The sequence below is a fragment of the Danio rerio genome, chromosome 15 (genome assembly GCF_052040795.2).
Source record: "Danio rerio strain M-AB ecotype USA chromosome 15, GRCz13ab, whole genome shotgun sequence".
Lineage (NCBI taxonomy): Eukaryota > Metazoa > Chordata > Actinopteri > Cypriniformes > Danionidae > Danio > Danio rerio.
In genome coordinates this window covers 11,829,932-11,902,020 of record NC_141035.1, presented here as the reverse complement: position 1 = coordinate 11,902,020, position 72,089 = coordinate 11,829,932, and the positions used below count along the sequence as shown (strand labels likewise).

Sequence of the window (72,089 nt, the reverse complement as noted above, 5' to 3'; positions counted from 1 at the left end):
TTTTCCCAATCACATGATCATATTGTATGTTCTAAAAGAGGACTCTTGAGGTTTTTAAAACAAACAGTGGGCGCATCAAAGAGCTTCATTACCAATACATCCAGGTAAGGCTATGCAATACAGTCAATACTGTACTATACACAGTGTGTTTTGCAGTATACTACTTCATAAACCTGAAGTTCATTAGTACATAGTAGATAAATTTACATTTACATTTAGTCATTTAGCAGACGCTTTTATCCAAAGCGACTTACAAATGAGGACAGGGAAGCAATTTACACAACTATAAGAGCAACAATGAATAAGTGCGGTAGACAAGTTTCAGGTGTGTAAAGTCTAAGAAGGAAAGCGTTAGTAATGTAAGTTTTTTATTTTATTAATTAATTAATTTTTTTGAGTACAGTTAGTGGTATAGCCAGAGAGGCAATTGCAGATTAGGAAATGAAGTACAGGCTAAATAGTTGAGTTTTTAGTCGTTTCTTGAAGACAGCAATTGACTCTACCGTTCTGATGCAGTTAGGGAGTTCATTCCACCAACTGTGCAGATTGAATGCGAGAGTTCGGGAAAGTGATTTCTTCCCTCTTTGGGATGGAACCACGAGGTGACGTTCATTCACTGAACGCCAGTTTCTGGAGGGCACATAAATCTGCAGAAGTGAGAGCAGATAAGAAGGAGCAAAGCCAGAGGTGGCTTGGTAGGCAAACATCAGAGCCTTGAATTTGATGCGAGCAGCAACTGGCAGCCAGTGCAAACGGGTGAGTAGCGGAGTGACATGTGCTCTTTTAGGTTCATTAAAGACCACTCGTGCTGCTGCGTTCTGGAGCAGCTGAAGAGGTTTGATCGAGTTAGCTGGAAGCCCTGCTAGTAGAGAGTAGCAGTAATCCAGTCTGGAGAGAACAAGAGCTTGAACAAGAAAGTGAGCTACATATTCAGATTGGAAGGGTCGGACCTTTCTGATGTTATAGAGTGCGAATTTGCAAGATCGAGCTGTTCTAGAAATGTGGTCAGAGAAGTTTAGTTGGTCATCAATCGTTACTCCAAGGCTTTACAGCATTCTGGATGCAGTAGTGGTTGCTCCATCCATCTGGATTGAAAAGTTATGGTGTAGAGTCGGGTTGGCAGAAACTTCAAGCATTTCCGTTTTCGCAAGGTTAAGTTGAAGATGATGATCTTTCATCCAGTGTGAAATGTCCGACAGGCAGGCTGAGTTGTGAGCTGGAACCAAGGGATCATCAGGGTGAAAAGAGAGGTATAGCTGGATATCTTCAGCATAGCAGTGGTAGGAAAATATGTGTTTCTGGATGATTGGTCCTAGAGATGTCGTGTAGATGGAGAAGAGAAGTGGCTCAAGAACAGAGCCTTGAGGTACCCCAGTGTTTAGATGCTGTAGGTTGGACACCTCTCCCCTCCAAGACACCCTGAATGACCTGTCAGAGAGGTAAGATCTGAACCATTGAATAACAGTGCCTGCAACACCCAGTGACTCAAGAGTAGATAGCAGGATCTGGTGGTTTACAGTGTCAAAAGCATCTGACAAATCCAGCAAGATGAGGACTGATGATTAAGAGTCTGCTTTAGCCAGTCTGAGTTCCTCCACGACTGAGAGCAGGGCAGTATCAGTTGAGTGGCCTTTCTTAAAGCCAGATTGCTTGTTGTCCATGAGGTTGTTTTGAGTAAGAATGTCCAGGACCATATTGAACACTACTTTCTCCAAAATATTGCCCATGAATGGAAGCAGGGATAGCGGTCTGTAGTTTTCAAGTAGCGTTTGGTCCAGGTTGGGTTTCTTTAGCAGTGGGGTTACCCTAGCCTGCTTAAATGAAGTGGGGAATAAACCAGAGTCAAGATATGTGTTAATTATGTTAGTCAGTATTGGTATGACTGCAGGAGAGATGGCTTGCAAGAGATGAGAGGAAATTGGATCAAGTGGACAGGTGGTTGCATGGCTAGATAACATGAGTTTGGACAACTCAGACTCAGAGAGCTGAGAAAAAGAGGTGAGTGTGTGTGGTGTTGGTGTTGTATCTTGCGTGTTTGTTGTAGGTGCAGCAAATTGAGCACTGATTTTTGCAGTTTTGGTGCAAAAGAATGTAGCAAAATTCAGTAGTAAGTGTGCAGGATGCGGGTGGAGGAGGAGGATATAGGAGGGAGGAAAATGTTTCAAAAAGTAGGCGAGGATTGGTGGCATTGTTGATTTTCTGACGGAAGTATGTCTGCTTTGCAGAAGTAACCTCAGCCGAGAAAGAGGACAGAAGAGTTTGGTATGTTATGAGCTGTTCAGGATTTTTAGTTTTCCGCCAAATTCTCTCTGCAGCCCGAAGTTTTGAGCGATGCTCACAGAGAACATCCGAGAGCCAGGGTGCAGGAGGACTGGCACGGGCTGGCCTGGATGTAAGAGGACAGAGTCTGTCTAGACATGATGCTAGTGTGGAGCAGAGTGTATCAGTGGCACTGTTCGTATCAAGTGCAGAGTTTGCAAGATGGAGGAAGAGAGTGAAACAATGGTGGATAGTCTATTGGGTGAGAGAGAGCGTAGGTTTCTGCTAAAGGCAACCAGTGTTGGAGTGTGTGGCGGCTCAGGAGTAATGTGGATGTTGAGAGTTACTAGTGTTTGATCAGCGAAGCATTGTCGCGTGTAAATAAGGTCCAGCTGATTACCTGATTTGTGAGTAGCAGAAGTAGGTGCTTTTTTGAGGTCAAAAGAGGCAAGCAGAGTCTGGAAGTCAGCAGCTTGAGGTCTTTTAATGTAAACGTTGAAGTCACCTAGCACCAAAAAGGGAGTGTCATAATCAGAAAAAGATGAGAGAAGAACATCCAATTCATCTAAGAAGTGACCTAACGTACCCGATGGGCGGTAGATGACAACCACATTTATGTAGCAGGGGTGGATAATGGAGACTGCATGGAATTCAAAAGAGCTGATTGTTGCCAGGGACGGTTTCTGAGTGAATTTCCATTCTTTGGAAATCAGTAGTCCCGTCCCAATCCCCTCTCCCTGTCAGAAGAGGAATGTGGGGAAAAAGAGAAATTAGCAGAAAGAGTCAGGTCTCAACCAGATCTCAGTTAGAGCCATGAGATTATAGTCAGAATGTAAAGCTATGGAGGTAACCAAATCTGCCTTGTTAACAGCTGATTGACAATTCCAGAGGCCCACAGAGAGAGAGAGTTGTGAAATAGCAGATACATGTATTGAACGAAGGTTATGTGGAATACGCCTGCAGCGTAGTTTCCATGCTTTGAAAGTGTTAGTAACAACAGGAATTAGTAAACGCATAATAAAAGTGCAATGAAAACAATAATACGTGCAAAGATAAAGTAAAATAAATTAGTAAAGTACTTAGGTGCATTGTCGGTGTCTTTGCTCGGTGGAGTCGCGCAGGTAGAGTTATTGGCGCAGGTAGAGTCGATGGCGAAGGTAGAGTCGATGGTCTTTACACTCAGCGGTCTTCACACGAGGTGGCCTTCACACGAAGCTGCCGCGGTGAGACTAGCTGCTTATATACACCCCAGAGCACTAGCTGATTGAATTCAGCTGGACATGCCTCGAGAGTAAAAACACCCAAAACTGTGGCGGGAGACGTGAAACAGTTCGCGCTCGACACACAAGCTCTTATAGTGACCAAGTAAACAGTGGGTAAACTTTTCTGGTAGCTGAAAACAAGTTTAAATGTCCTACAACCTTACACAAACAGCTGAAAACAAGTCTAAGTGTCCTCAAACCATACACAACAACTGAAAATGAGTTTAAATGTACTTACAGGCTGTTGGTCTCGTTGCTAAAGTGCTTCTCCGAGATATATGCAGTATAGTACAGCATTTACTGTGTCTAATTACTTTCAGAGAGTCATGAAGTTGGAGGCAAATCAAGTACCACATGGAATTATCTATGTCGACTAGGCTGGGGATGTTGTCGTGGGAGAAACATAATAGGCCAAAGGGCCACGATTACCATGCCGGGCCATAGAAGATATCAAGTGTAATGTGGATGAGAACATGTGGACAAATGCAGAAGACCGGGCAGAATAGACGATTACTTTGTTTTTTTTTTTTTTTTTTTTTTTTTTATTGTAATTGCGGTTCTTTTTCTTTTTGTATATCTTGCAATGATATCATTTTGCAAATAAAGTTTGTACTGTAGCAATTATGTGTCTATATTTTTCTTTTACATAAACTGTACATTTTATAAAGCAATTCTTTTTCTACATTTTTTTGTATTGAATTTTTGCAGTTTTGCAGTAAAAGAAAGAAAATGCATGCATTTACCAAGCCCAACAAAACAAAAAGGTGGAGAGTCTTCAAATATAAGAGCAGTTATATAGAGCAATTATATATATATATATATATATATATATATATATATATATATATATATAATTGCTCTATATAACTGCTCTTATATTTGAAGATATATATATATATATATATATATATATAAAAAAAAAACTAAGTAATATTCTATTTTGCCCGATCTTCTGCATTTGCCCGACTTCTTCTCTTGCCTGGCACAGTAACTGTGGCCCTTTGGCCTATTATGTTTCTCCCACAGCAACATCTTTTTGCCAAGTTGAAGCCAGCCTCGTCAATGTAGATAATTTCGTGTGGGATTTGACTGGCCTCCAATTCCATGACTTTCTGAAAGTAATTAGACATGTAGTAGATATGTAGTACAGTACAGCATTTACACCATGTACGAAATAACTCCTGGTTTATAGGGTAGTTTACTGCAAAACACACTGTGTATAGTACAGTAATGACTGTATTGCGTAACCTTACCTGGACCTATTGGTGACAGAGTTCTTTGATGCGCTCACTGTTCCTTTCAAAAACCTCGAGTCCTTTTTTAGAACATATGATCATGTGATTGGAAAAACCTCAACCCATGAATGTGGTTTCTAGACAGGAATCAGCTGTGATAAATAAAAATATACACATACAACTGCAATAAGCTGTTTCTCATTGGCAATAGAATAAAACACAGGGAATATATTTGTGTTTCAATTCACAATTCACTTTGACTTTAGCCCATATAAGTTTTGTTTAGATCATGATGTTATTTGTTCTGACATACTGTGTGAAAGCATTTGCAATTTTGACTGTAAAATTACATTGTTTTGGCCTTGTTTGAGCTTGTGTGTAAAAGAAGTTCAAGTATTTTAAAATTGGTATTAACTGGATGCATTTTGTGTCAAAGCAACAAGAAATGTGTTAATTGTACAGCCAGCAAAGACGGATGTTATGCTAACTGCATTAAGAGTTTAGAAAACGTGTTAAATGTTTTGAAAAAGGTCATAGCCATTGTAAAAAAAAAAAAAAACTGTAAAACGTGTTTGTTTGTCATACGAATTCATAATAATGACAAAAAATACTTATTTGTGGATCTCCTTACTTCCGGGTTCAGCAATGCTGCTGCTGTGGCTGGTGTATTCTGATTAATTTTCTTACCCCTTGGTTTCTAGTGTGGTCCTGAAAAATCTTTGTTTGAAGGGCTATTCACCCCTTCCCCCTAGCCCTACTCCTTCAAGCTAAAGAGACTTGGGCACCCCTACCCCTAGGCATGCACGCGCAAAACGAGGGGTAGGGGTAAGGGGAAGGGCTAAGGGGTAGAATTGGGATTGGCCCTTAATGAACTGCCAGTGCCTCCTGACCCACTGTCGTTATATGAACTGACAGTGTCTCCTGAACCAAAGCCTCCTGATCCACTGGGATTATATGAACTACTAGTGCCAGCTGAACCGGAGCATCCAGATCTACTGCAGCTCCACGCTCTGGGCCCTCTACAGCTCTATGCTCCGGGCCCTCTGCAGCTTCATGCTCCAGGCCCTCCTCAGCTCCATACTCCAGTCCCTCCCCTTTATCCACCTCCCACAAAGTATTGGGCTATTACTCAATATGCATTCTTCAGCAGTCTTGCATCCTCGTGTTTTCGTGTAACGTCATCGTCAACTGCCAAAGTTCAGTTCCAATACTCAAGACCACAAGAACAGAGGACGCGTGAAACTTCCTGGATGTGTTCTTGATATCGAGGATGCACCGATGCAGACTTGAGCACCGAACTCGCTCTGGATGTAACAGCAGTCACTGTGACAAGAGGTGGGAAGCGCAGCATTTTATTTAGATTTATTATTAAAGTTCAGAGATATCCCATTTTTACCTCAGGAGTTTCCCTAAACTAAACAGTAAAAGTAAATATTACCATGATCATCCTAATAAAGGAATAAACACATTAAGGGTGTTTTGTTTGCTGAAATTCTTATTAAAATCTGTTTTATTTATGTTGTGCAACGTATATTTATAATGTTTTATATAGACTATATATTTTGAAAAGGGGAAAATAATACATTGTTGTATGAATGATGTAATGTTTAAATAATTTACTACTTAAAACTAGTAAAGCTTATGTGACCATCAGTAAGAACGCAGCACGTCATTTCTCACAGGACGCGTTCTCTGCCCTCGCGGTCTCCCGAGTTTGTTCTTCCGAGGACACCTGGCAAGACCGGTCTCCACAAGAATGCAAGTCAGTTTTCTGCATTCTTGGAATTGAGAAACAGCCTTGAACTTTGTTTTTTAGTAAGAATCTGGAAGCTGCTCCTTGGGGGCACCCGCCCTCCTTGTTAACCCATTATTTGTTAATTATGTTAATAAATAATAAAACAAAATAAAAAACAAAAACAGCAAAACAAACTACCCCGAGGGGGAAAACATTAACAAAACAAACAAACCAAACTAGACTGGACTGGACAGGCTGGCAGGGATCAGGACTGGATCAGACACACAACAAAGTGACATTGTATGTCATTGTATATCACCTTGTTGCCATACCGTCACCATACCGTGACAACAGCACAATTATTTAAACTGACACACAGAGAGCAAAACTTTTCTCATGTCTCCAAAAGTCTGAGCCACTGTGTTGCCCTTATATAAATCTGTAAGGATAATATGATATCCTTACAGTTTTTTTGTTAGTTTTTTATTATGTTTATACCTATTCACACTAAACTTTGTGTCAATGTCACCTCACACTGACTACACTACATTCATATGGTAACAGTGCTGCATAATGGTCTAAAGTTATAAACCAATACATTATTGATTGATATAATCATTGTTTTCATGATTTTCTGATATTTTAAGTTAAATACAATTTAAATGTATTCTAAACTCATTGTTTCACTTGATTTGAATTTCTCTGTAGAGTTTGCTGCTCATGCGTTCTTGACCGCTTTGTTCACTCTGCCTCTGGACTACTTTTTTATAATTTTTTAAAAATATTTTAAGTAAAATACACTTCAAATGTATTCTGAACTCATTGTTTCACTTGATCTGAATGTCTCTGCTGCATATGGCATATGGAGTCTGGAGTTTTATCATTATGTACTTGTATGAAAATCTAGTTGACATGCTGGAGAATTGTTTTGCTGAGCTGATTCTCACTCTTACATCTCTAATTGGCAGATTGCCACCTAAGGCTTTTCAGGCCAAAAATAAAAAGTGAAATAAAAAAAAACGAAAATGAAAATAAATTCATCATTCTTTATTTTTTAAACAACTATATATGAGTTTAAAACATGTTATAACAAGTTACAAGTTAAAACCAAGGGATCAGAGGGAGATTGAGCACTTGTTATTTTCAGCTCCCAGCATTCTGTTTTTTGGGCTGGAAATAGATCGTTTTTAGGCAAAAAAAAAAAAATAAAACTAAAAGTGATAAAAACTGAATAACCAATAAAAATCATCCTTCGTTTTGTTTTAAACAACATTATATGCGGTATTAAACATGTTTTAAAAGAGCTTAGTTACCACAGAGCACACGCACATATAATACTAAAATAATGTCAATCTTCATACCAATTACTGTTTATTCTTGAAAAACCTTTTAAGTATTTTATTCACTTTCTTTTTGACTTAGTCCCTTTATTAATCCGGGGTAGCCACAGCGGAACAACCCATCTCTGGGAAACATTCACACACACTCATTTATACTCATACACTACGGACAATTTAACCTACCCAATTCACCTGTACCACATGTCTTTGGACTGTGGGGGAAACCGGAGAACCCGGAGGAAACCCTAACCCAGTGAGGCGACAGCACTACCTACTGCGCCACTGCGTCACCACTATTTTAAGTTAATTTCACAATTAATAAGTTGATTTGCAAATAGACTTAAATTAGGCCTAGGCCTAAGACTAGTATTTATTTATTTATTGTTATACTTCTGCCTATTGTAATCTGTGTCTTTGTAAGCACTCCATGTACAGTACACAGTAAACGACACAATCTAGCATGTGGTATTTTACCAGTCAATTTTTATGATAGCTTTTCTTTTGGCTCAGCTTCTACTTTACTGTTCCCGACCTCCATGCGATGTTGTAAAGATGTGTCAGCCAAGACAGCCCCACAATATCTACAAACCTAAAATACACTGGGTTAATCTCACTGCGATGTTGTGAACCCAGAGTGGGCCCACCCCAAAAAAAAAAAAAAAAAACAATGGCAAAAATCCAAAGCACAATGGCCTGACCCGGAAGTGTGAAAAAAAGGTGGTATTTATTTACAAAATGTGGAGGATGAAGTCCAGTGCAAGAAATATATACAGTGTCCATAAAAGTCCAAAAACGTACAAAAATAGATATATAAAAAAATACAAAGTATCAAATCAACAAATCAAATATAAAGACGAATATATATAACACAAAACCAAAAAAAAAAAAAAAGTCAAACGTAACCACTGTATACTAGTATCCACTTACTCAAAAGAATTGCTCACGGCTCTGCCACTGTCATGTTTACCAGTGAACAACCACCAGATGTCGCTGGTAAACACACACACACACACTTAGAACTACACTTTTCCTGGACTACAACTTCATACATGCTCTTCGCCCACACACCTGCTTTCTCATTTAGCTTGATTTACATTCACACCTGAGGACTTTCAGAGACTGATTACACACAGTATTTAAGCAGCACACACACTCATTCACATTGCCGAGTCTTGTTTACTGTTTAGTGACATTTCAACGCGTTTCTCCCTGTCTTGTTTCTCCGTGTCTGAACCTAGCTTTGTATCCTAGTTATCCGTTTTAGCCGCCTGCCTTTCGACCCATTGCCTGTTTACTGACTTCTACTCTGGATTTGCCCGCACATACCTGTTCATACCTGTATTGACCATTGCTTGCCTGACAAAGATTAAACCTGCATATTGGATCCTACCTTCTGTTGTTGGTGTCACTCCCCGGCGTTACAGCCACAGCACGCTCACTCGCTAGGTTAACTGACCCTGAGCTGGAATCTGGCGTCCAGGGTTGCCAGATTGGAAAATATCGTACCAGAACATCAAAATTATCGGATTTGGAAGAAAATTATCGTACACGAGTCAAACGAAGAGTATGCAGTTATTATCTAGACAAATAGCGTTTTGACACAACGTGCAAATTACCATACTGCGTAAAAAACTAGGCGTACCTTGGTGGGAAGCTTCAAACTCCACCTCCGAGTCGCTGTCATCGGATGCCTGCATGTTGCCAGATGTTGAAGGATTCACTTTCGGGTACAAATTGGACGCCAACATGGACTTCAACATTGTGCTAGTTGGTTTAAAAGCAGTGCACCCTCCTGAATTTTTAATACACTCTGAGGTGTGCACGAGCCCATTCAGGGTATCAGTAATGAGCCGATTTTGTGGCTTCGTCTTGATAAGAATTACTTTGGAAAACACACGCTCACATGAGGCATTTGAGTGGGGGGAAACGAGAAATTCTTTAATGTATAAATATGGTGCCAGAATTCATCAACATCCATTGCCTTTGTATCTTTGCTTAAAGGTGCAGTAGGTGATTGTCTTCAGAAACATTTTTTGTTGTGCTGGTTGAAAGTCTCTTCACAGTCCAATAGTAATGATTACGGTAAATGATCTGAATGTGTTTATTTGTATTTTTATATTCTGGGTAAAGCATAAAACTAAAAAATGTTCATCCAATTAAATAGAGTCGGAACGTCATCTTCCATAATTTTGATACGCAGGTCAGACTTCAGTTTGTCTGTCAACATATGTAGATTCGGACTTCTGCGCATCTGTTCACGCAGATCCGCCATTAGCTTGTGCCCGTCTGCATCACAAACACATGCGCGCGAGCAAGCTGCGGGACGCTCGCCGATGCAGAGTTGGAGCTGGAGGCGCCGAAGGACAGCCGAGCTTGGGCCGATTACTGTAAAGCCAGGCGCGAGTATAATTCGCCCTTAAATCGGCCGCGCGGTCACGAGACGAACCGGGAGAAATGAAATGCTGAATTGAAACTTAAAACCTGGATCAATATTGGAGTTTCTTTAGCACGCTGGAGGAAAGACGACGCCATGGCTGAAGTATTACTGTTAGACAGGTAATGTTCTGTTTTTAAACAATTTTAGTCAGGCTAAGCTTATGTTATGCTTGTGCTAGCTAACGTTAAGCGTATTCTGTTATGAACGACTTATATGCACAGACGTGATGTTCAGTCACTGAAATCTTCCGGTGAAAGATTGATGTGATTATTTTCAGTTTCATAAGGTCCTTTGACAGCATCTATAACGTAGATTTATATTTAGTTTAACAACAAAACATCAGTAAATAGCGCTATTCCGCCTAGCCTGCTTTATTGAGCTGAAGTTGCTTTTATATTCACATAGGGTCATTTTTAAACAATGACAGCCGCCCTATACTGTTTACCATGCTACTCTGAATGTTCGCTCTGAAAAAGCATGTTAGTGTGTGGCAAAGTAATAAATGTAATTTCTGCACGGCGCTGGCACTAACTGGCGAATGACCTATACTAGTGGGTTGTCTGTCTGCTGTTGTGATGCGGTGCGCGCTCATGTTTTCAGGGGGTGTGGCTTTGAATCGCAGTCCCTCCCCGCCGTCCAAAGGTAATATGCTAAGCGGTTAGCATTTTGGCAGATCACCTATTGCACCTCTAAGGCCACCAGTGGCAATCGCCTCCTCTGGTGATCAATGATTTGGAGACAGTCTGCGATTGTCTTGTCAATCAACCGTGGCACTTGTTGCGTGAGGGGAAGCAAAGACGGATATTCTGCGTGTGCCCTGGCATCAGTCGCGATAGCAGGGGAGAGGCATGCGATTTGGGTTATGAGATTATTGTCAAAGTCAAATCGTTTCCTGATTTCTTCGCAGGCAACTTGGAGAAAATTCTGACAGCGAACATAAAAATCTGTCAGGATGGATACTGGAATGTTAGCCTGCTTGGCATGCTGCATCACTTTTACACCCAAGTACATTGTGTTTAATCTGAGCTTTGGGCCGTCGTTTATGTTGATCTGATTCAAAGGAGTGTGCAGAACATAGTCTCTGTCCATGAAGGCGAGGAGGAGATCTTTGTAGGTTTCACAGACCTTGTTTTTCAATGAAGTAATCACCACCTTTCACTTCGAAAATACTGATTAAGGGCTGTGAATTTAGGCAAGGAAATAATAGTACAGATGAAGAGACTCGTCATTTAGGGAGTGAAAAATAAGCACCTCTTTAAGCACCATACTTAAGTGGAAGTACATTTTTAGTACTTAAGTATTACAAGTAGTTTATTTCAAAATTTACTACTCAAGTACTGAAAGTAAAAGTACGAGTATTGTGTAATGTAGTTATTAAAGAAGGTCAAAAGACATCATATTGTTTTGTTTATTTTAAATATTTTTTTTGGGGCACTTGATTAAGCAGAACGAAAAGAAACATGGCTTATGATACAGCTTTTCTTTGTAAACAGTTTGTATGGTACAAGAACTCACAACATCAGGCCCTTTTACCAGAAAATCCCTTCACTGATAAAATAATTCAGCATGTTCACTCACGTACTCTCTCTCTCTCTCTCTCTCTCTCTCTCTCTCTCACACACACACACACACACACACACACACACACATATACACTGCCCTGCACACACCTAAATGTACATTCTCACACATTCATACACTCTCACACACACAGAAGTTTGACTGGTTAATACCACAATAAACAGGAGTTTTGTCTTCTGGGAGCACTCGTGAAACTAAACTAAACAAGCAAACTAAATCCTGTTGCACTAATTTACTTGATTTTGATTTTATTGTAAAAAAAACAAAAAAAAAAAAACAGGAAAGCGTGTATATTACTGTGTTAAATGAAAATCTGAAATATTTTATGGCATATGGCTATGATTTAGTTTTCAATTTTTTTTTATTTTAGATTATGTTTTTAATTAAATTGGTCTTACACTTATTTTCTGTAGTATATTTATAAATTCTATTATGGTACTTTTTCCATTAACCAACATCTCTACCATTTGGTAGAGGCTGATATTTTAGAAATTATGGGATGTGTTAAGAAAAAAATGCATTGATTGTGTTAACTAGCGACATTAGGAATTAAGAAATGCAATTAAAAAAAAATGTATTGCTTTTGTCTTGGCGTGACAGTTAAAGGGTTTTTTGTAATACAATTTTGTTCTTAAATACAGCAGTCAGATAAACGAACTGTGCCCTTAATTTGACCTGCTCAAAGAAAACGCTCTTTCTGAATGTATCAAACAAAACTCATGCACAGAAGACAGCATGAGCATTTACAGCAAATAAACTCATGTCAATATTATCCCGCATGCTTTTTGAGCGCTGACAGGTGAGGTCTTATGATTGGTTATTGTTCACCTGCTCAACAGAAAGGGCTTTAGAAATGAAGCGCTGTTCAGCCATGGCGGGAAGAATACGCGGTTATCACAGGGAATAGACACAGTGGAGAAAACTTGCATATCAGGCACGCTCGTGTCTGGATGGATTTACAGCTTTAACAGCCAAGAAGAGAAGAAAAGTTACCTTACAAACAGGCCAGCGGGTCAAATGTCTCTTTTTATTTTTTATATTTTTACTTACTTTTTATTTTTTTATATACTGCTTTCTTTTATTTCTGTTTATGTAAAGCACCGTGAATTGCTAATTATATGAAATGTGCTATATAAATAAACTTGTCTTGCCTTGCCTTTACCCAAGTGTCCAAGACATATGGACGCATATCAGATGATGCAACCAGCTGTGCGTGGAGGTGAGCCCAACTATCTCTAGTCGGTACTGTTCCACCTCCCGCATAAGCTCAGGCTACTTCCCTCCCAATGAGGTAACATTCCTTGTCCCAAGAGCCAGTTTCTGTGCCCATTGATCGGGTTGTCATGGTCCTAACTTTAAATCACCACCCATTCCACAATGCACCTGCAGTGGGATGGTCCCACATTACTCTATTAGGCTAAGCCCGGCCGAGTTTTGTGGGTAAAAAACCTGGCCACCAGGCGCTCACATACGAGCCCCAACCCAAGTTTAAATAAATTAAAAAGTAAAAAAGATGAGTAATTAACAAGCTTTCAGTATTTGCTACTTGCTGTCAGTGAGTCAACACAGGCTTATGATGCAACAGTTTTACTAAATTAATGTTCTAAAAATTCATTTTACAGCATAAAGGCTAATATACAATGGCTATGCATTCAAGAGTATTTAGCAAATTACCACTGCGCTGCCAATATTAACGTTAAATAAAATTTGATTCACATTTGACACATCCATCTTCGCTGGTCCTCCAGTCTGTTGTCAATAAAAACCTACAAATGCAGTCTTAAAAATGCAGCTTCCGGTATTGCAAGCAGAAGCTACTTGCTTACCAAGATTTTTTTAAAATAATCGTATTTTGTGTTTTCCTGACAAAATAAACAAACAGGCACATTATGACAACATTTTCTTTTTTTGTACGAACTATTCCCTTAAAGTGTTTTTATCAACCCAATAATAAGGTTAGATGATTCTAAGGTATATGTGAGGTTGAAACACGTTGACCTTATGTCAGAGGTTAAGTAGTGTTTATAAAAGGTCTTTTTATTTTGTTTTATGATTTACAGTGTTCATAAAGCAGACCTTTAGAATGTGTTCATCAAATCTCTATGCAGCAGATGGTTTCATGATCAAACATTCTTTATAATACATTTGGTAAATGTATGTGTGCTATCTGGAATGTGACGCTAGATGCAGTTGCAGTTTCACCCTGACTCAATTTTCATTTACATATCCAGCATTCTGTAGTGAAAAGCAATAAATGCATTTGGTTCCATTAATTTGCCCATGCGCTGTGAGTTCAGGTGCATTGCTAGACTGTTGGCAACCGAACATAAATGTACCATTGACTTTACTGAATGTGCTGATCCAGTTTAGACCAGTTTAGATTGGTGCAATCATTTTTAGCTTTTTAATCACTTTTTAAGAGGTGAGTTAGTAATATGTGCCTAAATTAGGGGCTGCACAGACTAGTCATGCCATGATATTCGTTTGATGTAGACAAATTACGTGACTTTTACATGGAACCCTTTGCCTATTTACACAGGACATGAACATTTAAATGGGAAATGTTTTTCCATTCTAAAACTGTACGTTTGCATTGCTTTTCAATGTAAATTCACTTCATGAACATGCATGAGCAGCATTCTCCTGCCTAGAATATTTTGAAGCACCTTGCACATGAGTACCATGTTTTTTTTTGACACTATGGGCCCTACCATATACCTGGCGCAAGGCGCGACGCAATAGAGTTGACTACTAATAAGAGTTGTTTTGACGTTTTGCGCCAAACTGTTTGAATAGCAAATGCATGTGCGCTCATATGTGCACCCTTAAGCCTTCTGGTCTAAAAACAGAGGTGTGTTGAGGCTCATTGCTGGTTCGTTGCTATTTTGAGGAACTTAAATAGAAGGTTCAAATAGATCAGATCAAAGCTGGTCTATTGTCCAACGCAGATCGCATTAGTTATGCACCTGGCTTACACATTGTTGACAGGGCATATAGGTTACCCCTTTTTTCATATTTATAATAAGTCTTTTTTGTCCCCAGAATGTGCCTGTAAAGTTTCAGCTCAAAACACCCATCAGAGTATTTATTATAGCTGTTTGAAAAGTCTGTATTATAGCTGGGAAAAGGTTGTTGCTGTTTTTTTGCACTGGGCCTTTAAGGCGAGTCATCCCTGCCCACCGTTCCCACGTGCCTGTCAGCAACATGCCTCAATCGCCGCCCTCAGCTGCCTCAGGAAGCAGATCTCACGTAACGTTTGTGAGAAATACTACAGTAAGAACTTTACCAATCAATGTTTGACACATTTTTTTGTGGAGTTGCAACAATGAGTTCAAGCACACACAGCACAGACACACACACACACACTCACATAGCACAGACACGTAGCAAGACACACACGCACATACAGTTGAAGTCAGAATTATTAGCCCCCTTTTGATTTTTATTTTCTTTTTTAAATATTTCCTAAATGGTTTTTAACAGAGCAATGACATTTTCACAGTATGTCTGATAATATTTTTTCTTCTGGAGAAAGTCTTGTTTTATTTCGGCTATAATAAAAGCAGTTATTATTTTTTTTAAATCATTTTTGGGACACAATTATTAGCCCCTTTAAGCTATTTTTTTTTTCGATAATCTACAGAACAAACCATCAATATACAATAACTTGACTAATTACCCTAACCTGCCTAGTTCACCTTATTAACCTATTTAATGTCACTTTAAGCTGTATAGAAGTGTCTGGAAAAATATCTAGTAAAATATTATTTACTGTCATCATGGCAAAGATAAAATAAATCAGTTATTAGAAATAAGTTTTTAAAACTATTATGCTTAGAAATGTGCTGAAACAATCTTCCCAGAACAGAAATTGGGGAAAAATATAAACAAGGGCGCTAATAATTCAGGGGGCTAATAATTCTGACTTTAACTGTACATAGCATAGACAAGCAGGCAGACACACAAACACACATAGCACAGACAAGTAGCGCAGACACACACGCACATACAGAGCATAGACACGCAGGCAGACACACACACATAGCACAGACAAGTAGCGCAGACACACACACACACACATACATAGTGTAGAAACGCAGACACACACACACAGACAGTGAGACACGAGGCTGTGCTGATAAAGTGATTCTGAAGTGAATCGCTGTACTTCATTACACACGTGCACACGTTTTAAAACATGTTAAACTTGTAAAACTCACTCTTGATTACGTTTGATAATGATTAATGATCCTAGCAAACTGAACAGATCTTTTATTCCCGGTTGCTTTGCGCTCGTCGATATGATTTTATGCATTACAACGGAGACATGTTAATGCGCGCAGTTGTCAATCAATATTGGTGGGCGGGGAGACCGCACTCCTATATATAGTTGCAGTTGATCTGAAAACCACTCCAATTGGTCCATTGTTTTTATGTTCTTAAATTTGAAAAAAAAAAAAGTACTGGGTGTGTTTATTTCACCCCGATATGACAGTACATACACTATATTTACACACGTATGTCCAAACAGCTTGAAAAGTAGATTTTTCACCATAGGTGCGCTTTTATACAGACAGAATGTACAACAATATGCAAATATCTTTACAAATGAAACATAATTAAAATATTAAGGACATTTATAAATATAAAGGACTAAAATATAACAAAACATTATTTTCTAGCCTACATAAATATAATACCAATCTTTCATGCCTTCTTCACCTCGGGGGGGCTTTTTCAATTTATAACAATTTGCTTTTGTATAATGTTATTATTTGAGAGGGAGCCGTAGGTGAAGACATGGAGGCGGAATGAAAAAAGCTGGAGGTTTATTAAACAAACAGCTTGCATTAAACAAAGGCAGAATCATAATCATGAACCAGGCAAAGACAAGCAAACAAGGCAGAGTCCAAAAACAGTAGTCAAAAGGGCAGGCAAAAAAGGTCATAACACAATGGCAGAAACAGCAGTAGGAAAACACTTAGTAAGGCAGTGAAACTGGCAATACTTCGCAAAGAACAGAAATAAGCATGAAGTACCACCGAGGAAGTACCCAGTCAATATTCGGGAGAGAGCTCCCTCTGATGGGTGGATGAATGGTAAGCTGCCATATTCGTTACAGACTTCCCCCCTCTATGAACACCTCCTGGTGTTCTTCTACCCCTTCTACGTGGTGCAGGTTGATTCGGATGTTGTTGGTGAAATTCTTGTATCAGTGACGGGTCCAGTATATCCTTGGAGACCACCCAAGATCTTTCTTCCGGTCCATAGCCCTCCCAGTCCACCAGATATTGCAACTGGCCTCTTCTACGGCGGGAGTCCAGGATCTAATTCACTGAGTAAGCAGGTATGCCATCGATCTCCAAAGGTGGAGGAGGCTCAGGACTCCAGGAGCCAGGAGGTGCCAGGAGATGCAGGGTGGACCGGTTTCAGGAGGGAGACATGAAATTAAGAAGATATGCAATAGTTAGCCGGAAGCTCCAAATGGTATGTAACTTCATTAATTTGTTTAAGAATTTTAAAAGGTCCAACATACCTTGAAGTGAGCTTCCTGGTAGACATAAACAAAGATCTCAGGTGGCAAGCCAGACCCTCTGGCCAGGTTGATAGTTGGGATGTGGACGTTTCCGCCGATCTGTCTGAATCCGCTGGGCACGGATTGCTCTCTGAAGCCTCACATGAGCACTGTCCCACACCTGTTCGCTACGCTTAATCCAGTCATCCACCGATGGCACTATTGAAGGTTCTTCTGACCATGGGAACATGGGAGGTTGGTAGCCTAATACACACTGAAAAGGGGTGAGACCTGTGGATGAGTGGGTCAGGGAATTCTGAGCATATTCTGCCCAGGGTAGGAATTTAATCCATTTATTCTGTTCTCTGCTGCAGTAAGTCGTTAGGTAACGATCTATTTCTTGATTGACTCTTTCTATTTGACCGTTTGACTCTGGATGGTAGCCTGAAGTTAAACTGACATTAATGTCCAGGGGCCTCATGTACGAAGGCTTGCGTGAAAATCATACTAAAACATTGAGTAGAAAAAATTTATATGTATGAAACACTGCGTACGCCGAATCCCACGCATATTCTTTGTACATCCGAATGAATGTGAAACTGAGCGCAGATGAATGGTAAGCTGCCATATTCGTTATATTGCAGTATTATTTATTATATGCATATGTATATTTATTTTATCAAAACCAAGCTTAGATTTGCCCATCTGTCAGGTTTTAGACCATTTGGGGCATAGCTTGTGTATTTGAATATAACTCAGTTGTTAGAACACACTTTGTTATTATTGTTCATTTGTTCGTTTACTGGAAATTAGAACTGAATTTAGAAATAGTTTAAAAACAAATCTTTGCACTTAACAAACAAAATTCAGATTTTCCACTTAAAAAGTCCATCATGTATATAGCCAATGATCTATGGCGCGACACAACTGACTCTTAAAGGGAATGGGAGATGAGACTCTGATTGGTTAATTCTCAAAACACACCTATAACTCATTATGAGAATAAGCTCAACCCTTTTAGACCATGTGCCACGGTGCAAAGCAGATTTTTCCATCCCTAAATTAGCAAAGGTGGGTTCTGACACACCCTAATGGCTTTTGCGCCCTGCGCTTTGCACATGGATCGTCAAAATAGAGCTCTTTGTCAAGTTAAACAAACAGCAAATAACATTCAGAGCTGCTCATCATTGTCATTTCCAAAGCAGTGGATCAGAAGAACTTGGAGGTGGAGCAAGAATTATGAGCAAGCAAGTTTGCATACCTACTGTTCTATTTGACACAAATATGTTGCAGAAGGTGCTTAAAAAAAAAAAAAACTTCTAAGTAAATGGCTCCTTACGCTAAAAGGTTGGGAATTCAGCAGTGAAATGTCTCACTTCCAACCTCGATTCAGTCCAGTCACATAACATGAATTTTTACCATGTGAGATGTGAATATTATTTTTTTTGTATTATTGTGCCATGTTGCAAAACACATGCATGTTTATTCATTCATTCATTTATTTTCTTTTTGGCTTCGTCGTACGTAAGATCGCAAGAATGGAGGATGAGTGAAAGTTACTGGATTTGTTCTTGATATCAAGGACACATCCATGCAGATATATATATTAAAGAGAGGAAAACAATAAATCGTTGTATGAATGCTGTAATGTTTAAGTAATTTACCAATAAAAATTTGTGAAGGTCATGTGACCATCAGGAAGAACGCAGCATCTCATTTCTTACAGAACATGGTCTCTGTCCTCGCGGTCTCCTGAGAGTTCATTCTTCCGGGATAATTTGGCAAGACAGGTCTTCACAAGATTGCTCTGCTATCTTGGAATTTAGAAACAGCCACTGTCCAGTTCACAAGAGTGAGTTTCCAGTTAACAATTCACTAAATCACATTATCTGGTCAGAGTAATGAAATGGTCACACTAGAGTATAAGCATGCAAAATTCTGTCGTACAGCACTGAAAAAAGAGGGAAGAATAAACAAGATAAATAGACATTTAAAAAAGCTAACAATAGGTCCATATTTAAAATTTTTATCCTTCTGTTCAAAGAGGTCTTGTTTGGATCTTCGATTGGTTTCATGCTATCACATGATGTGATTTTGTAGGTCAGATTTCACCAAGCTTGAACTTCGCAATTCAAGAAACTGCGAAACTTGTTGCACAAGCTTGTGTTTCAGGCCTGTGCATTGGCATGCATATAAATAAAAGTGAAAAGGGGTGAAAAGTGCAGTGAAACCACAGCATGAGTCTCCAGTTAACAACTTACTAATTAGAATTAACAGTTGGCATCTCCCCGCATTTGCATGCTATTTTAATACATGTTTTAAAAATATTTGAAAATATTTTCAGAGACAAAATCTGGAAATTTAGTTTTATTATGTCGGGTGAATTCATATTCACCAACTCATCTCTGTGACATGTAAAAGATATTGTGGTTATCTATAATTTGATGTATTATTTTTTTAATGAATATGACATATGGAAAGGTCCAACATGTGGAAGATTAGTGAGCCAATGGTGGGTTAGATTGGGATTTCATTTGGGATTTGACTAGTGCTTTGTCACTAGTTGTTTTTATCTGAATTTTACCAAACAAATCAACAAGTGCATGTTTGAAATACAAGATTTTTGACAGCTTTTGTGTAAGTTCCTGAAACATTTTTTTGAGATGAAAAAAGGGACTCATTTTCAGCTGACACTGCTGACAGTTATAAATACTACCAAGTGACTTTAGCTTAGAATAAAATGTTTTTTAGGAAGGTACTTGCACAATGCATGTGCAAGAAAATGCAATATTTTAATATAGTTCTTATAGCAGTTATATTAGTTTAATTATTACATAACTTGATTATTCTCCCTCAAGATTGTACAAAGGACTATCCTTTATGATCTGAAAATATTTAAAGTTGAATGTTTTTCTGCTTTACCTAATTCATCATCAGCTGTTACAAGATGATTAAATGTTAATGTTAAATCAATCAAATATTTAATGTGCCTCTATTTTGGAAAATTATGTTTCATTTAAATTGATAAAAACATTTATCTTAGTTTTGAATCCAAATGTGCACTTTGTATAAAATTATTGTCCCTCAAAAAAGTAAAGTCAACTCTGAGTTATTAATATGAATTGTCTTTCAAGTGGAACTTTAGTCATTTTGTCATTATGTCTGAATGAAACATTGTCATTACACTTGTTGTACATACAGACCTTGGAGCACTTGAAATTTGCATTTAATTATGTGTATTCGGTTCACTCAATGCAGCGTGTAGGTCTCTAGTTAATCAGAGGATGCAGAGTTAAGCTGCCTGATCTCACGAGGTAAGTGACTAAAGTGGCTAATTCATAGTCCAGTCATACCAAAATGTACCATTATAAAAAAAGAGCCGTGGCACCCAACCCCAACTCTTACCCTAACCATCTCTGGGTGATGAACAAATCGTATTAAATTGTACAAATTAGATCGTACAAATTCATACGAATTAGCCACTAAATCAATAAGTTACGAACTGCCGTGAAATCGTGTTGGTAATACCGGTTAGGCCAATTGCCACCAGCTTACTTGTGCTAAAAGTGCCATTAACTAATCACCTCCATACATCTTACTAACTTCAGTGATCAACAGAAATCAAAATGTCTTCCAACTCATGAGCCTACTGCTACATGTAGTCATATAGTTATTAGTATTAGTAGCCTTTAGTTTGTATTGTCATATGTACAGAGCACAGTGGTGACACGATGGCTTAGGGGTTAGCACTGTTGTCTCACAGCAAGAAGGTCACTGGTTTGAGTGCCAGCTGGGCCAGTTGGTATTTCTGTGTGGAGTTTGCATGTTCTCCCTGTGTTTGCGTGGGTTTCCTCTGGGTGCTCCGGTTTCCCCCACAGTCCAAAGACATGTGCTGTAGATTATTTGAATAAACTAAATTGGGCCGTTAGACTGCCTGCTCCCGTCCAAAATTAAACCAGTTACCGACCGCTCCCGCGATTTATTCTGTTTACAGACACAGAAATGCAGACCTCTAGCTGGGATCTTCTGTGTAAAACATATGCTGAATAAGTTGGTGGTTCATTCCTCTTTGGCGATCCCTGATGAATAACGGGACTAAGCTGGAAAACATCCATACACACTCATTCACACATACACTACAGACAATTTAGTTTACCCAATTCACCTATACCACAGGTCTTTGGACTTGTGGGGGGAAAACGGAGCACCCAGAGGTAAACATGCCATCACGGGGAGAACATGCAAACTCGTTTATGCACGCGGGATATTTGTTGTCGCGGACAAAAGTGAAGAGGGTTGGGGAGTCATGGAAGAAAGTGAAAGTGAACAGCGGACGGGAAGGAGGACGGTTAAGGAGGGTAAAATGGCAGATCAGATGTCAGAGGTGCCGGCACATATTAAGCCCTGGCTTTATTTTTCTAGTAGTTACGAGGAAAATACAGTAAAGTTAAATAATTTTAGGACAACTTAGATTAAATATTTTGATCGACTTGTTAATCAAAATATTGACTACTGTAGAGCTGTGTGATGGTCATTTAATTTCTGATGCTGCATTCATACCAGATGCGGAAGAACCGTCAAGCACGAGTGATTTACATGTTAAGTCAATGCAGGGGCGTAAATCTGATTTAACAGTAGGGGGGGACAATAACTATAAAATTTCTTTCAAGCATTTTTTTTTAAGGGGACACAAATTATACAGCCGGATTGTTCTATTAAAGATATGTCCACACAGTTAAAACAGGTTTAATCAATATTATTATTATAGCATGGAGACTACGTCATTATGTTTTTTTTTAAAGTTTTTCTCAGGTTCAATGACAAAGCAAATTATTTTTCAAAACTATTTATTGCATTGTTTTTTGTGTTGTTTACAGTCAACTGACTGACTCCTGAAGCAGAATAAATGCAGAAAGACATTTTCCATACTCATAATAACTAACTTTAAAAACGTTAAAATTACAGATCATGTTGTAAATCAGTGAGCCAGTGAAATCTGCTAAACGGACACAACTCCAAAAAATTTTTAAAATTGTTCATCTTAACAACAATGACAATTGTCATTATCCCTTCAATAAAGCACAACATCCTTACCTGACACTGTACATCTGACTCACCCTGCTCTGCCTGTTCCTCAATCATTACTTTCTCCTTTGCCTGTGATTGATTTTGTGACATTAGTATTTTCATAAGCACTCATTCTGAAAACCAAATTGCTTAATATGTGAACTTTTTGTATTTGACGTTTAGCTGCACTGAAAAATTATCTTATTTCTATTTTTTCTGTCTTTTTATCCAATACATGACACTGCCAGGCACGTTTATTTATACTGTAGCACATTTTATACACAATGGCAATTCAAAGTGCTTTACATAAAGAATGCAAAACTATCATAAAAATAATCACAACAATAAAAACTAAGAATTAAAAAAGGTTTAACATTTTAATTTCAAATTAATTGAGTCACTTAAAACAGAATAGAAACGGATTATACAAAAATACAGTGGGGTTAGTGTGCTCAGTGTAGCACAGTGCTTATTTAGCAAATACACAACTAAATATTATGCTAATTGTGGTCGTTAATGTTAAGTTAACATTATGCCAAGTCGTCACAAATGAAACTGCATGGGAAACGGCTTTAGCGTTAGCAACAAGCTAACGTTAACTAGATAAGTAATTTTAATCACTAATACAGAAGATTCATGAATAATTACATGGGTAAAAAGCTATTTTTACCTCAAGTAATTTATGAACGAGTCTGTATTACCTACATCGAGGAGAATCGCTTTATTTAAGGTGAATAAAATCCGCAGCTGCAGCCACACACCTGATGTGTGTTTTAGTAGCCGAATGAAGGAAAGCATTCAGTGGACCGAACCACTCTGAGGTAGGAAAGGGGGACTCAACTGTTTCTAAATGCATTTTAAATGATAAATGTGGTTTTCTTTCTACTTAGACAAATATTTTAGCTATAAATACACATTTATTTTTCACAATTGAGAGTTTTTTTATGTTATTTTATTTTATACGGGATTTACGCCCATGAGTCAATGCAAAGACACAAATAGACATCCTACAGCGCAATACGCACAAATGAGGTTGCACTAATGATGCGATTAGTGCTAATGAAGCAATGTCAGTTAAGCAATTTGCATGAGTTGTGTAATGGGTTTATAAAATGCAAATTATATAAATAGTTTTGTTAGTTGGCCCACAACAGATATGTGTATTTGTTTCTCCCCCCCTTAAATTTTTTTTATTTTGACAGTAAGAATTCGCAATAAGCTGTAACAACTGATTCTTTTCTGTGGCATTACACAGCCACGCCAATAGATAGCGCATCAAACGCATGCGAAAGACACGAGAGATTCACTTCCTTCCTGATCACGGGCTCAATAATAAACTGACTGCTGCGGTGGAAAGACGTAACTTCTTTGTCTCCTTTTTTTTGCACCGTTTATACGCTGATCCACAGTGCACAATGCCTGTGTATCATTGGCTGCCGGCGCAGATATCCCCTAGATCTGAGGCCGGTAACAATTGGGGGCTCATCCGGGATCCAGCATACCTCACGGGGAAGAGTGTCATTGCAGTGGTGAGATTCTGTACCCAGTGTCCTTGGAAGGCTGCTGTCAAGTGTAATCCAGAGAACAACTGCTACAGGTGATTCGTGAAAATGACTACTTTAGGCCCATGGCGGGTGCTGGTCTTCAAGATCCAAAAGAAACTCTCAGATCTGAGTTTTAGTCAGTTACAGACTGGTGAGTTCGTTAAAAGACGGCTGCGAAACTTACCACGTTGCAGATTTAAGTGAACCTGAACTGTATGACATAATTGTTGACTATATTAGAAGTGAAAAGCTAAAAGCTTCCGAAGATGAGGGCATGAGCCAACTTCTTCTTCTCCTCGATCTGCTGAATGACATCCTATCAGTTCCAGGCTGCAAAGCCACTGAACCTGATAATGTTGCACCTTCTTTAATAGGGGATTCAACAGCACATCCACATGATCAGACACAACCATCACACAGAGACATTGACAATCACATTTCATCTGTTCAGACCAGAGACACCTATGCACTTACCCGGGAAGAGAACTCATTAATGGCTGATATGTCCAGCCATGCTGGGGCTGCTCGGTTGGGTAGGATGAACTAACATCGAACATTTCTGATCATGTTGTGAGGTTATCTGATGTTTCAGCATTGTTGCCAAGAAGAGAATTTAAGTTACATGGTGGTCAAATTTCTGATGCAGGTTCTGATATCTCTTACAACAGTTTGAGTAAACAAATGGATGTGGGTTTACAGGAAGGTTTTAGCGAGTCAGAAATAATCAGAACTGTCCTCAAAATAACTAAACCAGGTACTTTCAGGGAGATGCTAAGCCATAAAGAAGACCTTACTGTAGAAGGCTTAAAGAGATATCTTAGGTCACATATCAGGGACAAGAATGTAACTGAGCTTTTTCAAGAACTGAGTAATGCGAGACAGCAAGACAGGGAAACTCCGCAGCAATTCCTTTATAGAATTATGGGGTTGAAGCAACGAGTTCTCTTTGAGTCCCAGCAACCAGGTGTAGATTTCAGTTATGACAAAAAATTGGTTCAGGGCACTTTCCTACATACAGTCTACCAGGGTTTGAATGACAAAAACAGCTATGTGCGACATGATCTTAAACCCTTTTTATCAGACCTGCAGGTTAGTAATGACTTTTTACTTGAACAAGTCACTAAGTCTACCTCTGAGGAAGAGGGATGTTTAAAACGACTAAGCACAGTAGCTAAGGCAAGACCAGTGACTGTGAATTCAGTTAGACATGATTCAGTTGAGCTAACTGACCAAAACCGACAGACAAAAGTTGACTCTGAATTACAAGCTAACCGGGATGTTATCAAAGAACTGACCGCACAAGTGTCCTCATTAACTAAACATATCTCCCATCTGACAACATCTACTGAGACCATGAAATCAATAGATAACAACACACTCACAACCCGTCCCACACCAACAACTGGGGCAAAAGGGAAATGCCATGAATGTGTTAAGACAGGCAATATAAATTGTCCCCACTGCTTTATCTGTGGACAAGCTGGTCACAAAGCCATTGGCTGTCTTCAGCGCAAGGTGTCGGGAAACGGGATGAGGTCACTGGAAAGGGGCAACCCGTGACCTCAACCAGTTCCGAGCCCCAGACAAAAGACAAAATGCTAAGACATCCACAAATAAAATCACAATGTCAGGGGGACCCAAAAAGACGAGTAGCTCAACTCATTGGCAAGAGGTGTATGGTTTCAACCTCAATAAATGGTGTACCACTTCAAATGTTGCTGGATTCTGGTGCTCAAGTGACAATGGTAGGAAAGGCATGGATGGAGAGTGAATTACCTTTTGTCACTTGAATCTCTTTTCTCTTCTCAGTCCCTGGAAATAATGACAGTTAATGGCACTGAGGTACCTCTGGAAGGTTGGGCTGAAATTGACCTCCAGATCTGTAGCCGGAATCATGGAAATATGTCAATCAGAGTGCCCCTTTTAATAAGTCGAAACTGTAGTTGCTCTGTTTTAGGTAGCAATGTTATAGCCGAGGTAATAAAAGAAAACGCAAATCAGAAAGCAAAAATTGACGTTTCTGCTATTCTAGAAGAAGCTTTAAGTGTCAGGGCATCTGCTGTAGAAGCGTTAGTGTTGGCTGTCCAGCAAGAAACTTTGTCTGAGAAATTGCAACACAATGTCTGCAATGGAAAAAATGGTGTAATGATACCTGCTGGGCAGATTCAGGAAGTTAAGTGTAGGCTTTGGGGGGTGCTCAGGTGGGGGTACAATGCTGTTTCAGCCTATTGTGGACAATGACTGCATGGATGGTCTAGAGTTGTTTCCAGCTTTAGTGGATGTCCCCAGTGGACTGTCAAAATGTGTCAAAGTTCCAATCCAGAACTCCACTAAACATGCTATCTACCTGCCACAGAGGAGTGTTCTTGGCACGATCGAGGATATTGATGATCTTAAGCCCATCCAACACTACACTGATATTCCTGAGTCCAAATTTAAAGATAATCCTCAATCCTGCTCAACCCAAGTGAGGGCTGACAATTGGCAAAACCATGAAAAAAACCTGTCTGTGCAACTAAATGAAGGTAAATGGCACCCTCCAGCTGACCTCACACATCTGGCTTAGGATGAAAAGGAAATCGTTAGAGGAATTCTGTTTGAACATTCTGATGTATTTGCTAGGGATGACACAGATATTGGTTGCATCCCTGACCTACAACTTAAGATCTGTCTAAAAGATGACACACCAGTCCAAAAGTCCTACAATGCAGTCCCAAAGCCCTTGTATCAAGAAGTAAAGGAATATGTTCGAAAGCTGCTCGATCATGGGTGGATTCGAAAATCCATATCTCCTTACTCCTCACCCATCGTCTGTGTGAGAAAAAAAAGATAAGAGCTTATGTCTTTGTGTTGACTTTTGTGTATTAAACAGTAAAACAATACCTGACCGTCACCCCCTTCCACGTATTCAGGATCTATTAGATAATCTGGGAGGTTACTCATGGTTTTCCATATTAGATCAAGGCAGTGCATATCACCAGGGCTTTGTCGAGGAGAACTCTAGGTACATGACAGCTTTTAGCACGCCTTGGGGATTGTATGAATGGATTCCAGCAGCATTCCAAAGGTGTATGGAAGGTGTGTTGAATGGTCTACGGGATGAATGCTGTTTTCCATACTTAGACGATGTCCTCTGTTTCTCCAAAACCTTTCAGGAATACATTGAAGATCTAAAGCAGGGGTCTCAAACTCAATTTACTTGGGGGCCGCAGGAGGCAAAGTCTGGGTGAGGCTGGGCCGCATAAGGGATTTCACAAAAAAAGTTCTCAAATGTCATTATTAGCAGTTTTAATTATTTCTTCTGAACATGAAGTGTCCTGAACATTAATAGAACATTGAGTGAAGATTATGAACAGTTCTTCTGAACATGGCATCTTTTGCCTACTTCTTGCTGCCAGAGACTTGACAGCGCTTCTTCTCACAAATCTGAACCACATTTGGCTTTAGAGCGGAAGCAGTTGAGACCCTCAGTATGGCTTGAAGATGATCATCATTAAGTCTAGACCTGTACTTTGACTTATTGAAGTCCTAGGGAAAAAAGTAGGGGAACTCACTCAAAACTTCCATTCCCTCACCTAAAAAAAGGCGTATGTATGTATAAATAAAACACCCCCACCCCACTCCAGTCACATCAGTCTGTACCAGTCTGTATCTACCTATAATATCAACACAAGATGCAGGGCAGGCACGTGCACACATAGGGCTCAACCTGTGCAGAGCACATGCCCTTTTTAGTCTTGCATAGAAAGTGCCCTTTCAAAATGATCAAAAGTGCCCCCGCGACGCGATACTCCCTCGGTCCCGCCCTTCAGTAGGCGCGCGATAACACCGCTCTTGAGTACGCGCGCGACAACGCACATTGAGTGACAAGCGAGCTGTGTACGGATAGAATCAGCGGAGCGGTGAGCGCTCTCTCTCCCCGCTCCGCTGATTCTGTCAGAGTACAGCGGTCGGCGCGGGCCACAAAATATTGCACTGAGGGCCGCAAATGGCCCGCGGGCCGCGAGTTTGAGACCCCTGATCTAAAGAGAGTTTTTTGTCGGTTACGTGAGCATGGTGTAAAATTATGGCCAGCAAAATGTGAATTGTTTAAGCGGCAGGTGAGATATGTGGGGCGTTTAGTTTCAAGCGAGGGCATTCAAGTCGATCCCAAAGACTTAAAAGCCGTGCTGCAATGGAAAGAGCGGAAACCAAAGAATGTTGGAGAAGTTAGGGCTCTATTGGGCTTTTTGGGCTACTATCGATCATTCATTCAGGATTTTTCCAGAATAGCCTGCCCATTGTTCAAGCTTCAAGAAAATCCTAGTGAGACTGAAGAGGGAACAGTTCAGAGGAGGCTAGCCAAACAGGGTGTTAAGAAGGGCCAGTTACCCTCCAAGACACCAGTTCAATAGACCTCTGAACATAGCACTGTTGTTGCCAACCTTGTCGACATGTTGACCTCCTCTCCTATCTTAGCGTACCCAGACTTTGATTTACCTTTTGTCCTCCACACCGATGCATCTGATGAGGGTCTGGGGGCTGTACTCTATCAGGAGCAGGGAGGTAAACTGCGGGTAATTGCCTATGGTTCAAGGTCACTCTCACCTGCGCAGAAAAATTATCTTCACTCCAATAAGCTTGAGTTTCTTGCCTTAAAATGGGCCATCTGTGATAAATTTCGTGATTACCTCTACTATGCACCCACATTTCAAGTCTTCACCGATAATAACTCCCTGACCTATATCCTGGGCACTGCCAAGTTGAATGCTGTGGGACATTGTTGGGTGGGCGAACTGGCCGACTTTCACTTCACCATCAAATATGTGCCAGGGAAATCTAACACAGGTGCTGACACCCTATCACGGTTCCCAGTGAAACTTCAGGACCACATCATAGAATTTTCAGAGACTTTACCTCCAGATGTCATTTCTGCCATATGGCGGGGAGATCAAGCTAAGAGGGAAAATGAAGTACCGTGGGTTGCGGCCCTTTAGTTAAGGTCCTGTGATGATCTTCCTTCTGCCAGCACACCCATGTTTCTTCTAGAAGATGTTCAAGCTGCCCAAAAGGAAGATGCTTTAATATGTGAGGTAATTACACTAAAAGAGAAAGGATGGAAACCAAGTAAGAAAAACAAGATGAACTTAGGATTAAACACACAGCGATTGATGTATGAATGGAATAAACTTAGACTTGACAAAGGAATCTTATACAGACAGACAGCACAACACAAACAGCTGGTTCTCCCCAGCTCTCTGAAGCCTCTTGCACTTAAACATCTTCATGACGACTTGGGGCATGTTGGGGCTGACAAAGTCATTGATCTGGCAAGACAAAGGTTTTTCTGGCCTTTTATGCAACGTGACATAGAGAATTACGTTATTCGTCAGTGCCAATGTATCAAACAAAAGCGACCCACTGTCCCAGAAAAGGCACCCATGGGTTCAATCACCACTAGTGTCCCCTTTGAGTTACTGTCTGTTGACTACCTGCATCTTGAACCAAGTAAGGGAGGCTATGAATATATCTTGGTTCTCGTGGATCACTTTACCCGTTTTGCTCAGGCTTACCCAACGTGGAATAAATCTGGAAAAACAGCCGCAGAAAAGATTTTCTATGATTTTATTCCACGTTTTGGGTATCCCCAAAAACTTCACCATGATCAGGGCAGGGAGTTCGAGAATAATTTGTTTCAACGACTTCAACAGCTGGCTGGCATTGCTCATTCTCGGAATACCCCTTATCACCCACAAGGGAATCCCGTTGAGTGCTTGAATAGAACGCTCCTCCAAATGCTACGAACATTGTCAGCAGAAAAGAAATCTGAGTGGAAAGACCACCTACCGCAAATAGTTCATGCATACAATTGTTCGAGGCATGAAGGCATAACATGAGGTTATTCACCATTTTTTCTCCTTTTTGGCAGAGCCCCGCGGTTGCTGATTTATTTGCTCTTTAAACTGGACTCTGAACTGCATACTGAGACCCATCAGGAATACACAAAAAAGTGGGCTTCTCTGATGCAGGAAGCTTATAAGATCGCTTCTGAAAATAGTAAGAATAGCTCTGCAAAAGGAAAAAAATACTATGATCGTGGTGTCAGAGGATTTGTGCTTCAACCAGGTGATCGTGTGCTTGTCCGCAACCTATCTGAAAGAGGCGGACCTGGTAAACTCCGTCCTTACTGGAAGGACACAGTTCATTGTGTTGTTGAGAGAATGGGAGATGGTCCTGTATATCAAATACAAGCTGAAATAGGTTACCGCACCCTCCGTGTTCTACATCGAAATCTCCTTTTGCCTGTGAACGATCTGCCACTTGAACACGATAGTCAGGTCAATCAAACGTTAAAACAACAAAGGCAAAAACACCACCACATAAACAATAGTCACCAAATGTCTGATACCTTGGGAACCGACCCCAGTGATTCTGGGGACGAGGAGGTTTATGCATGTAATCCCAGACCAGTGACTGTATATGAGAGACACCAAAACCTCAAACAGCCCCATGGTGTGCCAAATAGTACTCTTCGTGTAGTGGCACAAGATTTTTACCCAGTACATCACAGAGCAGAGCCAGATAACATTGAGATATATGAATATCACCCTCAGTTTGTGACAACAGAACCAGTACAAGCTCCGATTAACCTGTTGCCATCTGTGGAACCTCAGGAGCAATTAGATGGCTGCATAGCTAGTGGACGTGATGAGGATACTAACCTTAGTGCACAGCAGGTTGAACAGCCAGGAAATACAGATGATGTCACCCTGCGTAGGTCTGCACGGACCATAAAGCTAAAGGAGGTATTCACGTACAATCAGATGGGCCAACCTACATATCAAACTTGGAAACCAGGAGCCAATGCAATGCATGCTTGTGTCTTTTACCCAGTCCAAACTTACCCCGTCCTACCTGACATACACCACTACCCAGTGCCAGGAGTTTGGGCATTCTAAAAAAGAAAATAAAGTAATTAAAATAGAAGACATGTGACAATAGGAGATGCTTGACATTCTAAAGCATACGCACCTTGACCAGTTAGCTTTTGTGACAACTAGTGACCTAATTAGTTATTGATGTCCGGAGACATCTCTAAAAGCAGGGGAGAGTATAATGGGTTTATAAAATGCAAATTATATAAATAGTTTTGTTAGTTGGCCCACAACAGATATGTGTATTTGTTTCTTTTCCCCCCCTTTAATTTTTTTATTTTGACAGTAAGAATTCGCAATAAGCTGTAACAACTGATTCTTTTCTGTGGCATTACACAGCCACGCCAATAGATAGCGCATCAAACGCATGCAAAAGACACAAGAGATTCACTTCCTTCCTGATCGCGGGCTCAGTAATAAACTGACTGCTGCGGTGGAAAGACGTAACTTCTTTGTTTCCTCGTGTTTTTGCACAGTTTATGCGCTGATCCACAGTGCACAACGCCTGTATATCATTGGCTGCCGGCGCAGATATCCCCTAGATCTGAGGCCGGTAACAGTCGCTCGAGTTCAAAAATCAGAACTTTAGCGGATATTTTTGCCACGTTAACCAATCAGAAGCTTTCTCTTGCAGGGGAGTGATTATGGCGTAGCGTCTGTTGGTGTCTCAGGGGAAAATCCTACTGCCGATCCCTGAAAACAGTTATTCCAACTGGACTCAGCTCAGTCATTACTGAGGTCTAGTTTCAGAAGACGTTTATGAGCTCAAAAAGCTGGGTGCACCTCAAAACGGATCTAGTGTACTCAGGCACGGCTCTAAATGAGTCAACCCTGTTTTTCAGCCTTCATAAAGCAAATAAACACAGCTATTCTCTCAATAATATCTCTGTTAGCCATTTAGCAATAAAGCTAGAGTCACCGGGCATAGAGAAGGCTGGGTGCACCTCAAAATGGATCTAGTGGACTCAGGCAAGTCTCTAAATGAGTCAACGCTGTTTTTCAGACTTCATAAAGCAAATAAACACAGCTATTCTCTCAATAATATCTCTGTTAGTCATTTAGCAATAAAGCTAGAGTCACCGGGCATAGAGAAGGCCCGCCCATGACACGAATCCACACCTGTTGTGAAGTGAATTTAATATATGTATATATATTAGTGCTGTCAAAATTAGTGCGTTAACGCATGCAATTAATGAGAAATATTTAACGCGTTAAAAAAATAATGCAATTAACATAGTTTTTTTATTATTTCTTTTTGTGGTTCAACATGCAAAGAAATATGGATAAGACCAAGGAAGCACTTTTGAAGGCAAGTTTCAGTATAAAACAATTAATGTCACATTACCAGCCAATCCAGCATTTCCTCGTGAGTTTCATGCAATTTTGTGTGTTTCATTTTTGACTTTTAATATTTGTTTTAATGGAATTTGATACAGAAAGAAAACCTCCAATTTAGTGACTCAGTGGTCCTTTAAGCTAATCAAAAATCGCTGCTTACAAAGTAGACTCTTAATAAGAGTATTATCTTAATTATGTTAAAATCGGAGTATTGGTGTCTATGTTAATTTACTCAAAAAGTGCCAGATTAAGTCGCGAGCTGTCAAAGACAGCGCATTCCTCTGTCTTTTAGCATGAGCCCCTTAAATGTTTTATTAAGTTTGATCTGTTTCCCCCTTAAACTCAACTTTTGTAAAGCGGCTGCTTTGCATTGTTGTGTCAGAATTCTTGTGAAAAACAGCCATAACTAAGAACGCTTAGTTTAAGCAAATTTGATAAACGCGATCATGAGTGTTGATTCTGAAGTGAGTTGCTCCAGCTGCACTGTCCTGTGCACGTTTTGTGTGTGTGTGTGTCTGTGCTCTCACGTTTCTTAGCAACAAACCTGCCTAAACTTTGTTGTCCATAGCCACTAAATCAGCCACTAAAGTTGCGTTGCACTCCCAACTCACATCATTCAAAATAAAAGGTCTATATTGTCCACCCATAATGTCAACAGACTGGACGGTATTAGCAACTGGCTGAATGTAAAGGAGGACTAAGCAAAATTGTTTCTACGTCATAATTAATGTTCTCAACTCACAGCAATAAACTTTACAATGAGTGCAATTGTTTGTATTCAGTTCTTTGTTATTATAATTTTCCATTTTCCATATTTGCAATGCCGGTATTTTGGCAGTTCTTTGCAACCCACTTAGAACCCAACTTGGAAATATGTTTTTTTTCTCTATTGGCATTGATTGTTTTGAAATTCAAATGGCACTAACATGCCTGTGTTTATATTTCTGTAATAAATATGACTGTCAAGCCAGGATCTTGATGGTTTATTGTGGGTATGTTGTTTATATGAATAAATCTGTGTTACAAGTTAAACAAAAATTCTAATAAACAATCATAGTTTGAATTTAAATTGTTTTTGTCTTGTGTTTACATACATTTTACATTTGAATAGCCAAAATTACAAGTTTCAGCTTTTAAAAGTGATTAATCATGATTAATAAAAAAAAGTGTAAATAGTTTTTTGTAATTGATTGACAGCACGTGTTTATATATATATATATATAAACAAATTATCTTAAAGTTTTCCTTTTTTTCTTATTTTGATAATTTTTGTTTGTTATTTAATACTGTGCAGTTTTGGCAGGAACGTGATGCACCTCATGTAAATAAAAAAAAAAAAAACTCTGTTACTGCCAGTAATGTTGAACACAAGATGTTCTTAAATAACTTTGTTTAGCCTATTTGCCCTGTGGCTGAGATGACACAAAAAAAAAATCTGCTAGCTAATGTTATGGCTGCCCCACAAAACTGACTTCTGCTGACATTACCGTTCATCTTTAATGCATCAAAGGGCATTGCACTGTTACAACAAGAGTCTGACATTAAGGTGTGTGTTGATGGAAGAAAGAGTGCAAGCTCAGTTAAAATCAATCACTTTTAACAGCCACTTGACTTGAGTTTCACATTGGATGTGGCAGAGCAGCACTGCATGACCTCTTGCCTCTCTGGATTACTGTATGTTATTAATTGTTAATGCTGTGGAATCAGAGGTAGACAATAAAACAGATGCCCTTGAGTGATATGCCTATGAAACTAACATGTAAGCAAGGGTGATTTTTATGTACAGTATGTAGTCATTTATTAATTTATTTTCTTTTCAGCTTAGTCCGTTTATTAATCAGAGGGTCGCCACAGCTGAATGAACTGCCAACGTGTCCAACATATGTTTTAGGCAGCTGATGCCCTTCCAGCCACAACCCAACACTGGGAAACACCCAAACATTCTTGCATTCACACACATACACAACAGCCAATTTAGTTTTTTCAATTCACCTATATCGCAAGTTTTTGGACTGTGGGGGAAACCAGAACACCTACGCGAACATGGGGAGAACACCAGTGACCTTCTTCCTGTGAGGCACTTGTCCTACACAATGCACCACCGTGATGGCCTGTATGTAGTCATTCATTCATTCATTCATATTCTTTTCGGCTTAGTCCCTTTAATAATGTGGGGTTAATAAAAAAAACAAATAATAAGAATTATATATATATATATATATATATATATATATATATATATATATATATATATATATATATACTCTTGTCGGCTAAGTCCCTTTATTAATCCGGGGTCTCCACTGCGGAATGAACAGCCAACTTATCCAGCACGTTTTTACACAGCGGATGCCCTTCCAGCCGCAACCCATCTCTGGGAAACATCCACACACATACACATTCCCTCATACACTAAGGACAATTTAGCCTACACAATTCACCTATACTGCATGTCTTTGGACTGTGGGGGAAACCAGAGCACCCAGAGGAAACCCACGCAAACGCTGGGAGAACATGCAAACTCCACATTGACCTTCTTGGTGTGGGGCGACAGGACTACTTACTGCGCCACTGCTTCGCCCTTATAATTACAAAACTACACAACAGGGGGTGATACTGCAATTAAGAGCTAGCGCTTCAGGGCAGGAGAGAGCTGAAATATGGCCTGCTGAAGCGGGGAGAAAATGCAGGTGAGCAGCAGGACTGAAACTAAATGGGAACAGGTCTAGTAGCAGATAAAAGCAAAATTAAAGACACTGACTAGGAGTTCAGACTCAACAGGTGAAAAAAAAAAACAGACTGGACAGGACTGGGAGATTGTTGAGCACACACGAAACGAAAGCAAAGAGAAAAATCAAGGAGAACAGGTGGGGATATATTAGCTTAATAGAGTAATAGAAATTTGGAGGATTGGTGGGAAAGTAGAAAGTAAACAGCAGTCATGTGGAGGGTGATCAAAACAAAACGCGCTAGGGAAAGACACATAGAAAATACAAACACCACAACAAATAACCAAGATGATCAAACCAAGAGCATAGCAGCAGACCCCCCCACGAGCGCTACAAGGCACTCCAGGATCAGGCTCACCTCGTCGTCGACGGAAGTCCTCGATCAGCCTCAGAATATGCTGGGCCAGAGTCCAACTCCTTTCCTCTAGGCCATAGCCCTCCCAGTCCACTAGGTATTGAAATCCACGACCACTGCGCTTGAGGTCCTTGGGGGAGAGCCATACCCTTTGACCACATACATAGTGAGGAGCCAGAGTCAGATGAAGATCAGCCACTGATTTGGTCCGTCTACTAGCCCAGACCAAGGCCTCCTTAGCTCTTCTCCAGGTGTGCCGACACCGTTGGACAAAAGCCAAGGCAATTGGGACTGCAGCATCGGGTTCCTGTGAGGGAAACAGGGGTGGTTGATGGCCAACAGAACACTGAAATGGTGACATATCGGGAGTAGATACTGGTAGAGTATTATGAGCATACTCTACCCAGGACAGTTGTTGACACCAGGAGCTAGGGTTACAGGTTGCCAGGCAGCAGACAGCACGTTCCAAATCTTGGTTTGCCCGCTCAGACTGCCCATTGGTAGTCAGGATGAAATCCAGATGACAGACTTGTAGAGGGCCCGATCTGTCGGCAGAATTTCCTCCAGAACCGGGAGACGAACTGGGGGGCCCTATCAGAAACCACATCAACCAGAAGACCATGAATCCAGAATATGTGGTCTACCACTACCTGAGCAGTCTCCTTGTCTGAGGGGAGCTTGGGGAGGGGAATGAAATGGGCTGCTTTGGAGAATCTGTCCACCACCATAAGAATCACAGTGTTAGCCCTTGATTCTGGCAAACCAGTGACAAGTCAAGGGCTAAATGTGACCAATTTTGGGAAGGAATGGGTAGAGGGCAATGCAGACCAGTGGGAGGCAAACTGAGCAGGCTACCACTAACTGCCTGACATCCCTGGGCGTGGATGTCCACCAAAATCGCTGACGAATAGCAGCCAGCAATCTCCAAGCTCCTGGGTGGCAGACCATTCTGGATAAGTGCCCCCACTGGATAACCTGAGAGTGCAGAGCAGTAGGTACTTGTAATCCCTCTAGGTACTTGGCACTCTCGCAAGGTCTCCTGTACCTGTCTTTCAATAAAAGGCTAATCTGCACCCTCTGATCAGTGGCACTACACCAATCTGACTGCCAACAACTCCCAATTACCAAGGCAGAAGGACCTGATAATCAATAAATGAGATACAAGACTTGTAGATAAGTCTCCAATTCACTCAGAAAGAGGTGGATGAGTTGAAAGTTAACTTTAGAGAATGTTCAACTGAATGTAAATCAAATGTAGATGATATACATAAATTAGCTGAAACTCTTTTGGTATTAGATGCTAAAGCCAATTAATTGGATGGTCAGTGTAAACAAAATAATATAGTGGTGGAAGGTATTCCAGAGTCTCCAAATGAGAAATGTGTGTGTATCTGAAGAGAAAGTAAAGGCGATAATTGAAGAAAAACTACAGCTTGATCCAAATAAACTTACCTATAAACAGGAATTCTAGTCGACCAAGGTAACAGGGACGCATCTTGATCAAGCATTTTCAGATGATGTAGTAAATATAAATGCTTATAATATTTACAGAAAAGAGAAATAAATATGGTGGAGGGGTTGCCATATACATTCAAAGTCATATTCCAGTAAAGATAAGGCAATATTTAAAGGGCACCTATGGTGAAAAATCTACTTTTTAATCTGTGTGGACAGACCTGTGTGTATATATAGTGTATTGATCTTCATATTGGGGTGATATAAGCACACCCAGTAATTTTTTTTTCAATGAAACAACATAAAAACGGTGGACCAATTAAAGCGGTTTTCAGACCGACCGCAACTTGACGTAGGAGTGCGGTCCCCCACCCACAGAATTGATTGACAGCTGTCCCGGTAGTCACGTGTATAATCATGTCAACAAGACCTGACGTGCGCAAAGCAACCGGGAATAAAAGGTCTGTTCAGTTTGCTAGGATCATCAATCGTCATCAAATGTGATCAAGAGTAAGTTTCACATGTTTAAAATGTTTTAAAAACAGTGCACGTGCGTAATGAAGTACAGCGATTTACTGCAGCTTTGCTTCATCCGCACAGCCACGTGTCAGAACAATTATAAAGGAAGACGCTTCAATCCCGGTTTGTGGACGTTAAATCAGGTTTATTTTGTACATAAACATAACAGATATCCATACAGCAGCGGAGATTAAGCTGCATCCTGTCACAAATGCATGCTAAAAGATTAGGAAGCTAACGTTAAAGGCGCTCTGTCTGTCAGTGTGTGTGTGTGTGTGTGTGTGTGTGTTGTGTGTGACTAATCAATGAATCAGAAAGACACGTAGAAAAGGTAGGTGGGGAGGACTCGCCTTAAAGGCGCAGTATGACAAAACAACCCCCTGGTGGAAAGATGTAAAATACAGGATCTAGTAAAGGGTATAATGAAAATCTGATGAATGCTTTGAGCTGAAACTTTACATACACATTCTGGAGACGTAAAACACTTATATTAAATCTAAAAAAGGGGTAACCTAGGTGCCCTTTAATGCCTATAGATGTAGAGGATTATGTGGCTACAACAGGGGTGGCCTACCCTGTTCCTGGAGAGCCACCTTCCTGCAGATTTCAGTTGCAACCCATATCAAATACACCTGCCTGTAATTATCACGTGGTGTTCGTGTCCTAATTAATTGGTTCAGGTGTGTTTGATATGAGTAGCAACTGAAATCTGCTGGAAGGTGGCTCTCCAGGAACAGGGTTGACCACATCTAGGCTACAAGTACAGTTACCATTTGTCAAATCATTACTTGTTGGTTGTTGTTACAGACCACGGAAGAAGAAACATAAGAAATGTTAACTGATATTACATCAAGTAAAAAGCAAATTGAAAAAATAGTAAGTGATAACCCAGCTCTATGTTTTGAATTGAAGAAAGTAAATGTACAACAAAAGAAACAAAAAATATCAATGATAAATATAGATAAACCATCAGGAAAGGAAATGTTTTGCAGAACCAGTCTGTCATATTTTCAATGAGAGTATTAAAGCCCCTGCCTTAATTTTTTTCTTTATCTTGGAAAGAAGCAAAGGTAGTTCCTTTACAGAAAAATGCGGCACTGAGTTTTAGTGGGGCTAATAGTCAACCAATAAGTTTATTTCCAGTTCTTAGTAAAGTTTTTTGAAACCATAGTGTTTGAACAAATTCAATTATTTTTTAAAGAAAACAATTTATTCTGACTTTCAGCATGCATATCTAGTAGAGCATAAAACAGGAACAGCATTAACACACATATTTGATGATTGCTTAGTGCAGATTGATGATAGTAATTTAGTAGGATCAGTATTGTATTTTAGCTCTGCTTTTGATGCACTGGATCATAAATTATTGCTTGAAAAATTAAAATGTTATAAATTTACTTCTCAAACTTCAGCATTGGTTTAAAAGTTGGGGTATTCTAAAGTCTGACTAGTAGGAGGCAATGTGTATTTTATAATGGAGGTTATTCGGAAGTGAAAGAGTTGCAATGTGTTGTGCCTCAAGGAAGTTGTTTAAGACCACTGTTATTTTCTATTTATACCAATGATCTTCCTTTGGTTTTAAAGCATAGAAAAGCAGTAATGGATGCAGATGATACAATATTATATTTACCAGTGGCATCGGTAGAAGGCAATGTTATTTTCTCTTTCTATTGCCGCAGTACAGTGTTTTCTTTTCACTTCAAGGACGCTCGCTGCGCATGACATAAACCAGGAAGTAAACTCATTCGGAGGCAGTCAGAGCAGCCTGCAAGCTCTTTCAGTTGTCTGTCTCTCCAGTGATCGCTTTTTTCTCTCTCTTGCAAAGCAACTTCTGTAAGTATTTCTTATTGTGCAACATTGGACTTGTATCTATTGCCATATTTTGTGAGGCGATTTACATGGACAAGTTATATTGATGCTAATTGTTGGCCATCGTTTAATAACTTGATCCTAGTTAACTTATGATGTTTCCTTAATCATCTGTATTTGGATTTAATATTGACCGATCTTATTTGTATCGGTTTGCAGTTTCACAATATTATCAGTAAACTTTATGCAAGGGATTCATCTGTGTCCTGGAGTTTGTTGGGAGTATTTAAGCTGAACGGAGTGCGGTCCATGTCAGTGAAAAGACGGCCATGCAGCTGAATTGAGAGTCACAAGGATCGCCATCTTTCGGAGCAATTAATATCAATGAAGTGACCATGTAACAGCGACTTGTCAGCTAAGTGATAATGTTTTCAATTCAATTCAATTCAGCTTTATTTGTATAGCGCTTTTACAATGTAGATTGTGTCAAAGCAACTTCACATAAATGGTCATAGTAACTGGAACAGTGTGGTTCAGTAACTGGAACAGTGTGGTTCAGGTTTTAGTGTTTAAGTTCAGTTCAGTTCAGTTTAGCTCAGTTCAGTGTGATTTAATCATTACTGAGAGTTCAAACACTGAAGAGCCAATTCATCGATGCGTAGCTCTACCAATCCTGAACCATGCGAGGCAGTGGCGACAGCGGAGAGGAAAAAAAAACTTCAGCTGATGGGAGTGAAGAAAAAAAACCTTGAGAGAACCAGGCTCAGTTGGGCACGACCATTTTAATTTCTCCGCTGGCCAAAAGTCTTGTGCAGAGCTTCATTCGCCGTGGTTTAGGCTGGAAGATGGCCTCAGCGAAGACTCGTCTGTCCCTGGAGCGTCACTGGAATCAGACTCATGTTTTCCACTCCCCACGACCATCAGCGCAGCAGCAGCTCAGGATATGGCCTGCTCCTGGATATGGAATCCTTGGGATCATCACTTCGCTGGTCTTGGATCCAATCAGTGACTTCGCATAATCTGAGGACCTTGGGATGAGTATCCCCAGGTGAAAATAGAGAATAAAGAGAATAATTAGCGTAGCTGCTGTTCATAGTGTATATAAGCAAGATGCCGAAGCCAGTGTGGAACCCGCTAGGTGATGCATTGAGTGTATGTTTTACTAAACAGATAGGTCTTTAATCTAGTTTTGAACTGGGAGAGTGTGTCTGAGCCTCGGACGTTATCAGGAAGGTTATTCCAGAGTGTAGGAGCCATGAAAGAGAAGGCTCGACCTCCTTTACTTGATTTTGCTATTCTAGGTACTACCAGAAGCCCTGAATTTTGAGATCTTAAAGAGCGAGTTGGTTTGTAGCGAGACAGAAGGTTGGTTAGATAAACAGGAGCTAGATTATTTAGAGCTTTATAGGTGAGAAGTAATATTTTAAATTCAATACGAAACTTAACAGGCAGCCAGTGTAAGGGGGATAAAATTGGGGTTATATGATCATATTTTCTAGACCTGGTCAGAACTCTGGCTGCTGCATTTTGTACTAATTGAAGTTTGTTAATAGAGGATGCTGGGCAGCCAGCAAATAGAGCATTACAGTAATCCAGTCTCGAAGTCATAAAAGCATGGACTAGCTTTTCTGCATCTGAGATGGATAGCATATTTCGTTATTTAGCGATATTTCTCAAATGAAAGAAGGCAGTTTTTGTGACATGGGATATATGGTATTTAAAAGTTAGATTGCTGTCTAATATGACACCCAGATCTTTTATAGTAGAGCTAAACTAACTTTGTATCCCTCTAATTGTAAATTGAGTTGCGAGATCTGCTGTGTGCAAGATTTAGGCCCAATAAGTAATAATTCTGTTTTGTCGGAGTTTAAGAGAAGAAAATTGTTGGTCATCCAGTCTTTGATGTCTTTGATACACTCAGTTAGTTTAGAAAGTTCAGACGTCTCGTCAGGTTTAGTTGAAATATATAATTGAGTATCATCTGCATAGCAGTGAAAGCTGATCCCATGTCTTCTAATAATGTCTCCCAGAGGTAGCATGTAAATTGTAAACAGTAAAGGGCCTAAAACTGATCCTTGAGGCACCCCATACTTTACTGGGCAGATTTGTGAAGGCTGTCCATTAATATTCACAAACTGGTAGCCGTCAGTTAAGTATGACTTAAACCATTGTAGAGCCTGTCCCTGGACACCTATAGACTTTAAGTGATTTATGAGGATATTGTGGTCCATGGTATCAAATGCCGCACTAAGATCGAGTAAAACTAATAGCGAGACGCACCCTCGGTCAGCAGCTAAGAGTAAATCATTGGTAATTTTCACTAAGGCGGTTTCTGTACTGTGGTGAGCCCTGAAACCTGACTGAAACACTTCAAAAATATTGTTCGTCTGCAGAAAAGAGCATAATTCAGTGGAAACAACTTTTTCTAGTATTTTAGACATAAATGGAAGATTTGAAATAGGCCTATAGTTAGCTAAGTTGTTGGTGTCTAGTTGCGGTTTCTTAATAATAGGCTTAATAACAGCTAGCTTGTAAGAGTTTGGAACATAGCCTATAGATAAAGAAGAGTTGATAATGTTAAAAAGAGGTTCTCTTCAAGCAGGTAGCAGCTCTTTCAGTAATTTTATTGGAATTGAGTCCAGCATACACGTAGCTGGTTTAGAGCTATTTATAATTTTTACTAACTCTTCATGTTCTATGATTTTGAAGCAGTGTAGGTTATTATTATGATTTAATGAAATATTTACAGGATTTGGAGTATAAGCCGGTGCAGAAAGTTTGGCATCTCCTATTTTCTGTCTAAAGCCTTCTATTTTATTACTGAAAAAATTCATGAAGTCTTCTTCTGAAAAATTCATGAAGTTTTCTTCTGCTACTGACATCATAGCAATTCACAATGTCACAACGCAGCAATAAAAAAAGTCGATGAAGACATCCAATCTGAAACTGTGCGTTTAAGAAGTAGTCATTTATCCAGTACTTTAACCAGTTCATAAATCAGTATGGCTGTTGCCATATCAAAGGCTAAACCTGAAGCAGCACAAGCTAGATCAGCACAGACACAAAAGGAAACTGAACCTAAAGTAGAAGAAGCTTATGTTCAAGCTAATCTTGATGCATTAACAGATGAGAAAGAAAAGGATGCTGCCATAGCAGAGGCTAATGCTCTTGTAGCCGAATTACAGATTATGGGCTTTGAAGTATCCAGTAAAGCTCACAGTCAGGTTAAAGACCAGCGAGTCGCGGCTTACGTGTCAGAACAAACTAGCCTATGCAGCAAAGATGTAATATTGCAAAAAATTAGTGATCATGCTTTACCAATGGAACATCCTTTGCATTGTCAATCTAATGATGTTGCCGCCGCAACGCCCCTATCATCCAGGGTTAATCAAAATCAAGATGCTGCTGTAGCAGACATTATGCCACATCAGGCTCCTCAGACCTGCGGAGTGCTGCCTCAACAAAGTCACAATAAAAAGCTTAACTCTTTGCCAGTTCACTACCATAGAGGAGCCATTTGTACGCAGCACAACTTTAATGCTGATCAGTCACTTCCCGTGATCATGCATGTTTAAAAAAACCTAATGGTGCTAGTGATGATCATGCTGCGGCCACTGGAGACCCTATCAGATACTTAGCTTGTAGTAGCATGGTTACTTCAGGCCTTACTGCATATGATGACCAACCAATCAACTATTGGGCCTGGGAAACATTTTATTTACATATACATCCAGGAGTATTAAGACTATTATTGAGAAACTTCCATACAACTTACGAGAAAAGTGGCTTTATTTAGGTACAAGAATATTTAAACATGAATATTCTGTTAACTTCCCACCTTTCACTATGTTGGTGGACTATATTGCCACAGATGCAAGGGCTCGCACTGACCCAGGATTTAACTTTTTCGCACAAGCTCCAGCAGAGAGGTGGAGTAAATGGGAGAAACCTACTATACAGAAGATGGTACGGAGGAAGATAAAGGTGAAATACAGGAGGTCAAGTCGACATGCACTGAAGTATTTGGTCAAGGATTTAGTGGCTGAACATGTGCTAAAATATGCCTTGTCAATGTGTTCCCTAATGGCTGCAGGAAAGAGTCCAAGACAATGTTCTCTGCTGGAAGGAACCAAATCCCTAATGTTCACGCCGAAATTCCTACTCCAGAATTAGCCTACCATCATGCCCATCCGAAACATATCGCTGATAAGATTCTGCCTTTGAATCCAGATGCCAAAATTCACCTCTTATTGGGCAGAGATATCTTACACAAGGTCTGAAACAGATAAATGGCCCTGGAGAATCACCCTTTGCGCAAAGGCTTGACCTAGGATGGGTCATCATTGGTGACGAGTCGCTTCACCCATGAAGGATCTTGAGTTCCTAAAAATAATGGATGCTGAGTGCTATCAGGATATTTCTAAAAGTTGGGTTGCACCTTTGCCCATTCGGTCACTGCGGCTGCCTAACAACAGGAAACAAGCTTTTGACCATCTTGTCTCGCTCTAGCATTTATTGGAAAAACGACCACAGATGAAAGTTGATTTCCTAGAGTTTATGGAAAAAATGTTAAAGAAGGGTCACGCTGAAGTTGCTCCACCAGTACAGCCGGAACAAGAGTGTTGGTACCTACCTTTGTTTGGTGTGTATCATCCAAGGAAACTGGATAAGATTCGTGTAGTCTTCGACTGTAGTGCCTCATATAAAGGAGTATCGCTCAACTACATTTTGCTCACTGGTCCTGACCTCAATAACAGCCTGTTAGGTGTTCTTTTAAGGTTCAGGAAGGAACAGGTAGCAATCACTGCTGACATCAAACATATGTTTCACTGTTTTCTCGTCAAGGAGGATCTTCGGGATTGTCTTCACTTCTTGTGGTACAAAAACAACGACCCTGCTTCTGACATTGTCCGTTACAGAATGCGGGTCCACCTTTTTGGGAATAGTCCTTCGCCTGCTGTTGGAGTGTATAGTCTACGACAAGGAGCTAAGGAAGCAAAAGCAGACTGCAGCAGTGATGCAAAAAAAATGCTCTGGAACATGCGCACAGACACATTCATATTTCAAATTGAAGAAGACCAGAGACCATTCACTCGGAGAGGTGTGCTTTTGACTGTGAACAGTATCTATGATCCTCTGGGGTTCCTTGTACCCATCACGGTTCATGAAAGACTTATACTCAGAGAACTGACAAAACAAGCAGAAGATTGGGATACTCCACTTCCTAAATACATGGAGGTTGATTGGTTTAGATGGAAATATTCCCTAAGATATCTGGAGGGAATCCAAATACCATGCCCATATGCGTCATTTTCCACTGCATGTGCTCTAAGAAGAGAACTCTGCATCTTTTCAGATGCTTCAATTAAGGCAAAAGCAGCCACTGCCTACATCAAGTTGACAAGCTATCAAGAACAGACTGAAATTGGCTTTGTCTTTGGAAAGGCGAAGTTGGCACCTCTGTCTGACCTAACTATCCCAAGACTTGAGCTTTGTGCAGCCCTACTTGCCGTTGAGATTGCTGAAATGATAGTTTCAGAGAGACATAACGTTCGATAGCATTACTTACTACACAGATAGCAAGGTCTTATTGGGTTTGTGGAGAGGTAAGCATGATCGAACACCCAATGAGGGGGAAAGCATGCTCAGAACCCGGCGGCTAATCAGCGAGCCAGTCAGAAATAATAAATAACACCTGTTTATTCTAGTAATTGAGCCGGAGAGACACCCTTCTTAAGGAGAAGAGAAGGAGCAGCCGGGAGAGACCATACACACACAGCCTCATGTGTGTTGCAATCTAAAATATAATACAACATTTTTTGCTCACATGAATCACTGACCCTGTCTTCTTCTTCCCACAACAACGAACAGCGGTGCCGAAACCCGGGAATCTTTGCTGCCAGAATGACCACTCAGTCAAGGCTGCCATTTGCGGAAGCCATCCAGGCCCTCACGGTCCTCCACCAACAACAACATGATGCGCTGGTGGAAATGAAGAACATCGAAGACCAACGGTATAAAGTCCTCATGGAGGCCCAGCGGGAGGACCGCAAGTGAATCCTGAGTCTGCTGACCCAGGAGATCAGGCCCACTCCGACATCTGACCCCCACCCTCCCATCGCTTTTCCCAAAATGGTGTCGCATGACGACCCGGAAGCGTTCTTGGACCTCTTTGAGAAGATGGCGGAGGCATGTGGCTGGCCACAGGCCGAGTGGTTGGTAAGAATCATCCCCCTGTTGTCGGGCGAAGTCCAACTCGCCGCACAGCAATTACCGATCCAAAATCTCCTAGAGTTTAACGACCTGAAGCGAGCCATTCTCCAGTGGGCCGGCCGCAACCCGAGGAGCAACGCCGGCTCTTCCGTTCGATGGCTTTGTTCGATAGCTCCGTGATGCCTGCCGCAGATGGCTACTACAGGATGGCCGGACTGTCGCTCAGATAATGGATGACGTGGTGCTGGAGCAGTTCATCGCCCACCTTCCCTCCCGAACATCGGAGTGGGTCTAGTGCCACCGGCCCAAGGATCATCTGGTGGCGAAGTCCAGGGTCAGCGAGATATTCTCTCTTCTTCCCCTCTTTTTCTGTCTCTCTCCCCCATCCTATTCCCAGGCCCAAAGTGGGGAGACTTTCCAGACAGCACCAAGGCTCTCTCCGGTTCAATCGGTTGGTCCTGCTGGCCCCGGGGGTATAGTGGGAAGGACTGGGCCGATGTATTGGCGCCACGGGCACGAGGATGGCGCACCAAAGAGTTGCTCCACAAAGGAGGTGAGATTGTTGATCCGCGTCCCAGCCATGCCAATCATCACCTCCGGTCGTGACGGGCTATACCAGATACCTGTGAGTATAAAAGTGGGTACATATTAAGCTTTGGTGGATTCGGGTTGTAACCAGTCCTCCATCCACCAAAGCCTGCTTCAAGACCCTGCATTGGATACGAGCCGCACGGTAAGGGTAAGGTGTGTGCACGGGAATGTAATTCACTACCCACTAACAGCAATAGATATTCAATTTCGGGGTAAAAAGCATAAAGTAGAGGTATCAGTTAACCTGCACCCCAAAAACCTGCTAATTCTGGGAACTAATCGGCCTGGATTTATAAGATTATTAGGAGTCTTATGTGTGAGTCTTATGTGCGGCCACCCCAAAAGCGCCTTTGCGCCCATTATCAATTACGGAGATCCCCTTCGAGAGAATTGGTATGGATCTCATCGGGCCATTAGAGCGATCCGCACGCGGACACCGGTTTGCATTAGTTCTAGTGGATTATGCAACCCGATACCCGGAAGCAGTAGCGCTCCGTAACATCTTAGCAAAGAGTGTTGCAGAGGTTCTGATTCGTATAATCTCCTAAGTGGGAATCCCAAGGAGATTCTCACTGATAAAGGCACCGCGTTCATGTCATGCACATTGCGCGAACTTTACAGATTATTGGGTGTTAAATCTATTCGCACCAGCGTCTATCACCCACAAACAGACGGGCTGGATGAAAAGGTTTAACCACACGCACACACGATCTGTAATTTTATTCACGAGGACGCAAAAAATTGGCATGAGTGGTTGGAGCCTTTATTATTCGCTGTGAAGGAGGTTCCACAAAGCCTCCACAGGGTTTTCCCCCTTTGAGGTTCTGTACGGCAGACAGCCTCGTGGGGTTTTAGATGTTGTTAGAGAGGCTTGGGAGGACGAACCTTTGCAGAATAAAAATTAAATTCAATTTATCCTCGACCTTTGAGCAAAACTCCACACACTGAGGCGGCTCTCTATAGAGATTTTGCTCAAGGCCCAGAATGACCAACACCGGCGTTATGATAAGGGCACTAAACTATGTCAATTTTTTACAGGGAGGTAAAGTCCTTGTACTATTACCCACTTTCAGCTCCAAATTACTTGCCAAGTGGCAAGGGCTTTTTGTGGTCACACGACGAGTCAGCGATCTCGATTATGAGGTAGTTCGTTCGGATAGGGCAGGTTCATGTCAAATATATCACATTAATCTGCTAAAGCAGTGGAGGGAGGCGGAGGAGGTGATGCTTGCTACGCTGGTTACAAACAAGGATGACCTGGGGCCAGAGAGCACCAGCTGGGCGTCCTTGGTCTTGGTCCTGTTCTGTGTGGATTATAAAAAAGTCAATTCTGTGTCGAAATTCGACACCTATCCAATGCAACGTATTGATTCCAGGGGGTTCCCCGGCCTGAGGCAGGCAGTGGGGGCATGTGGAGAGGTAAGCATGATCGAACACCCAATGAGGGGGGAGAGCATGCTCAGAGCCCGGCGGCTAATCAGCAGGCCAATCAAAAATAATTAATTACACCTGTTTATTCTAGTGGTTGAGCCGGAGAGACACCCTTCTTAAGGAGAAGGAGCAACTGGGAGAGAAGAGAGAGCACACACACACACACACACACACACAGAGCCTCATGTGTGTTGCAATCTAAAATATAGTAAAACATTTTTTGCTCACCAGAATCGCAGACCCTGTCTTCTTCTTCCCAAAACAACGAACTTTACAACAGGGTTATTTCCAGAATCAATCGAGAAGAACCAACTGTGATGTGCATCCCCAGGTGGTAGCTGGTTTCACTCATGTCACCAGAGATGTGATGCATCCAGAACACTTTGAGTGTTTCTCCAAGTTCAGCATTCTCCTCACAGCTGTAGCTCGCCTCATCCATGTGGCTCGTTCCTTTGCCCACTCTACTCAGAATGAGTGCAAAGAGTAGCAAATTTGCCAACCTACAGAAGAAGAGTCGCTGAAAGCTAAAATATGTATCATGAAGAGCGTCCAGAACAAATGCTATTCAGAGGAACTTAAATGTATAACTGCAGGATCCAACATTCCCCATATGCTGGAAAATTTTAACGAAGCATATCTCATTAAAGAAGAGTGTAAGCAAGTTCAGAGTCTAGCAGATACGTTTTGCAACAGGTGGAGGCACGAATACCAAATTGGCAGACCCCTGACAGAAGCTTAGTAACTTTTCAACAGCAAAAAGTTTATTGTGCGAATTAAAGACTTTCATGAGAGAATGAAAATGTTAAATAAGAGAATGTGAAGAATTTGGGGTAATGCAATATTTTATTTTTCCTGAACCAGGCCAAACAATACATTAAAATAATATGAATATATACTGCTTAAAAAAATAAAGAGAACACTTAAAGAACACAATGTAACTCCCAAGTGTTACCTTTTTAATTTTGTGAGCAGTGTAATAATAATATCAATAATAGTTATTATTTTTTTGTTTTTTACAAGTTTTTCTGTAATGTTTTCTGTAATGTTTTGCAGCGGATAGGCGTTCACTGCATATAATATATGCTGGATAAGTTCGCAGGTAATTGCACTGTGGCGCCCTCTAATAAATAAAGGGACTAAGGTGAAGGAAGTTGAACGAATGAATAATATGTATATCCCACATTTTGCATTCTGGCAAAGTATTCTGTAAATACTGAGTGATCATGCAAATCTAATTTTTAAAACAAGTCCCTCATTCCTAGTAAATACAATACAAACTTATATAATCTTAACAATAAGAGGGGAGCATCTCTACAGGAAATACTGTGGCCAAATGCATGAAACATGCATAATAATTATCCTATGTGGATTGACGGAATGTGCTTTTTTCACTGACTGACCAGTTTTTTATCATAATTTCACACCATAGTTCTGAAAAAAATAAATAACACATTCATTTGTTAAAGATGTGACAGAGTTAAATGTGTTCCATAATGATTTGACTTTAGCTCTGCAAAGAAATAAAAACCTCTGTTTTCAAAGTTATGGACTGAGGCTGTCAGCAATGAGCAAATTTCATCTTAACTTTCCATGCCTCCCTCCAGGTGCCAAGCTTAGTTGGACAAGAAGAGAAGCATGTGTTTCCCATTTTAGGATTTATTTCTTACAAGAACATTTATAAGACAAGCAGATTGGAACACTTTTGATGATGATACAAATAGCATTTTTAGTAATCAAGTAATCACTGGAGGGCTCTCCTTGTTCAAGATTCTAAGAAGCAACAACTAATTATATGGATTTTTGTCTCTTTTTATTGCTTATAAATTTGTTCATGTCCTTGTACAAGCCTTTGGTCATGGTTACTGTTAATGCAACCTGTATGGATTTATACACAAACAGAGACACTATGACAGTGCACTTGAAAATATATGTAGACATTACTGGCACTTCAACCCAGATGTGAATATAAGAAAATGATTTGTTAGTCACTTTTCAAATATAGTGCAGTTTGGCACGCTTCTCCCCAGCTCTGTCTCTCGCTAAGCAATTTATTCACAATTGTATTGATGAATAAGTAGATCAAAATCAATATTCTGCTCTTCAGCTCTAGAGTCCAAAGAGCACTGAAAAAGCTTTTTTACAATCTGGCTGGGTACCTCAGGCTTTTATAGACATGAGACTTAAAGTGAGATGCTAATTTCTCTACATTATATCGGGTTGAAAATTTTAATTAGATTTACTTTTCAGGCTTCTCCTGTAGCTGCACTTTTTTTAGGACAACACCTTTATTTAGTACAGCCATGTAAACCAAACCCTTTTTAACAAATAATATGAATATAGGGGAGTCCTCCATTTGAATCTGGAAATGATTACAAGTAGATAAACAAGCTCCAATGAGCTGTGCAAATAAAAGGCTGCTTTTACATCACATATTCATTGATTTTTGCTACATCTGTAGAAATCATGCAGAATTCCATAATCATTTAAAATCTTGCAGATTAACTCCATGCCAACCACCTAGAATGACTTAACAAATAGCAATAACTTAGGAACTATTTTAACCCTTATGTGCTGTTTGTTAATTTTTATTCACTCTGGGGTGGTTTTGAGGAGAAGTAATTTGCCAACTTCTCCACAACTTTCCTTTGTTTCAGCAAATGGGATAATTTTTGGTGATAAATCTTATTTCGACTGGTGATCGACGGTAAAAACAAAGTTTACCTCTTCTTAACATAGAAAAACACAAACAATCAATAATGCATTGGTTATTTGATGTTAAGGCTTTGATATAAAAAAAATGTTATAATGTAAGTCAATGGACAAAAAACTGCCGTGAACAAAACAAAAGTGTAGTCAATTTGAACAGTATACAAGGTTTAAACAGAAGCAGTCCTTTCATCCATTTTTAAATATTGTAATTTAATAAATGTGTTAAAAATAAAACCCATTGTAGCGAGGCAGAGGGAAAACACATACACAGTCGCGTTTTGTTACAAACAAGTCCCCGGAGGGTGCTTCATTTACAAAGTGAAAGGGGTGAAATACGGTGCTCTTCTTGGTAATGGTGCTCCGGGGAGAAGGTGAAGGATAGTGAGAAGTCGGGTGCTGGATCGTCACGAGCTGGAGTCCGCTGTGGGACAGACAGAGAGACACAAGCGTTAGCGCAGGGAGTCATCTGAGAATGAAGCTCGTCTTCCTCCTGTGTGGGGCTGGCTTATATGTCTCCCTGGCTGATGAGGTCTAGCTGTGAACGATCCAGTGTTGATGAGGTTCCAGCTGGGGTGAATTTGTGACCAGGGCGACGTGGCATCAGTGTGCTCGCTACATCCCCCCCCTTAGCGTCGTCCTGGTCCTGGGTTTTTCGCCGGAGAAAAGGTAATGTATTGAGAGGGGGGTAGAATGTTTTGACAGACGTGCCCATCCTGACCAGAGCCTTGAGAGACCGTCAGCGTTTCCGTGGGAGGCCCCAGCTCGATGTTGTACGTTGAAGTGAGCGACAGGAACCATCTGGTGACCCGAGCGTTGTTATTCTTCGCTGTAGCCATCCACTGTAGCGGGGCAGGGTAAATTTCCTGCAGTCGAAGTCTGGTGCGTGCAGTACCGGTGAGGATATGAGGGCCGTCTTCAGGGCTCGGAATGCGTCATCTGCTTCCTTGTTCCATCTTATCCTCTCCAGCTGCCTCTGGCATTTCTTGGGATTAGCTGTGAGCCCGAAGTGAGCCCGTTGTGAGTCGAAGATCTAGAAGCACCCTCCGTAACCGGGATAGATGTTCTTCCCATGACTCGGAGTGGACGATAAGGTCATCCAAGTATGCTGCTGCATATGGCTGGTGGGGCCTCAGCAGGATGTCCATCATTCGTTGGAATGTGGCTGGGGCCCCGTGGAGCCCGAAGGGAAGAACCCGGTATTGCGAGTGCCCACCGGGTGTGGAGAAGGCGGTTTTCTCTTAGGCGTTTTCACTTAGTGGCAATTGCCAGTAGCCTTTGGTGAGGTCGATGGTGGAGATGAATCGGGCTCCACCCAGCCTATCCACCCGAGGCATGGGGTACCCGTCGAACTTTGAGATCTCATTAAGTTTCCTGAAGTCGTTGCAGAAACGGAGGGTGCCGTCGGGTTTGGGTACCATCACTATTGGGCTGGACCACGAGCTACGGGATGGCTCGATGATTCCTAACTTTCTCATCTTCTGGATCTCCTCGTTGATAGCCAGCAGGCGAGCCTCTGGTACTCGATAAGGCCTCTGCCAGACGATGGTGCCAGGTTGAGTGATGATGTCATGCTGGATGATGGTGGTTCGGCCCGGTTTCTCTGAGAACACATCCTTGAACTGACCAACCAAGGCTTGCAGCTCCGCCTTCTGGTTTGGTGAGAGTTGCTCACCTATGTGGACGACGGGGAGATTCTCTTCTGTGAAGGCAACGAGGTGGCCTGGAGCTGCAACCCACTTCTTCATTAAGTTGATGTGGTATAGCTGTTCCTCTCGTCATCGTCCTGGCTGACGGACTCGATAGTTTACCGGCCCTACCCTTTCTACCACTATGTATGGCCCCTTCCAGGATGCGAGGAACTTTCAGGTTGTGGTGGGTATCAAAATCATCAACTTGTCGCCTGGGTTGAACTCTCTGGGTTGGGCGGGCCGGTTATATAATCTCTGCTGGGCGCGCTGGGCTTTGGTCAGGTGTTGTTTGAAGATGGGCATGACTTTCTCAATGCGTTCTCTCATGTCCCGTACATGTTCAATCACCGACGATGGGGGGCTGGCTCTTGCTCCAAGGCCTGACGAGCCACATCCAAAAGCCCGCGGGGTTGGCGGCCAAACAGAAGTTCAAAGGGGGTGAAGCCTGTGGAGGGCTGGGGGACTTCCCTGATTCCAAATAACACGTACGGGATCATGAGGTCCCAGTCGCGCCCGTCCTCTGCCACCACCCGTCGGAGCATCTGCTTCAGCGTCTTGTTGAACCTCTCTACAAGGCTGTCAGTCTGTGGATGGTAAACTGATGTCTTTATTTGCTTTACCTTGAGGAGGTGGTAGAGGTCTGCCATCAACTGGGACATGAAGGGGGTGCCCTGGTCGGTCAGTATCTCTGCTGGAATTCCCACTCGACTGCATAGCTGAAACAGCTCCTTTGCGATCGCCGATGACGTGGCTTTCCTCAGGGGAATCGCTTCAGGGTATCTGGTGGCATAATCGAGGATGACAAGGATGTGTTTATGTCCCTGGGGCGACTTCGGCAAAGGCCCTATCAAGTCCATAACGATGTGGGTGAAGGGCACATCAATGATGGGTAGGGGTATTAGAGGGCTGAGGGGTGGTCATTGGGGAGACGTTCTTTGGCAGATGTCGCATGCCTGACAATACCTCTTCACCTCTCCATCCAGACCGGGCCAGTGGAAACGATCGCGGATTCTCTTCACTGTGTTGGCAGCTCCCAGATGTTCAGCCATCGGGTGGGTATGTTCAGCTCTAGAATCGTCTCCCTCTTGGTCCTTGGGATGACCAATAGTGTCTTCTTTTCCCCCTGCCTCTCTGCGACACGGTAATGGGAAGCCGTTCATTACCGTCAATAACTCTCACTTGTGGCCAGCAGTGTTTAAGCGTTTCGTCTTCCCGTTGTGCTCTTCCGAAGTCGCCTCCTGCAGTTATCTGTTGAAACAGATCAAAATATAAGTTAGCAGATGATGACTCACCCCCTCTGTCGCTCTCGGTGGCCATCAATGCTGGTTGGCGGTCCCGCTGAGCCCGTCCTTTGTTCTTCCTTTTAGGACGAGCCGATAGAGCTTGATAGTGGGTGAGGAGTGGGCGAACCCCGGCCAGTCTCTGCCCAGGAGGAGGGGCAAAGGAAGGTCCGGAACCACTCCGACCTCAATGCGCCAGCGGCCCGGTTAAGTCGCGATGGTCACTCTCTGTGCAGGTACGTGGTGGGTATCACCGTGCACACACGTAATCGGGATTCGTCATTTCCTTCATGACAACATTTTAAGGTTTTTGGGTGAACCAGAGTGATGGCGCTTCCTGTATCTAATGTGGCTGTTTGTGTTTTCCCGTCTAGATAGATTTTTCGGGTGGGAGCTTCGGGAGGGATGTTGCGGTGGTCCACGCAACCCGCTGTCCAGGACGGGGTCGAGTGTGACGTCGGCTCTGTGGGCATCGGCTCGTCCACTGGGCTGGGGACCGCAGGTCTGCTGCCTGGTCGTGCTGTGCCCTCCACCGGTCGCCATGGTGCGTTCACCCTCCGAGGTGGCAGAGCCGATCTCTTCCCCATCTCCCTGGCAATGTGAGCTTCAGCCAGCTCCACCGCCTCCACCAGGGTGGCCAGCGATTCAGGATTTCTCATGCTGGTAAGGGTGCTTAGTCGTCTCGGTAAAGCCAGCATCATCTTTTCTATCACCACTTTCTCAGCGACCTGGACTGCCGAAGGATCTTCTCCTAACAGCCATAATCTCCCCAAACGGAAAGTTGAGCTGCTTGGGTACGCACCGGCTGCTTCTCATTATATGACCATTGTGAGAATTGCTGCGCTGCGCTGATTGCGGAGAGCCCCATTCTGGCTAGTATCTCCTTCTTCAACGCTTTGTAATCTTCATTTTTAGGTGTCTCAGGTGCAAAATAAGCTCGTTGAGCTTCTCCAGTGAGGAATGGCGCCAACATCCTTGCCCAACTTTCCTTCGGCCAGCGTTCTCTTTCGGCAATCACTTCGAATGTGTGTAAATAGGCGTCGATATCATCCAGGTCGCTGAGTTTAGTGATATGATGATGGGCACTCACTTCAGGGAACTGGCTATGTCTGGCCGCCTGGGGGAGCTGCCGTTCCATCCTGTCTTGTCTGGCGGTGAGCTGCTCTGTTATCACTTGTTGCTTGCTGGAAATTTCCGCTAGATGGCGTACCACTTCTTCCAGCGACATGTCTCAGGGGATGATGACAGCCGAGCAAGAGAGAGTGAGTGGGAGAGAGAGAGAGCGGATGCCTGTCTGTAACACAAGGAAAAATTTGGCCAGGACACCAGGGTTACACCCCTACTCTTTTCAAGAAGTGCCATGGGATTTGGACATTAAACCGAGTCAGGACCTTGGCTTAATGTCTCATCCAAAAGATGGCAACCACTGACAGATTGGTGTCCCTTTCACTTTTTATTGGGACATTAGGACTCACACAGACCACAGGTTGAGTGCTCCATGTTGGCCTCACAGACACCACTTCCACTTTTATAACATCCAAGCAACGACTAGGAATACACAAATGTCATGTACGGGAATCAAAGTGAGGAACAACAGAGATGAGGATCTAAGTGCAGGCAAAATAAGATTATATTTGAGCAAGACAGGGACAAACGGAAATGGCTGGTACAAAAAAGGCAATCCAATAATGGATTTTGCCCTAGTCAAAAAACTGTCATAGAGTCCAAAATAGTTGGCAAACAGGATAAAACAGTGAAAAAAAAAAACAAAGAAATACAAACATACATCAAAAATCTCTATGCCAAACTGGTGTATGTGGGGTGTATAAATGGTCTGAATGATCTGTGATCACAAGTCTGTGACACTGTGTGTGTCATCAGCCGTGATTGACAACTGGTGTGTGTGACATGGCCTTATAGGATTTGTATTTCCTAAACATGACATATGCAGATCACCAGTGATCTGTCAGTAGTGGACCACCACTTCTCCAAAGTGCGCCCTATCTACATTTTGAGAGGTTGTGATGGTTCATCTCAATGACACTGGAGATTAGATGCCCAACTTGACATTTGAGGGCGACCTGACATGTCCACGGTGCAATGAGGAGTCATGGATTTGCAATCAGGCCATCTAGAGGGTACAGTTCAGGGACTGATATATAGAGATCAATGCTCCCAGTCCCCTCTCCCCTTCTTTCCAGGGGCACAACTTGAGCACATGCAGGTATGGAGAGTGTTTTTCTTTGCCCAATCCTCATGCACTTCTGTCCTCACCTCCCTTGATGGTGAGACACCAGAGGGTAAAAGGCGATTCCCCAGGTGGTGGGCGTCCAAGGCGTTTGGGTTATCTGTTTCTCATCGACAAAGCCTACATAGCCTTGTGCCATGCCTTTTTGCCCTGCACCATGGTATTAGCATAACCATGGCAGTGCTGCACAGGGGCGGTTCTTCCCCAGGCTTGAGCATAAGCTTCGAACGATGGCCAACCATGCCCTCATGTACCAAGTTGGCCACCTGTGCCCAGTGTAAGACGATGGCCACACAGTGCTCCAGGAACACCATCCTTGGCTACCTCGGTAGATATGCACGCTTTAACATGCTCATATCCCAGACAGGTCTATTCAGCGACACAGTCAGAGACTTTACCCAAGAGTCCTCAGTAGAGAAAGAACAGCTGAGTATGATGGGGCATGTCATCTTCTGACTGGCTTGGGAACTGTTTTCCCACCAGTCCCATCCATGCTGGCTGCTCCTCGCCAAAAGCCTCCTTCTCACGACTCCAAGACTATAGCATGTGGGGATGCTCTGGGTGGCCATCACCTTACTGTGTCATCGCACCTTCAGTCCCTGCATGGATCTTGCTTTCTACAGGCTTGGATGTCTTTAGAACAAGTGTAAAGATATGCTTCCACTCTGATGCTTTTAATATGGACTGGAGGGCTGTGTTAACAAGCATGTAGCAGCAAGTTTGTGGTTCGGACCCCAGCTGCATTGGCATAACATTTGCCTGGAGCTGTTTGCAGTGTTTCATGCTCTCTTGTGGCCCTGACTGGTTCAGGAGTGAAAAACACGTGCTGGTTAGGATGGACAGCACGGCTGTGATAGTGTATATATATATATATATATATATATATATATATATATATATATATATATATTAACCTTATGTGTGGTATGTGCTCCTGCCACATGTCTCAGCTCGCTCACCATCTGCTCCTCTAGATTCACGCGACTGAAAATCGATGCGCGCTGTTCAAATCTTGGGCAAGCTCAACCATGCCAGTCTTTATGCTCACATGGCAGTTAAGACAAGATTAATGCCAGCATTCTAGTTGTTACAGGCACACTTCAGTAAAGCTCAGGTCATCCTGTTTCTTCTCATGATACCGCCCATTGGCAGTGCTTTTTTTTCCTGGTCGAGGCCCCCTTGGCATGGATGTGCTGGCTCACAGCTGGCCACGGGCCTTGTGCAATATGTATTTTGCCCAATGAGCTTGTTTGCACAAACCCTGTGCAAGGTCAGAGGGCGAAAAGTGGGTTTTGCTTGTTGCACCTCAGCAGTCCAAACGGACCTAAGTTTTTAAAATCACACTCCAGCAATGGCCTCATTTTGATGAGATCCACTGGGAAAGCACCTGAGGCATGCTGGGAAAGCATCGCCTCATTGTCCAGTTCCTCAGAGGTACAAGACGTGAGATGGTTAAATCGATCTTGTCCCCCTCTCATTCCCTCTTGAAGATCTCTCTGTAGCCTATGCGGCCTGCAGCGAGGTCTGTTCAATTCACTTGTCTCAGTATTTTTAAGATTTCAGTTCACATAGACAGCTCTGCTGGTCACATCCGAATCGGTCAATAGGGGCAGGTATCAGGAGCAGTTTTGGTCAGCGAATTGAGCCAGGAATGCACACACACGCAAACACACACACACACACACACACACACACACACACACACACACACACACAGCTTCTGAAGATGTCTTGAGTTTCATATTACTTATCAATCATTCATGAGGTCATTGAGATTATACCAGAGAGATGGTCAGAGAGATGGGCTGAAGATCTTCATTAACACCAGCCGAATCTGCTCTGTGAAGTTTGAAGACATTCAGCCTGCTTGTTCACCAATACACTAATCCACAGGTCTGATGGAGAGCAGACAGACCCAGTCTTGTGCCATGGTGTTTGCTTGATATTTGGGTCAATGATGCTGCATGGTTCAGTTTTGTTTTATTTTGAATACAACTAAAGGAGTGTTACAACTGTTAATATTGACAGACCTTGTAGATGGGCTTTAACTGCAGACTGTCAGCTTTAATTTGTGAGTATTTACATCCAAATCAGGTGAATGCTGTAGGAATTACAACAGCATATGTGCCTCCCACTTGTTAAGGGTCCAAGAGTAATTGGACAGAATAATAATCATAAATCAAACTTTCACTTTTAATTTAATTGGTTGTAAATTCTTTGTAGTCAATTACAGCCTGAAGTCTGGAAAGCATAGACATCACCAGATGCTATAGGCTTCATTCGTGGTGGTGCTCTGCCAGGCCTCTACTGCGGCTGTCTAGAGTTCCTGCTTGTTCTTGGGGCATTTTGCCTTTTATTTTCTCTTCAGCAAGTGAAATGCAAGCTCAATTGGATTCAGCTCATGTGATTGACTTGAGTGATTTACATGTTAAGTCAATGCAAATGAGCGAATGGACATCCTGCGGTGCAATGCGGTGTTAATGGCTGGCATGAATTGAGCGTGAATCGCTCAAGTTCAAAAATCTGAACTTCAACGTACATTTGCACCACGTTAAAAAAATCAGGAGCTTGCTCTTGTGGGGGCGTGATTGTGACGTCGCACCTGTTGTTGGTCTCCCTGGGGAAATCCTCCTGCCGTGACAACAGTGCCTCAAACTTGGCTCAGTCAGAAACACCACTGAAAGCCTCCATCATCCAGGTGAAGTTTCTGGAGAAGTTTATGAGCTCATAGAGCTGGATGCACCTCTAAAAAGATCTAGTGAACTCTGACATGACCCTAAACTTATTGACACTGTTTTGCAGCCTTCAAAAAGCCATTTAGCAATGAAGCTAGAGTCACCGAGCAAACAGAATCCCTGCCCATTATGCGAATCTGCGTCTGTTCTAAAGTGATTTTGATGCACAAAGAAAGCGAGTAAACTGAAATGTTCACGCGGCTATTTACGCGCAAATAGCGTGATTTATTCGCTCGTTCTGCATCTGGTGTAAACAGCATAAAACTCTGGTTGCCTTTGCAGTATGATTTGGGTTCTGAAGTATTTGGCTTAATATGAGCAGAAAATTTTGCCTGAAAGATTTCATAATTCATCCTGCTGCTTTGTCAGCAGTCACATCATCAATAAATATAAGAGAACCAGTTCCACTGACAAACATACATGCCCATGCAATGTCACTAATACCACTATGCTTCACTACTGAGGTTCAAGAGCAGTTCCTTATTTTCCCATTAGTCTTGTACACGTTTATCTTAATCTCATCTTTCTGAAGGATGTTGTTCCAGTACTGTGAAGGCTTTTTTAGAACTCTGCCCTTCCTGTTTGTGAGGCTCACCGATGGTTTACATCTTGTGGTGAACCCTCTGTATTCACTCTGGAGTAGTCTTTTCTTGAGTGTTGACTCTGACACACATACACCTACCTAGGCTTGGGCGGTATCCAAATTTTTATACCGTCAAACCGCCTCCATATTTTACCCCATTATCCGGTATTACCAGCGTAATAAAAAAAAAAAAAATTATGACATAAGGCTCAGACAGCGTCACCAAACTGTTGGCTTGAGCCTAAACCATTCAGAAACTGAATACCTTCTATGCGACCTTAGGCTTGCGGTGAGAGAGAGAGAGAGAAGCGACGCACAGCATCTCTCTCTCTGTCTTACACAAACACACACACATCTCTCCCGCGATTTATTTTGAAATTTACTCCCACACCGTAAGAAATCTGGCCGGCTCCCACGGAACAGCAGCGGGAATGCAGTGAGCTGTAATCGGGCCATAAAAATTATACCCGATAGGTCCCGAGTCCGACAGGTACATTTTGATTGACAGCTTTATAAAGCCCAAACCCGTTTACAGCCCGACATTATTCAAATGTGCTCATGCACACAGCTCTAATGCATTTTTTCAAGAATGAGTCATTTATATGTTTTAACATAATCTTTTCGTAACAAACGTAGACTATTAACCTTATTCTCCGCAGACGAGCCGGCGCTGCCATTTGAATCTTTTTGGCACGAGACTTCCGGTCTCATTCACTCCCATTCATTTTTAGACAATAAAAACTGCTCGTTTCGCTGTTTGATGTTGCAACCTGATATTTCCTTGTTATATTATTCTACTTGGTCTGTATAGTCATGCAAAGATTTGTTTGTAGGGCAAGTAGTTTGACGTTTTTTTGCCGTTTATTTTTCCTTGTCATTTCTCCCATAGGCGACTGAAACGGAAGTTCTAAGACAATCATGAAAACAGGCGCACTTCCGCATTTTAGAATAAGGTCAATAGGCCACTTGGAAGTTGGAACAAAGAAATAAAATAAGTCCTCTGTAACATCGTAACATCTCAGCACTCTATATAGGCCTGGGTACATACACCTTTAAATTGGCCAACACACCAATGAAAAGAAATCTTGCTTAACAAATCAAATTAAAATAAACTCTAAATGATGACGGTTATTTTGGCAATAACGATATTAAGACAAAGGCTGTGCAAGATTTGTTTCTCCACTTCTCTTCACAATCTGGCATTAAGGCGGCGGTGAAGCTGAATATTAAAAGAATAATGCCACCATTAGCCTGTATACTCTGTCTACATTATGATTATATGGTTTAATTAATATTTATTTATAATTGAAAAACCATTTACTTACCAAGATTAGGCTTCGTGTGTTTGTGGAGGAACATTATTAAATCCACTGGCTTTAGCGCAGTCTTGCACTCATGGTGTGTCCAGCAGAACTGAACACCCTTTCCTGCGGCTATAGGCTCAGATGCAGAGTTCTGATCTGGCTGATTTTGCAAGTTTTGGGTAGGATTGTCTGTTCATCTTCTACCAGTCAGGTACATCCCTTTAATTTTCCATGACAGCAGTTTCAGTGTAGCGAATGGCCTCGTCTTTTGCTTGCGGTTTAAGGCTCCACCTTAATACGCAGTGTATAAGTGACCGCTCCTTCTGAGCTAGTGACTGGCTTGACCGCTGTCAAAATTTGCTTTTTTTTCCTACTTCGTCATCATTTGTTTCACCTTTACAGGGATGGATTTTAATGCAGGGATTTGGATTTTTTCAGGGCTCGTCGGGTTCGGGCAAAGATCTTCAGCTCTAATGCAGACCTCTCGTTCATATTAACCACGTCTCCCTTCTGTTCAGTCGAAACTGCCAAACTGCAGGACACTTTGGACTCGTCACGTCACCTCTCAATCTCCCTCTCCCCCTCTCTCCCCCTCCCTCTCTCCTCCACACTGTCCCGTGATGACAACCACACATATGTTTTTGTAGGCATTAAATAAAGGATATTTAATATTTTATGACGGTATAACGGAATTGAAATTGACTCTGTTGCTATTTTTAGATCCCGCTGTATACCATAATATCGTAATACCGCCCAAGCCTACACCTACCTATTGGAGAGTGTTTTTGGTCTGTCCAACTGATGTAAAGTGTGTTTGCTTCACCAAAGAAATAAATCTATGGTTGTTTTCCATAGCTCAGTGGTGGATAATTTGACTGATAGTGACAGCTATTTGGATCTCATCCTGGGAGTTGACATTAACAGATTCCAAATGCACATAGCACACTTGCAGTGGACTTTTTATCTGCTCATTATAATTGGGATAATGAGGGAAGTTAGAATTGTGTCTCTCCAAGTATGTATGCACTTAACTGTAAATGTTTTAGAAATTTAACTAATAACTGATTGGGCTTAGATGTTAAAAAGACATTATTACCCCCCCCCCACACACAAAAAAAAACCGAGAGAGATAAAAAGCTTAATGTATAACATTGACTGGACTAATATATGAAGGTATTATTGGTGCGAAACTCCCAAGCAGCTGTAAAAGTGTAATTTGTAATTGTAAAAAATAGCCACACATGTGTATCGGTACATTTGTACTCGCAGAGCAAATTTGCAAATGTGTATCAGTAAATTTGTACTTGCAATTTACTTGCTGATTTATTTTTTTCTAAGCACGAACACAAATATGTTCCTGCAACTGCTCAAATCTGCCGCTACGAGTCTCAAGCGCTGTTTTTCACTTGCAAATCTATATTTCGCCCTCTCGCTCTTTTGCACCAAACATCACTGTGAAATTTGTTGCAAAAGTGACTTGTGTATCTGGCAACCATAACGTTGGCTCTCAAAAAAATTTAGCAAATAGGGGATGGGGCGTGACGTCACCGCTCTAGCGCTGCGGAGGCTGAACTTCGAAACCGAAACCCCCTTTCCGCATCTATTCCTGATTTGCGTTCAAAAATGCCTGCTTAATTATTTCATAGTAGGACCAAACATGCCTTAAGAAAAGGAGTACGTTTGAAATTTTAGGAAGCATAAAAAGTACACCAGGTGAATGCCTTTCTACTCCAGGAAGCCGCAGCATACGCCTGAAGGAGGAAGAGGACGCGGTCAGTTTGAAATGTGAGTAATAAACCAAAGACAGTTCTTTGTGTTAAACTGGTATTTGTTGAGCTACTGTACAGTGCACTGTAGAATTGCTGAGGGTGTAAAGAGGCTTTAAATTATAGTCCATTTTATTTCGCTGTAAATGTTGATTATGTAATGTTACGGTCTCCAGTCAGCACATATAAAGTAACGTTTCAAAAGAAAAAAAGATTATTATCTAATGTCTGACAGAAAATTGTGAAGTATTGGAGATCACAAGACTAAACAAACATCTGAGTGAGTGATGTATTTGTGCAGCTGTAGAATCTGCTGTCAATTAACTGTTGCCAGTACTGTTTAAATTAGATACATGTAATCTTAATAAATGAGAATAAAGGGTCATTTGTTTAAACTGTGCATCAGTATAGTTGATCAATTGAGGAAGGTTTGTGTTACATCAGCAACTACACCAACATGTTATTTGAGCATGTGAATCACAGAGGTGATTTATTCTAGTCTCTATGTAACAGGGAGGCTTTTATTGAGTACAGAATCTAAAAAAAAAAAAAAAAAAAAAAAACATATTTTACATTTGCTATTTATTATTAGTTATTGTATTTTCAAACAGTGATTACATCAGCTTTCTGATTGCTGGTGTGTGTGTGCTTTTTCTGCAGAAGTGTTGTGATGGAGCTGGACCTGTAGACAAGGGAACAAACACATTTGAGGAAAAAATAATTCAAAATAAGAGGTAGGATAATTTTTATTACTAGCACTACAGAAATCAAATGACACATTGTGCAGTAAAATAACTTTGATTTTTGTTTTTTTAATTTTATGTTTTGTATGATCTGAAATATCTGCAGATTGGTGTGTGTGGTGAGGGCAAAAAAGTCCACAGCAGCATCCTGTAATGCTGAAATGCTGTAATGCTGTCTTGCAGAGTTTACTTGAAGTTGACTCTAAACTCTGCAGGACACCAGCCGTCCAGAACTAAGTTTGGGCACCCCTGGACTGAGTTTGGCCACTCCTGTTCTCCTGTAGTGAATTGAACAAGACCCTGCATCAGTCCACCTGCCCTTGTGTACTCATCTGGACCAGATGTTGCTGTGGTCTCTTCATCATCCGTATCTCGGGCATGCATCACCGTCCTGTTTCAGTCTGACTGCAGCAATGAGGCATGTGATGATGGCGAAGTCCCTCTGATCATCTGCAGAACTGGCCCAGCTTTGTGGAGATACAGCTAAACATGGGCTTCTGCCTGTAATACATCTCTGTTAGAATAATGCTTGGTTTTATTTGTTGTTGACTTGTATTTATTTGTCATGATTATTCATATTCATTCTTTTAGAATGAATAAAATTATGTTTCTGTTTTTAATGAATAATGTAAGAAAATAAGATGCAATGTCTAGTAACTAAAAGTAGATTTACTTAGTTAATTGTCCACATTTATCATAACTAGCAATGTATTCTTGGCTTAAATGTAAAGTAAAAATGCATTTTTTTGGAGTGTTAAATGAATTAATAAAACATAGTAGCATTAGTTATTAAGGTAAAGTTGGTTTTATATTTGCACATTTGAACATTTTAATGGTCCCTTATATTGTTCACCATGGTACTTTAAATATTTGGTCTGAATGACTTCAAAACAACATTAGCACTAATATTTAATTGACTGTTGACAGTGCTGTATTTTGATAATCATTGGCCTCTAATATGATTTCCCTATATAGAATATGAAAATCCTTTTTCTGAAATTATATTATTAAGGAGAAAGTCAGAATGTGCAACTATAAAACCAACTTCACCTCAATGCATTGGATGCACCCTGGTCTGCCATTTTTCTAAAATAAATATAGCCTATTAATTAAATAGTTCAATCATATTATGTCATAAGACTGAATAGCAAACTTGACGTTAGGGCAAGCTAGCCACGTTACCTTTCGTAAAACAAGAATTGTTATCCTAGCTATGAATACTGATCACTAACATAGTTATATTTAAACTAACATCAAACTGTACAACTATAAGTGGTTTTATAAAAAGAAGCAATAAAAACGTACCTTAACTGTACTGTTGCTTTCAGGATGACATCGATTCAGCTCTGCAGAAAAAGCACACACACACACCAGCAATCAGAAAGCTGATGTAATCACTGTTTGAAAATACAATAACTAATAATTAATAGCAAATGTAAAATATGTTTTTTTTTTTTTTTTTTAGATTCCGTACTGTACTCAATAAAAGCCTCCCTGTAACATAGAGACTAGAATAAATCACCTATGTGATTCACATGCTCAAATAACATGTTGGTGTAGTTGCTGATGTAACACAAACCTTCCTCAATTGATCAACTATACTGATGCACAGTTTAAACAAATGACCCTTTATTCTCATTTATTAAGATTACATGTATCTAATTCAAACAGTATTGGCAACAGTCAATTGACAGCAGATTCTACAGCTGCACAAATACATCACTCACTCAGATGTCTGTTTAGTCTTGTGATCTCCAATACTTCACAATTTTCCGTCAGACATTTGATAATAATCTTTTTTTCTTTTGAAACGTTACTTTATATGTGCTGACTGGAGACCGTAACATTACATAATCAACATTTACAGCGAAATAAAACGGACTATAATTTAAAGCCTATTTACACCCTCAGCAATTTTACAGTGCACTGTACAGTAGCTCAACAAATACCAGTTTAACACAAAGAACTGTCTTTGGTTTAATACTCACATTTCAAACTGACCGCGTCCTCTTCCTCCTTCAGGCGTATGCTGCGGCTTCCTGGAGTAGAAAGGCATTCACCTGGCGTACTTTTTATGGTTCCTACAGTTTCAAATGTACTCCTTTTCTTAAGGCATGTTTGGTCCTACTATGGAATAATTAAGCAGGCATTTTTGAACGCAAATCAGGTATAGATGCGGCGAATCATGCAAAGGGGGTTTCGGTTTCGAAGTTCAGCCTCCACAGCGCTAGAGCGGTGCGTCACGCCCCATCCCCTAATGGCTAAATTTTTTTGAGAGCCCACGTTTTGGTTGGCAGATACACAAGTCACTTTTGCACCAAATGTCACAGTGATGTTTGGTGCAAAAGAGCGAGAGGGCGAAACGTAGATTTGCAAGTGAAAAACAGCGCTTGAGACTTGAGGCAGATTTGAGCAGTTGCAGGAACATATTTGTGTTCGTGCTTAGAAAAAAATAAATCAAACATTCTGCACAGGTTCAGCTCTCTTTGTGCGGATACACATTCTAATTTACAAATGTGCAAGTTTTGTCTGTGACTTCACATTTCTGGATGCAGGTGTGTGAATGTGTTTTGCACTATATTCACTGCAACAATAGTAGTAAAGAACATGAGCGGATGAGTTTCTGCATTTGTGATTCGTCTGATGGGATTTGTGCACCTGTACTGAAGGATTTTTGCAGGTGTAAATGTAGCGTTGTGTTTATTGGAGACAAAAAATACCTAGACATTTGCAAATATGCTTTGCAAGTACAAATTTACAGATACACATTTGCAAATTTGCTCTGCAAGTATAAATTTACTGATACACATTTGCAAATTTGCTCTCCGAGTACAAATGTACTGATACACATGTGTAGCTGTTATTTAAAACTACAAATTACACTTGGGAGTTTCGCACCAATAATACCTTCATAAACACCAGCTCACAAAGCTTCAATAAGCCAAAAAGTGGCACTGTCTAACAGAGACATAATAATGAAACATTGTTTTAGAAATTGCACTACAATTTGAACTTGGGAGTTATCACATAGTGAGGTTTATTCATAAACTAATTTTGAGAGGATCACATGCTTATAATCAACACGGCTGGCTCCTTATTAGCTCCGTAATCAGCCCTATTAGATGATTATGGAAGCATTATAAATAACCTGAGTTTATCACTCCAGTTATCTTCGTCTTGAAGAAGCGCAGTCCGCCTCGCTACAAGCAACAGCCTGACTAAGCCAAAAACAAACAAGCAAGCAACAAACAACAAACGAACAAATCAATATCTTCAATACTCCTACAATACTATGCAAACCAACGGAACAACCAGCTATCAACATGGAAAACAACGGCAACAATAACACCAACAACAATCAAGAAAGCATCCATCAAGAACACCCCGCTCCACCTGAGACGCCCGCGGCGCTCCACTCTCACTCAGCCACGCGAGGCAACATACTAGAAGCCGAAGCCTCTACCAGAGGCCGGAGGATGACTTGCTCCACTTCAGCCCGCACATACCAAACAGGATCCGTTTCTCCCGCAGCACAAAGACAACAAATAAGCTCACCTGCCACATCGGACTCTCACCCTTCCCATACATCACCTACAAGAGGAAACAATAGACAATCCAGCGATCGCCCCACTCCATATCCAGCGCAAGGAAAGAGAAAGGAGAAATCAAAACACGCACCTCGCCGCACTCCCGCCAGACCACGCCCCCAGGAACCACAAGCACAACACATGACGTCACACCTCACTGACCAGGACTACAGCCAGACGAACTACAATCCCCAATCTGTTCCTCCTCAACCCTACTCTACCTCTCTTTCCTGGCCTCCAGCCCCCATCTCCAGTTCTTCTAATAGCCCTATTTTCCCCTCTACTTCAGCTACTCATTTCCTCCCTTCTAACACTGTTCCTCCAGCTATTTCTCAACCTCAATCTTTCCCCCCCTCTCTCCAACCCCCCGCTTCATGCTCCATCCCCTTTCAACCTGCTACTCATCCTTCCTGCTTCCCCTCTTCATCACTCCCCCCGTACTTACAAACACAAACCCCACTCAGCAAATAACTAGCCCCGCACCAGTTTCTGCCTCACGCCCCCCTTTCACACTCTCTTCAGCCACGCCCCTTCCTCCACCTAACACGCCCTGGCAATGGAACCACCCCAAGTCTCCAATGCAGCACGAAACCAGATCCTCTCAGGTGCCGACGTTGACCTCATTACTTTCCTATCACCCATCACACCCCCCACGGCGGAACGCCAGGTAGATTGCGGCGAATATTCTGTCACACTCAAACAGCCCCATAGCTCCCATTCACGCATCCTATCATTAGCCGAATTTAACATAGCCTTCTCCCGATACACAGACATCATCTGCTCCGTTTTCCCCCATAGGAGACGTTAGCTAGATGACTACATGGCCATCATCGCCGAGCTCGTGCTCTCGTATGGGGGAACACATTTTTATACTTACCACAAACTATTCTCCGCTAAATGGGCAATTAGAGTGACTCAGTGGAATCAGTGTCCTTATTGGGGGGCTTTGGACACTTACCTACACAACCAAGTCTTCCTAGGTTGCCGCAACCTGTCCTGCGCGGTCTGCCATTCTAACCTGCACCCTACTACTTCCTGTCCCTTCATTATCCCTTCTTCCGACACTCAGACAGCAGTCAAATCCTCCAGCTACACCCCTCGCCCCCCAACCATCCCACTCTTCTCTCCTCCTCTTCTTTCCATCCCCCTACCAACCGTGACACCTGCCAAAACTTTAACATTGGCAGGTGTCACAAAACCCATGCAAATACTTACATATTTGCTCCTATTGTGGTGGCGCCCACGCCAAAATCGTCTGCTCTGTTTGGAAATCCCTCAATAAAAGATCAAAAAATTACCTGTCGACTCCAATTAATGTTTCTTACCTGGCTTATGAATTACATTCTCACCCTGATACTAACTTTTCTGCTTTTCTCATTTCAGGTCTAACTCACGGATTCCACCCTGGCGTTTCAGCACTTCCTTCCTATAATCTCTTCTGTCCCAACCTACAATCAGCAAACACAGAACCAGAAACTGTCGATTTGCTGATTAAAAAAGAAATTGAAAACAAATTTATGATTGGGCCATTCTTTGCTCCTCCATTTACCGTTTCACGTATCAGCCCAATTGGCATCGCTACACGGAAATTCTGAGATAAAAAAACGTCTAATCATTGATCTATCTGCCCCACATAACTCTGTCTTCCCTAGCATCAATAGCACCATCGAGCCAGACGAATTTTCACTCCACTATCACGACATAGATCAAGCTATCTCCCTCATCAAAATAGCCGGACACAACGCATGGCTCGCTAAAGTCAACATTACATCCGCTTTCAAAATTATGCCTATTCACCCCGATTTCTGACACCTATTTGGTATCCGATGGCGATCAAAATTTTACTTCTCAGTCCGACTTACCTTCGGGTGCAGAAGTAGCCCCAAAATTTTCGATACGCTCTCAGAAGCACTATGTTGGATTCTATCCAATAACTACGGCCTTCCGTATCTGATTCATCTCCTAGATACGTTCCTAATCATTTCCCCGCCGTCTTCACCGCCAGCTAAACACTTAGCGATCACCCAAAAGGTTTTCGCTGATTCCTCTCGCTGAAGAGAAAACTTCCGGACCCAGCACTTCCATCGAATTTCTGGGTGTAAAATTAGACTCTAACAAATTCGAAGCATCCCTCCCCCAAGAGAAAAATCGATCGCATCATATCTCTTTTTTTAATCTTCTTAGAGAAACAAATATGTACCAAGCGCAAACTCCTATCTATCCTCGGGCACCTAAATTTCGCCATGCGAATTATCCCCCAAGGCCGCCCTTTCATTTCTCACCTCCTCCAGCTCGCAGCTTTAGTTAACAGTTTAGAAGAATCCATTCTTCTTAACAAACCTAGTCGCGAAGAACTTATGGATCTCATTCCTTAAGCAATGGAACGGCTGTTCCTTTTTCTATAGCGACCTAATCACATCCCCAGTCGACATCAGTCTATTTACCGACGCTGCCCCCTCAGTTGGTTTTGGAGGCTTTTATCAAGGGCATTGGTTCGCCTCCCCATGGCCACACCAAATGCTCAATATCCCTCAAAATCAATACTCATCAGCTCTCTTAGAACTATATCCCATAGTCGTCGCAGCCATTCTATTGGGTCATCAATGGTCTGCCTCTTGCATCCTCATCCACTGCGATAATGAAGCCACTGTACAGTGCGTAAACAAAGGGCGTTCCCATTCCCCGCCTCTCATGCCTCTACTAAGATGGCTAGTATGGACATCAGCTAACAAACAATTTATTATGGTTGCTAAACATGTACCAGGGTGCAAAAATCAAATTGCTGACTCTCTCTCTCGTTTCTCTTTTCAGAAATTTCAAGAATTGGCTCCAGAAGCGGACCCCCATCCGACACCTGTCCCTCCCTATTCAGAAATGATCTTGCCATAGATCACCCTCTACATAACCTCCGACACATTTCTGTATCTATCATCCTACAAGGAATAGCTCCCAGAACCCTCCAGTCATATCTCACATCCTGGAATTCATTCAAGCACTTCCATTCAGTATACAAAGCACCCTCCCCTGACTTTTCCCTCCTCTCAATTACCTCCTTCATATCCCACCTTCACATTTCAAAAAATATGCAATCCAGCTCCATCAGAAGTTACCTAAGCGGGATCCAGTTTTTCCATAAATTAATTCACGGATCTCCCTCTGATGCCATACTCAATTCTCAAACTTCCCTCCTCATCAAAGGCATACAGAAAACCCACCCTCACCCCCCTGATCCTAGGCTACCCATAACACTCAACATTCTCACCAAATGCATCCACACACTACGCAAAGGTTACCAATCCATCAACACAGCTCGCACCCTCGATGCCATGTTTACCCTAGCATTTTTTGGCTTCCTTAGATGCTTAGAAATCACAACCACTTCCAAATTCAACCCCTCCATTCACCCTACCATCTCCGATTTGACTGTGCTTGACAAAGAAACCATTTCCTTCTTCGTCAAACAGAGCAAAACAGATCAAATTCGCAAAGGTCACCATATATACATATTTGACATACCATCCCCCACCCACCACTTCCAAACCCTCCTAGCATTCCTACAGTTTAGGAAGCTCCAAGACCCCAACCCCCTGTCTCCACTTTTCACAGACGACTACAACCGCCCAGTAACCCGATTCTGGTTCCAAAAAAACTTCAAAGTAATACTATGCCTATCAGGTCTCTCCCCCGACTCATTCTCAAGCCATTCTTTCAGAATCGGGGCCCCCACTACAGCAGCCCACAACGGGCTCTCCCAAAGTCAGATCCAAGCCCTTGGCCACTGGTCCTCAAATGCTTTCAATTCCTACATTCAATTCAGCCGACCACATCTCAAAGAAGCCCAGTCGACTCTCACCAGACGACTTTCACCATCCTGAAATTACAGCAACTATCTGTCCCCCACAACCCCCACCCCCACCTGCTTTCTAGAGCCCTCATCCCAGCCAATATCCCCATAGCCCCAAGCTACCAGTAGGGAACCTTCTAAGTCTTCACTTCCTTCTTGCGTTAAGTTTCTCCGCACCTCCCTTCTCTCCTTTCTAGCGTTGAGTTCCTCCGCACCTTCTTCTCTTCTTTCAAGCGTTGAATGCTTCCGCTCTTCTCTCCATCCCCTCCCTCTTTGAACCTTCCCCCAACATCCTTACTCCCTACCCCCTTTCCAGCGTCGAGTTTCTCCGCTACTTTTCTTTTTCAGCGTCGAGTTGCTCCGCTACTATCCCTCCTTTCTAGCTTCAAGTTCTTCTGCTACTCTTATCTCTTCAGCTTAATTAACACATCTAAAGCCCGACTCCCCTGGAGTCAATCAATTACCCCCTCAATTACGTCCCTCAACAATTGACATTTTTCTTCTTTTCTAGCGTTGAGTTCCTCCACATCTCCTATCCTATTTTCTATAGCGTTGGGTTTCTCCGCATCTCCTTTCCTTCCTTCCAGCGTCGAATGCCTCTGCTCTTTACTCCATCCCCTCCCTCTCTCCCCCCCAACATCTTCACTCCCTACCCCTTTCCAGCGTCGAGTTTCTCTGCTTCTTTTCTTTTTCAGCGTCGAGTTGCTCCGCTACTATCACTTCCTTCTAGCGTTGAGTATTCCGCTACTCTTTCCTATTCAGCCTAAGCTTTGACTCCCCCGGAGTCCTGCTCAGCCCACCTCCTATAGGTGTCTCCACCTCCCCCTCCCTATTTAGACTCCTGTAGAAGTATAATCCTTCATCTCTAACTCCCACGGAGTCACCCCAAGAGCTACGACTCCCACGGAGTCCTCCCCCCCCCCTCTCCTGCCCCGGCCAAATACGCATCTTTCCTGCCTTCTTGCGTTGAGTTCCTCCGCATCTCCTGTCCTATATTCCCTGGCGTTGAGTTCCTCCGCATCTCATTTTCTTCCTTCCAGCGTAGAATGCTTCCGCTTTTTTCCCTCTCCTCTCTTATAACCCCTCTCCTCACCCTTAACTCCCAATCCCCCTTCCAGCGTTGAGTTACTCCGCTACTTTTCTTTCTTCAGCGTCGTGTTTCTCTGCTACTTTACTATATTCAGCGTCGAGTTCCTCCGCTACTCTTTCTATATTTCAAAGCATCACTCACCAATTTGACTCTCAAGTAGTCTTCCCATGCTCGGAATCCCCCGGAGTCCCCGCTCAGCCCACCACCTACAGGAGTCTCCACCTCCCCCTCCCTTCCCAGACTCCTGTAGTAGTCCAATTCTACAGCTCTAACTCCCCCGGAGTTGACCACAGAGCTCTGATTCCCATAGATTTTCTTTTCTTTACCTTTCCAGCGTCGAGTTCCTCCGCATCTTATGCTCTCTCCTTCCCAGCGTTGAGTTCCTCCGCATCCTCTTTACTTCCTTCCAGCGTCGAATGCTTCCGCTCTTCTCTCCACCCCCTCTACAACCCCTCTCCCCTTCCCACTCCACACCCCTTTTCCCAGCGTTGAGTTCCTCCGCTACTTTTCTTCTTTCAGCATTGAATTACTCCGCTACTTCCTATTTCTAGCATCAAATCTCTCTGCTACTCTCCTTCCTTCCGCACCCTCCCCAACCCTGCCTCCCCAAACCCGACTCCCACGGAGTTCCCAACCCTCCTAGAATCAGTTACAACTTCTCCCACAGTAACCCATCTCACTTCAACTGACATTCAGCTGCCGGATATGTCACTGACCTCTTGCTTTTGGGTGGCACTTCAATACGCGGTTGCTGTCCCGAGCGGAAAACATTTGCCTTTTGGGGAGTTTTCGAGACCTACCTGACCTCGAACTCCCCTCTCGCCCTTCTAACGGGAGGGAGCCTCGGGCTCGAGGATATTACGAGCTCAGGGCTCTCTCCCGGGACAGCATGCCAAATACGCTTTATTGATTATCAGCTAAGTGTGAACTCTTGAAGTGTGGTTTATTCATAAACTAATTTCGAGAGGATCACGTGCTTATCATCAACACGGCTGGCTCCTTATTAGTTCCGTGATCAGCCCTATTAGATGATTACGGAAGCATTATAAATAACCTGAGTTTATCACTCCAGTTATCTTCGTCTTGAAGCTCCCCCCTTTCCACCCCTTCATCCTCCTCCTTTCTTGATTGGGCGACACGGTGGCCCAGTGGCTAGCACTGTTGCCTCACAGCAAGAACACTG

The 72,089-nt window shown here is 41.8% G+C and overlaps 1 protein-coding gene and 1 long non-coding RNA gene across 2 annotated transcripts; both read right to left on the bottom strand.

Moving 5' to 3' along the window:
• Positions 1-16,384: 16,384 nt before the first annotated feature.
• Positions 16,385-60,412, bottom strand: LOC147840511 (uncharacterized). Its single transcript, XM_087283724.1, has 4 exons — positions 59,898-60,412; positions 35,715-35,902; positions 35,315-35,618; positions 16,385-17,638 (listed from the first exon to the last, which is right to left on the bottom strand). Exons 1-4 carry the CDS (start codon positions 59,929-59,931, stop codon positions 17,568-17,570), a joined length of 597 nt encoding a protein of 198 aa, XP_087139850.1. The 5' UTR covers positions 59,932-60,412; the 3' UTR covers positions 16,385-17,567.
• LOC147840512 (uncharacterized) lies at positions 28,019-30,911 on the bottom strand. Its single transcript, XR_015510078.1, has 3 exons — positions 30,860-30,911; positions 29,410-30,734; positions 28,019-29,219 (listed from the first exon to the last, which is right to left on the bottom strand). It is a non-coding gene; the product is annotated as an uncharacterized LOC147840512 (long non-coding RNA).
• Positions 60,413-72,089: the final 11,677 nt, after the last annotated feature.

Bases quoted from the DNA above. Each gene is read 5' to 3' on its own strand.
- LOC147840511 (XM_087283724.1), bottom strand. From the start codon at position 59,931: ATGTTCCTCCACAAACACACGAAGCCTAATCTTG. The intron at 35,619-35,714 runs GTAGAGTATGCT...TTTCCCTCACAG, and splicing joins GGTGTCAACAACTGTCCTGG to GAACCCGATGCTGCAGTCCC. The intron at 17,639-35,314 runs GTGAGCCTGATC...ACCCCTTTTCAG, and splicing joins GGACTTCCGTCGACGACGAG to TGTGTATTAGGCTACCAACC.